Here is a 65,553-nt window from a genome sequence, read left to right as displayed (position 1 = left end):
ATTGTGCTATAAGAAGTGATAGGATGATTTCAGAAAAGCCTGGAAAGAATTACATGAACTAAAACAAAGTGAAATGAACAGAACAAGGAGAACTTTATACACAATAACGGCAATATTGTTTGATGAAGAATTATAAATGACTTAGCTATTCTCAGCAATACAATGATCCAAGAAAGTCCCAAAGAACTAATAATGAAGCATACTATCTGCTTGCAGAGGTGGACCTGATAGTGTTTGAATACAGACTGAAGCATACTCTTTCTTTCTTTCTTTCTTTCTTTTTCTTTTATTCGAGTCTTCTTATACAAAACAACTAATATGGAAAAGTTTTACATGATTGCACATGTATAACCTATATCTGATTGCTTACTGTCTCAGGAAGGGGGGAAGGAAGAAAGGGAGGAAGAGAATTTGGAACTCAAAAATTTTATTAAAACCTCCAAATATTAAAAAATTCTTTTACCCCATGTAATCAGGCAGGAGGGGAATAAAACATATTTAAAAAATAAAATAAATTGGGTGATTCAAAAAGAATAAGATAAAGTTCTGGATAAACTCATGGTTGCCCAATAATGTGGCATTTTCATCTGCCTTGCTTTTGCTTTCTAAGGATGATGAGACCTTTCCATCTGCCCTGCAGTTGTGCCCTCCTATATGTGTTGTCTAGATCAGGGATCTTAGCTTTCTGTTTGGATCTCCAGCATTTAACATAATGCTTTGCACATAGCAAGCACTTTAAAAAAATGCTTTTTTCCATATATTTGTTCATTCCTTCACTGACAGCTGTTAACTGAAAAGATTGGTCATGTATGTATGATAATGACCTCTGTATCGGTGTATGATGCTTTTATTCCTCTGAATTCTTTTCCTTTTGAAGTGCCATGGGTTGTATATTGATTGTGCTCATGTTTGTCTTTGTAACTCCCAGGACCCAGCACAACAGGCAATTCATAAATGGTTTTTGAATTGCATTGATAGGCTCACAGGGATTTCAGAGGTCATCACGTCCATTTCTCTCATTTTTATTCATTTAATTTTTTGTTTTTCTAAACTTGACAAACAGCAACAGATAAAAGCATTTCCATGAGCAGAAAGATTGCTAGTTTATTTGCTTTTTACAATAATGCAACAAATTCAATATGTGAGTATCCAAGCTTTCCTGCTTGTCTGTTTTCCTCTGAACCTTCTCTTTTCTTCTGTGAATTCTTTTAAATACTTCATTTACATACTTTTCTTTTTTGGGGGGGGGAGGAGCACTATTACTAGGTGCCCCTTTCTCCAATTAAAAAACTTGTAACGAAAAACCCTAGTCAAGCAAAACAAATCCTATATTGGCTGTGACCAGAAATATGTCTTATACTATACCTTCAGCCCATCATTTATCTGTCAGGAGATGGGAAGTATTTGACACTCTGGCATCATGCTAGGTCATTACATAGCTCCAAGTTCTAAAGTCTTTTAAAGTTATTTTTCTTTATAGTGTTGTCATCACTGTATATATTGTTCTCCTGTTTCTTCTCATTTTACCCTGTATCAGTCATACAAATCTTCACATGTTTCTCTGAATCCATCCCTGTCATCATTTCTTAGGGTGTGATAATACTCTATTTTACATTCCTATACCATAATTTGTCCAGCCCAATTAATGGTTACTCCCTTAATTGCCAGTACTTTGCTACAATAAAAAATACTGCTATAAATATTTTTGTGCACAAGGGTCCTTTCCCTCTTTCTTTTACGTCTTGGGGACATAAGTCTAGCAGTGACATCTGAGGGTGAAAGGAAATGCACAGTTTAATGACTTTTGGAGAATAGTTCCAAATTGCTTTCCAGAATGACTAGCACCAATTCATGCCCCACCATTAGGGTGCCTATCTTCCCACATCCTCTCCAACAACTATCATTTTCCTTTTTTGTCATCTTTGCCAATTTAGGTGGTTACTAACCAGGGTTCTCTAGATGGACAAGGTGTGTGTGTGTTTAGGCTTGGAGGTAACCTTGTGAGCTGGAGAGGTCCCTCTGGCAGAGCTGACTGGTAGCAATGCAAGTTCTTTCATTTTTTCCAGAGAAAATGACTGCCAGCAAGATGGTGGGTCCAAGCCCTGGCCCAAACAGGCAGAAAACATAGACTAGAAATTCTTTAAAGAGTGCAGAGCTAAGGTGAAATGTGGAATATGTGTTTGGGAACCCCCAAACCTGCCTTTAGTTCTGATAAAGTTTAAGTATCAGCCTCTTGAGAGGGTATAAAAGTGGCTATAAGTTGTCACCTCTTTTAAGTTCTGTCAATTCTTCTTTTGTATGTTTGCTTTCTTTTCTGCATAGGAAATAAATACTTGTCCCCTATCTGATTCATATTACACACTGAGTACTTTTATAATTCCCACTTTGGGGAGACAACAGATATGAGCTACAACCTAAGACTTAAGAAATGTTCCTCAGGACACCAGGATGAGGGATGCAACAAGTTGAAGAGCGTGGGAAAAAAAAAGATTGACTCCTCACATTAGAGACCAGTTTCCCCCAGGACTGACTCCAGTCCAGACTTCATGTCTTGATCCAGAATAGATGGACATTAGTGGAAGGGGAGTGGACATAATGCCCCCTGGGCCCAGCAGTAGTTCCAAACATTAGACTTGTTTATCTTTTTTAACCATATCTGCTTTTACTGTTGCCTTCCTGTTTTTTGGGTTCTCATGAAATATAGCAAATTCTGCTTCAGTTCTTCATTTGAACTGAATGACTGTTTCAAGTAAGCAACATATTATTGGATTTTGCTGTCTTATCCATTTTGCCGTCTTCCATTTTATGCTTATGATCAGTTGTGTACATCCCTCCATCACATCATGAAATAGATTTTCTTCTCTTTCCTCCCTATCCTCCTCTTTTACAAAGAAGAAGGAAGAGGTGCAAGAAAACACAAGTGATCAGCTCTTGTAGTCAGTAATTGAAGCAGTCTGCTTTCTCTCCACTGCCCCTTGTCTCTTCCCCATGCCCAGATCCTGATCATTGATTCTCAACCTTTCTTCTCCTCTTATTCTCCCTTTATTATCCACACTCCAATAGTTGTCTTGCTATTCTTTCCACAACTCCTCTCCGTCTCTCCCTCTCTCACCTCTCCCTGTCCCTCCCCATTTCCCTGTTGAAATTAATGTATTTCTACACCAAACCCTGTGTGTATGTATGTGGTTTCACCCCTCCTATGTCTGGTTCAGATATGAGTAAGGTTCATATGATGTCTGCCGAGGCCATCCTTTCCTCTGTGTTTATAATACACTTTTTATTTTTGCACAACATGCCAATTATGAGAAATAAGTAAGTTTAGTGTCCTTCCTCATTTCTTCTCAGCATATTCCTTTCCCCTTCTCTTTCCCTTCCTCTTTTGACATAATCGAAACAGAACAACACCTTTGACCCTCTTAGCTTCCTCTGAAACTTGTGAAGATATTAGAATTCTAAAAGGATACTCATGTCTTCTTCCCCACTAGAATGTAAACACTTCATCATTATTTAATCCCTTCCAATGACTCAAATGAATTTACCCTTATAGGTCTCTATTGAGTTTTATATTTGTATTTCAAAATTTCTACTCAGCTCTGATATTTTCAATAACAATGCTTGAAAGTCCTCCATTCCATTAAAAATTCCTGTTTTTCCCTTGTAGGATTCTCCTCTTCTTTTTTCCCCTTATTTAATATTTTATTTTCTCTAATTTCATGTAAAAACAATTTTAACATTCTTTTTATCTTTCAAATTTTGAGTTCCAAATTCTCTCCATCCCTCCTCTCCTCATTAAGAAGGCAAGCAATTTGACATAGTTTATACATGTGTAGTCATGGAAAACACATTTACATGTAAGTCATTCTATAAAAGAAAACACAGACAAAAAAACCCAAAAAATAAAGAAAGTAAAGAAAAAGTATCTTTGATAGGCATTCAAGCTCTCTATCAGTTCTTTTTCTGGAGATGGACAGCACTTTTCATCATAAGTCCTTCAGAATTGTCTTGGATCATTGTATTTGCTGAGAATACCTAAGTTATTCATCATAGAGTATCATACAATATTGCTGTTACTGTGTACAATGTTCTCCTAGTTCTGCTCATTTCACTTTGCATCAGTTCATGTAAGTCCTTCCATGTTTTTCTGAGAGCATCCTGTTCATCATTTCTTAAAGTCCAATAGCATTCCATCACAATCGTATAGAACAACTTGTTCAGCCATTCCCCAATGAATGAACATCTCCTCAATTTCTAATTCTTCGCTACCACTAAAAGGGCGGCTATTACTATTTTTGTACACATAGGTCCTTTTCCTTTTTGTTGTTTTTTAATCTCAATTCCATTTGTTCCTGCAGGGTAAATCATTCTTGGTTGTAAGCCTTTATCTTTTTGTGTTTGGGAATGTTATATCTAAGATATTTTTTATCCCTTATAGTAATTGCTGCCAAGTATTGTGTGATCCTAACTATACCTGCTTGGTATTTAAAATATTTCTCTCTAATCATATTCTTTTCTTTGACCTAGAAACTCTAAGTATTGACCATAACATTCCTGGGAATTTTCATTTTGGGGTTTCTCTCAGGAGATGACTAGTGGCTTCTTTCTTATTTTCACTCTGCCCCTTTCCTTTATTATTTATAGAACTATCACATTCAGGTTTTTTGTTTAATCATAGTTTTCAGGCAGTCCAATGATACTTAAATATCTCTCTTTAATCTATTTTTTAGGTGTTTGGTAGTAGAAACCTCACATTTTCATCTATTTTTTCGATCTTTTGATTTTGCCCTAATATTTCTTTTTGTCTCATGGAGTCATCTGGTTCTTTTTGTTCCATTCTAATTTTCAGGGTGTTCAATACTTAGATAAGTTTTTTTTTACCTTTTGTTCCAAGCTATTTATTCTCCTATATTTTCCCCTCCATATTCCTTAATTCATTTATAATTTCATTCTTTATTTCTTGTTTCATTTCTTCTAGGCACTCTTGCAGTCCCTGTGACCAAGACATTTTAAAAAATCTCTCTGAAAGGCAGCTAGGTGGTGCAGTGGAATAGAACACCAGTCCTGGAATCAGGAGGACCTGAGTTCAAATGTGACCTTAGATGTTCATTAGCTGTGTGACTTTGTAGAAGTATACCCCCAAAAACAAAACAAAAAATCTGTCCAAGGTTCTGCTTATAGTTGTTATGAAGTCATTCCTTCTCTTTTACCTCTTGGGCATTTCTTGACCTATAATATATTTTTAAAAAATATTTATTGTTTTCTATTTACACATATCTCCAACCCCAGTTATTGCTTGGGGATATTTTGCCAGGACCAGGGTCTAGCCCATCTAGCGTTCTTGGATGGGGTGGCAGGGCCCTGTTTGAGCCTTATATCAATTTCCTGACCTTTTGCTGTTGGCTGGTAGGTCTGTGCTTAAAGAACAAGTTTCAGGTCTTCCTGGAGGTCAGAAAGTGTGGAATGTTTCAGCTCAAAGGCACCGACTCCAGGTACCTCATCCATGGTCAGAATGATCAGTAACTATAGGTTTCTCATCCCTCCTCTTCCCCTTCCAAGACCAACTTCCAAGACCAAGGAGTCTGGATTTCCTGTCCCAAGACAGATGGCTACAGGTTCCAGGTATTTCCAGACCATTTTAGTTCAGGGGGCTGGTAGGCTGAATTCAACTTGTTTATTTGGGTTTGTGCTAGCTTCCCTAGTAGAACAATCCTGTGGGGTTTTTGGCAGTCTTCTTGTGCAGTCCTTGACTAGATGAAGGTGCTTACTCCTATTTCTATTTGGATCTACTGACAATTATTTGATCTAATTGCCTTTTTAGATAATTTCTGGCATATATGTGGGAAAGCTGGGCTTCTGTATGACCTTTCATGCTATTATCTTAAGCAGATGTCCACCCTATCCCATCTTTTTTTTACAGATGAGGAAACTGAGTCCCAGTAACTTTGTAATTTTCCCAGGGTCATATATCTAGTCAATTTGAAATAACATTATAGGATCATAAGACCACAGATTTACATCTGGAGGAGACTTGAGAGACTTATTGAATCCAGCCCATTCATTTTGCAAATGGAAAACTGAGACCCAGAAAGGTTAAGCTGCGAAGCCTGTGTCTGACAAAGCCTGTATGGTCATTGGCAAGGCCACCTTTCTGTATCTCAGTTTCTAGTTTAAAGGGGGAGATCTGTAAAATGAGAAGGCTGGACTAGACAGCCTCTGAGGTCACTTCCAACTCAAAATCTATGATTCTTGGTGGAGCCCACTTTTGAGCCTGCCAAGTTCAGGGCAACCAATCTCTTTCTGCATCTGCCTGAAAGGCAAGGGCAAACCAAACTCCAATGTAGGCTTAATTTTAATCTTTCCATTTAGATTTTAATAACTCACATTTTTATATAGTACTTTCAGGTTTATAATGCATTTGCCCCACAGCAACCCTAGGGTAAGATGGGGAAGTGGGATGGAAGAATATAGATATTATTTTTCCCATTTTCTAGACAAGGAAAATAAGGCTTAGAGAGATAAAGTCATTTGTCACACAGCTATTAAGTATCAGAGCCAGAGTTCTCTCTATGCCATATTCTGAATTCTTTCCATTGGATCATATCGCTTCTTTGGCTGCTTTAAAGATCCACAGTTCCCTTGGTATAGATAATCTCCAGGGGATGGATCAAAAGCTTTTTATAATTAATAGGTGGTCTTCCCAAGACACTGTTTCTTCAAACTTAGCTAAACTAGTCCTTGAAAAGCAGTCATGCTGTCACTGGGTCCATATTCAAAGTCTTTCTAGTTTGTAGTCTGTTGGCATAGCCAATTATGGCCATTTGCTAAAACAATTTATATAGAAGCCATATGTGTAAGTTTGAGGGAGGAAGGAAGGAAGGAAGGAAGGAAGGAAGGAAGGAAGGAAGGAAGGAGGGAAGGAAGGGATACCCGCTGCTACATGTGGGTGACAGCACTCAATATGAAAGAAAATAAGAAAGAAGGAAAGAAAGAAGGAAGGAAGGAAGGAAAGAAAGAAAGGGAAGAAAAAGAGAAAGAAAGAAAAGAAAGAAAGAAGGAAAGAGAAAGAAAGAAAGAAGGAAAAAAGAAATAAAGGAGAAAGGAAGGAAAGAAAGAGAAAGAAGAAAAGAAAAAGAGAAAGAAAGAGAGAGAGAAAGAAAGAAAGCGAGAAAGAGAGAGAAAGAAACAAAGAAAAAGAAAGAGAGAAGAGTTCAGAAGCATGAGGTATGATTTTAACCTAGGGAGGTCAGTGCCTAGTAAGTAGTTTAGATGTTGGGGTTATGTGAAATTTAATTCGGGAAGATGATGGCAATGAGGAACCCAGGTTCATACCACCCAGAGTTTTTGAGAACACTAGACTTATCAAATGCTGGACATCGGGGCAACAGGCCATAGATGATGCATAGTATTTGGCAGAGTGTGGAGCAGTGTGAAGGACTATTTGTCACTACACTGCATGGTCCCACACAGCTATGCTTTTTGAGTTCTTCTGTCTGATTTTTATAATTTGTCTGTTTTCTTACTCATTATTCTTTGTCACCTCTTGTTACTCTGGATATGCCTATCATTAGCAGTCCTCGACCTCCTTCTTGTTTGCTGCATCTAGTCTGCTGTGGTTGAACAAAATAGCAGACTTCTGAGAATCATGTTTAAGTTAAGAACCAATAGTTTCTGAAGTGGGGCCAGAAGGTGTATGACTTTTAAAAATAAAAAAAGTTTAATGAAATTTTAACATTGAACGGCAATACAACCAATGTCTCCCCTTAGGATTTTAGGAATAACCCCAAGAGGCTGGGGAGGGGGTGAGGGTAGATTTCCAATTCTGTTTCTCATGATCCCCCACCTGTGTGCTCCTCCATTATCAACTTACCTGCTTTTGAAGAAAAAACAAAGTTAAAATTCTATTCAGGGGCAGCTAGGTGGCGCAGTGAGTACAGCACCGGACCTGAAGTCAGGAGGAGCTGAGTTCATGTGTGGCCTCAGACACTTGACACACTTATTAGCTATGTGACCTTGGGCAAGGCACTTAACCCCAATTGCCCTGCCTTCCCCGCTCCAAAAAAAAAAAAACAAAACCCCAAAATAAAAAAATTATATTCAGCAAATATAACAAATAATTTATATGTGTATATGTGTTTCCCTATACTTGAACATATTCATATTTGAAAAAATATTTCACACTATTATCCTCATTTTTCAGATGAAGAAAGTGAGGCTGAGATATGAGAAATAGTTTGCCTATGGTCAAATAGCCGGTGTCAGCAGTGGGGCCCAAAGTCAGGCCTCTACTGACTCTGAGTCCACTTTCACCCTGCTGCCAATAATTTTTAATTAGCTTAGGTGGCCAATAATTAACAATTTTTAAATATACTGGTAGTATACCTATTGTAATAATGAGTCTGGGCTCTTGACTCTTAAGTACAAAGTACAACAGTCCTTTTTTCTTTAAACATGTTTTAAAAAACTTTAACAGTGAACAATACTACAACTGACTTACATAGTAATTACTTATATATAAGTTAATTATGTTCAACCCCCAAAAGTATAATAATTCTTTATTCAATGTCTCTGTGCGTGTCAGGATTTTGTTTGCCCATTCATTCTCATTTACTTTTTCTTTTATATGGTTATATTTAGTGTTTACTCCATTCTTTGATTCTCCTTTTTTTTCTTTATATTTTTTCTAAAGGCCTTTCTGAATTACTTTGTCACTTTCAGACGCATTACAGGTTTTTCTCTATATTCATGGGCCACAATTTATTTCGCTTTTCACTAAATTAGCATTTAGGTCGTTTCCAGGTGTTGTTGTAGTTCCAAAGACATACAATGCTGCTTTGAAAATCTTTGCACAGATAGAGAGATTTCTGCATTTTTGTCTTTGACAACCCTTTCACCCTTTTGTGAAATTACTATGTAACATATCTATCTATCTCTCTTCCTACCATGGGTTAGACTAGTTTTTTCCCCAAGAGGTGACAACAAATCTAGGACTTGATTGACCCTCCAATGGGGCAAGGTTCAAGCTGTGCCTTCCTAGATGTAGCTTCCAGGTAGCCTCTGACAATATTGATCAGGCTTCCTGGTCATCTAAGGTCATCCAAGGAACCACCCGTGTGAAGTCAGGGCCCTTCGGACCTGGCAGGTGTCCCAGGACTGCGAATCACCAACCCTGCCCTGATGAGAGATGAGTTTCTATATGGAGGCAAAGGAGGCCTCCCTATTTGAGCTAAGTTTTGTATCCTTGTTTAATTTTGTTGTTACTGTTCCATCATTTCAGTCATGTCTGACTCTTGGTGACACCATTTGGGATTTTTTTTGGCAAAGATACTGGAGTGGTTTGCCATTTGTTTCAGATCATTTGACAGATGAGGAAACTGAGGCAAACAGGGCTAGGTGAATTGCCCAGCATCGTACAGTTAGTAAGTATCTGAGGCTGGATTTGGACTCAGAAAGAGGAGTCTTCCTGACTGCTGGCCCAACACTCTTATCTACTGCGCCACTTAGTGGCCCATCCTTGTGGACTATCTTTTCTCTGTCACAGCTAAGTAAATCATTTATTAGCCATTGATGCCCTGCAAGTGCCCCATTTCATCCTAACACAGATTCTAAACTAATAGCACTTTGGTCTGTTCCAAATGAAGGGTCTAGTTATTTTTATATTTTTTTACATTCTACTGACAGATTGCTTTCCAAAAAATTCTCTGTTTGTAATTCCACCAGCAATGCATGAGTGTACCTGTTTGTCTAAAACTTCCCCATCGCTGAGTTTCATTGCTTTTAATTATGTTTAGCCAGTTGGATGAGTGAGTGGTACCTCAAAGTTGTTTTTAGTTGTTATCTTTTCAACTATTCATGAGGGCCAACATTTTCAAGTGACTATCACTAACAATTTATGCTTCTTCTTGAAAAATATTCATATCTTTTGACCACTTACTTGGCTATCATAGATAGGAAACTGACATTGTGACTTTTAAGTGTTCCTAATATATACAAGAGGGCAGCTATACATGAGAGAAGACTCATTTCAGGAGTTCAAATCCACCCTCAGACACTTAATAGCTGTATGACCCTGGACAAGTGATTTAACCCTGTTTGCTTCAGTTTCCTCATCTGTGAATGAGCTGGAGAAGGAAATGGCAACTCACTCCAGTATTTTTGCCAAAAAAACCCAAAATAGGGTCACAAAGAGACAGTCACACGTGACTGAAATGATGGAACAAGACCAACAATATATTTTTGTAAGGAATGCACGCACACATATATTCTAGACACATATATACACATACATTCTAGATGACATTGGTTTCAACTGCAAGGGAAGAAGGAATGAAGTTCTGTTCTGTGGTCTTATCAAAAGTGACTTGACCTACTGAGTAAATAAGAACACACTCCCTGTGTTCTAGGAAGTGAAACCAGGGAGCAGCCGGGCAAGGTAACTAACAGGTGACAGCTGAGGACGAAAACAGTTTCTGCCAACTCAGAGGGCGCTACTATCTGTAGATTTCTGTATTCGTCACTTTGTGTCTATTCCTGTTTATGAGGGCAGGCTAGACTGAAGAAACATTGTGTATTCTCACACAGTTTGGATGTAGCAGTCCAAAATATTGGGGGAAAGCTAGCCTGAATTAGTTACAAGACTATTCTAGAATTCTATAATAGAGTCAAAGATTGTTAGTTAGAGGGTACCTTAGAAAGTTCTCTTGTTTTACAGGTGAGAAAACCGAGGTTCAGCAGCGGGGAGGTGACTGGCCTAAGCTTCCACAGCTGATTGTGTTAGGGATCAATACAGGTCTCCCAAATCCAAGTCTCTCTCTCTTTCTCTGTCTCTCTATCTCTCTCTGTTTCTCTCTGTCTCTCTGTCTCTCTCTGTCTCTCCCCCCTTCTCTCTCTCTCTCTCTCTCTCTCTCTCTCTCTCTCTCTCTCTCTCTCTCTCTATCTCTATCTCTCCCTTTTTTCTCTGTCTCTGTCTGTCTGTCTCTTTGTCTCTGCCTGTCTCTGTCTGTCTGTCCTGTCTGTCTCTCCCTCTCTGTCTCTCCCCCCCCCCACCCCTTCTCTCTCTCTCTCTCTCTCTCTCTCTCCCTTTTTTCTCTGTCTCTGTCTCTCTGTCTCTCTCTCTCTCTCTCAGGCAGTTATATGGCATAGTAGATTGAATGCTGGACTTGAAGTCAGGAAGACCTAAGTTCCAATGCTGCTTCAAACACTTACTAGTTCTGTAATCCTGGCCAAGTTATTTTAGCCCTGTCTTCCTCATTTTCCACATCTATAAAATAGTAATATAAATATTACCTACCTCTCAGAGTTGTTGTGAGGATCAAATGGGATAATATCTGTAAAGTGCTTTGTGAGCCTTAAAATACTACATAAATGGTACCTATTCTTATTATAATATCTACTCTGAGTTGAGTTCAAATCCAGCCTCAGACAATTACTGGCTATGTGACTCTGGGCAAGTCACTGAAGCTCTGCTTGCCTTAATCCACTGGAGAAGGAAATGGCTAACCACTCCAGAATTTTTGCTAAGAAAACCCCATGATTGAGCACTGGGTCTGAAGTCAGGAAGACTCCAGTTCAAATCTGCCCACTGACCCTTATCAGCTGTGTGACCCGGGGCAAGTCACTTAACCCTGTTTGCCTTAGTTTCCTCAACTGTAAAATGAGGCAGAAAAGGAAATGGCAAACCACTCCAGAATCTTTGCCAAGAAAACCCCATGGACAGTGTGGTCCATGGAGTCAGAAAGAAGAAGACATGACTGAACAACGATGGGTGCAAAGCATTGTAGTAGTTAGATGCCTGCTGTTGAGACAAACAAGGTGTTATTGTCTTTATAAGGTAAGCCCGCTCTGTAGCCTCCTTCCCTGCTGCTGTGTCTGCCAACAGGAAGAGCATCCAGAGGCAGGAAGACAGCATTCCGTAGGCCAGTCCTGGACCCCTGCTTCTGTCCTGTCTCTTGCAGCAAAGTATGTTTAACTTATTATTAGAGCTAATGTTCAACATTCTTTCTTTTAGCCTGAGCAATAAATGTCATTTGACCTCAAAAGGGGTGAGACTACCATCTTTAAAAGGTAAACCTAAGGAAAGAGGCACCGTGGTATGGGGGGAAAGTAATAGGTCTGGAGTCAGGACTTGCTAACTGAATGACAATGAGCCAGTCTTAGGATCATGGGTCTAAAGCCAGAAGGGCTCCCGGAGACCATGTAATCCAACTCCTTCTTTTTACAGATGACGATACTGACCCCAGGGGGATGAAATAACCCAAAGTCATACAGCCTCAGAGGCAGCATTTGAACCCAGGCCCTCTGCCTCAGGTGTCAATACTCTTTCCACTCTCCCCCATTTCCACTGAGTCACTTAAACACTCAGAACCTCGGTTTTCTGATCTTCAAAATGGGGATAGTGCCTACTCCGTGAGGATTGGTACAAGGACCAAAGAAGATACAATGTAAAGCAGTTGATAAGATTCAAAGTGTGCAAAATGAAATGCCAGTTATTATTATATAAGCCAGAAGAAGAGTTTCTAGAAATGGGAGGCAATGTCACAACATCTATACCGGCTCTAACAAAGAGATCTTTTCTGGAACTTCCTAGGCTAAGTCACCTCCTCAGTTTTCTTACCTGTAGAACAAGAGGATTGGACTTTCTAAGGTACCTTCTAACTAACAGTCTTTGACTCTGTTCTAGAATTCAGTCTTGTAACTAATTCAGGCTAGCTTTCCCCCAATATTTTGGACTGCTACATCCAAACTGTGTGAGAATACACAATGTTTCTTCAGTCTAGCCTGCCCTCATAAACAGGAATAGACACCCTCTGAGTTGGCAGAAACTGTTTTCGTCCTCAGCTGTCACCTGTTAGTTACCTTGCCCGGCTGCTCCCTGGTTTCACTTCCTAGAACACAGGGAGTGTGTTCTTATTTACTCAGTAGGTCAAGTCACTTTTGATAAGACTACAGAACAGAATTTCATCCCTTCTTCCCTTGCAGTTGAAATCAATGTCATCTAGAATGTATGTGTATATATGTGTCTAGAATATATGTGTGCGTGCATTCCTTACAAAAATATATTGTTGGTCTTGTTCCATCATTTCAGTCATGTGTGACTGTCTCTTTGTGACCCTATTTTGGGTTTTTTTTGGCAAAAATACTGGAGTGAGTTGCCATTTCCTTCTCCAGCTCATTCACAGATGAGGAAACTGAAGCAAACAGGGTTAAATCACTTGTCCAGGGTCATACAGCTATTAAGTGTCTGAGGGTGGATTTGAATTCCTGAAATGAGTCTTCTCTCATGTATCGCTGCCCTCATGTATATATTAGGAACACTGAAAAGTCACAATGTCAGTTTCCTATCTATGATAGCCAAGTAAGTGGTCAAAGGATATGAATATTTTTCAATTTCTGAGAAAATCTGGCCTCAGACACTTACTAGCTGTGATACCCCGAGCAATTCACTTAGCCCTGTTTGCCTCAGTTTCCTCATCTGTCAAATGATCTGAAACAAATGGCAAACCACTCCAGTATCTTTGCCAAAAAAAAAATCCCAAATGGGTTCACCAAGAGTCAGACATGACTGAAATGATGGAACAGTAACAACAAAATTAAACAAGGATACAAAACTTAGCTCAAATAGGGAGGCCTCCTTTGCCTCCATATAGAAACTCATCTCTCATCAGGGCAGGGTTGGTGATTCGCAGTCCTGGGACACCTGCCAGGTCCGAAGGGCCCTGACTTCACACGGGTGGTTCCTTGGATGACCTTAGATGACCAGGAAGCCTGATCAATATTGTCAGAGGCTACCTGGAAGCTACATCTAGGAAGGCACAGCTTGAACCTTGCCCCATTGAAGGGTCAATCAAGTCCTAAATTTGTTGTCACCTCTTGGGGAAAAAACTAGTCTAACCCATGGTAGGAAGAGAGATAGATAGATATGTTACATAGTAATTTCACAAAAGGGTGAAAGGGTTGTCAAAGACAAAAATGCAGAAATCTCTCTATCTGTGCAAAGATTTTCAAAGCAGCATTGTGTGTCTTTGGAACTACAACAACACCTGGAAACAACCTAAATGCTAATTTAGGGAAAATTGTTTTGAAAAATAGGCAACTGGCCTGGGGTCAGGTCCTAAGGACTGGATTAGGACTCCCAAAGCCTATCCTCTTCTTTCAGCAACATAGAGAGTGAAAGGTTTTTCTAGATTGGGTAGAGCTAATCCTAGAGTGGTGGTCAGTTTAGCTTTCAGAGTCTCCAAAGCTTTAGCCTGGTCTGGGCCCCACTCTAGAGGGAGTGAGTCAGGGCCTTGAGTAGCAATTAATTATTGCATTTTTTTCCAGGCCTTGGAATTAATTGGATATTGAAGGCCATGGGGGAACACTTTAGGATCTCAGAGGGGAACTATGGCTGGGGTACCAGAAGTAGCTCACCCAGGAATTCCCTGATCCCAAACAATTGGCTCAACTGCCTCTCACACCTCTGGAGGAACATGGGGAGGTCTCATAAACAGAGGGAAAAGGGAGATGGGAGGCTTAAATCCCCAATTTCACTATCAGGTCCCTTCCCAACAAGGAGGCAAGGCAAGAGGAGAGCATAAGGAAGGAGTGTTCAAACAACAGATCCTCAAGTAGGCAGGGGAGAGGGAACGTCTGGAGACATCCCTTAATTTCCCCTTCGATGCCCATGACCCGACAGGTCAAGGGGCGAGTAGGGCCAGAGCAATTGGTTAAAACAGAGAAAGTAGCCACAATAAAGTGGGTAACCTTACCTTCAGCCTTGATTTTTTGCCTAGGACTCAGAGAGAGGCGGAGAAAGTGGGAACACTGCCAAGCCCTAGGTTCCCCGGTCATTTTGAGTCTTGAGAAGACTGGAGGACAAGATAGTAAGGGGCAGCTCCACCACTTTTCTGACCTTAGGGACAATCCTTCCTCCAATGTCCCTCTTGGTCACATGGGCATGGTCCCAGAGGCATCAGTACTGGGCCTTCCCTCTGGGGAGGGCGCCCTGGAGGGCCACTCCTTGGGTCTTTTCCTGGCCATGGCAGCAGCCAAGACTTGAGCATGTTGTCTGTCTCTAGCTCTTTCCATGCAATTCTCATTCCTCTGCTTTGCCCAGGTCTCTGTTACTGAAAACTCCAAAGGCCATCTCCAGGAATTGGACCTGAGGTGTTTGGAGTCCCATTCTGAAGTTTCTTCCTAATATCTGGGGCAGACTGATTAATAAAATACATACTAAGGATTGTCATACCTTCTATAGAATCAGGATCCAAATATTTATGCTTTTTAATTGCTTCTACTAGCCAGTCTTGGAAAAGGGCAGGGTTTTCCTTTTCTCCCTGAGTAATTTCCCTAACTTTTTGAAAATTTATTTGCTTTTGAAATGCCATTCTTAGACCTTCTATCAGACAAATTACCATATGGTCTCTCTTTTCCCTATCCTCACTTTTTTGATAGTCCCATCCCAGGTCACTACTAGGAATAGCAGCTGTTCCTGGGGGGGGTGTATTTTGTGGGGTCATTGCTCGCCAACCAAGCCCAAATTTGGGGGCTTGTTCCCAGATTCTCCTCTTCTCCCCAGTGGTACAACAGGTGGAGAGCTAGATATGCAAATCAACCCAAAAAAAACACGAATTGTAGGGATGCATCCCTAAAACCCTCAATAAACTTGGATCTTGTGAGTATCTCTAAACCCCTAAAACCTCAACGTATGGTTCCTTGACTTCAACACTTTGAACTCTAGGAAGATGTGTTCTCTAAGCCTGAACCTACCAGACAGCAGCAGAAGGCCAGGAAATTGAGGTAAGTCCCATACAGGGACCAACCATCCCATCCAAGAATGCTAGATGGGCTACACCCTGGTCCTGGAAAAACATCCCAAACCAATAACTGGGATTGGAGATTTGTATAAATAGTAGACAATAAATATTTTTTAAAATATATTGTAGGTCAAGAGATGCCCAAGATTAAAAACAGGACTAACTTCACAACAACTATAAGCGAACCTCAGATAGATTTTTTAAAATGGTTTCGCCAAACAGACTCCAAGAGCACATGGAAGAAACGAAACAAGAAATAAAAAATGAAATTATAAATGAAATAGGAATTCTGGAGAACAAAAATAGAAAGAGAAGAAATAACTTGGAACAAAAGGTCAAAAAAACTTAGCTAAGCATTGAACAGCCTGAAAATTAGTATGGAACAAAAAAACCAGATGACTCCATAAGACAAAAAGAAATATTAGGACAAAATAAAAAAATTGAAAAAACAGACAAAAATGTGAGGTATCCACTATCAAATATCTAAAATATAGGTCAAAGAGAGATATTTTAGCATTATTGGGCTCCCTGAAAACTATAATTAAACGAAAAACCTGAATATGATAATTCAATAAATAATAAAGGAAAAAGGCAAAGTCAAAATAAGAAAGAAGCCACCTATCTTCTCCTGAGAGAAACCCCAAAATGAAAACTCCCAGGGATATTATGGTCAATACTCAGAGTTTCTAGGTCAATGAAAAATTATGGTGAAAAGCCAGAAAGAAACATTTCAAGTACCAAGGAGGCATAGTTAGGATCACACAATATTTGGCAGCAATTACTATAAGGGATAAAGAGTATCTTAGATATAACATTTTAAAAGACCAAAAGATAAAGGCATATAACCAAGAATGATTTACCCAGCAAAAATGAGTGGAAATCCTACTAGGGAAAAAAATGAATTTTCAATGGAATGGAGGACTTTCAAGCATTACTGTTGAAAATACCAGTGCTGAGTAGAAACATTAAAATACAAATATAAAAGTCAATAGAAACCTATAAGGATAACCTCATTTGAGTCATTGGAAGGGATTAAATGATGATGAAGTGTTTACATTCAAATGGGGAAGAAGACATGAATGTCCTTTTAGAATTTTAATATCTTCACAAGTTTCAGAGGAAGCTAAGAGGGTTTTGATTATCTTAAAAGAGGGGGAAAGGAATATGCTGAGAAGAAATGAGGAAGAAGGACACTGAACTTAACTATTTCTCGCAATTGGGATGCTGTGCAAAAATAAAGAGTGTTATAAACACAGAGGAAAGGATGGCCTCAGCAGACATCATATGACCCTCACTCAAATCTGAACCAGGCATAGCAGGGGTGAAGCATACACATTGGGTTTGGTGTAGAAACAGGGAGGGACAGGGAGAGGTGAGAGAGGGCTTTAAGAGGGAAGGCAGAGTTGTGGAAAGAAAAGCAAGACAACTATTGGAGTGTGGTTAATAAAGGGGAGAATAAAAGGAGAAGAAAGGTTGAGAACCCGTGATCAGGATCTGGGCATGGGGAAGAGACAAGGGGCAGTGGAGAGAAAGCAGACTGCTTCAATTACTGACTACAAGAGTTGATCGCTTGTGTTTTCTTGCACCTCTTCCTTCTTCTTTGTAAAAGAGGAGGATAGGGAGAAAAGAGAAGAAAATCTATTTCATGATGTGATGTAGGGATGTACACAACTGATCATAAGCATAAAATGGAAGACAGCAAAATGGATAAGACAGCAAAATCCAATAATATGTTGCTTACTTGAAACAGTCATTGAGTTCAAATGAAGAACTGAAGCAGAATTTGCTATATTTCGTGAGAACCCAAAAAACAGAAGGGCAACAGTATAAATAGATATGGTTAATAAAGATAAACAAGTCCAATGTCTAGAACCACTGCTGGGCTGAGGAGGCATTATGCCCACTCCCCTTCTACTAACGTCCATCTATTCTGGATCAAGACATGAAGTCTGGACTGGAGTCAGTCCTTGGAGAAACTGGTCTCTAATGTGAGGAGTCAATCTCTTTTCTTTCCCATACTCTTCAACTTGTTGCATCCCTCATCCTGGTGTGCTGGGGAACATTTCTTAAGGCTTAGGTTGTAGCTCATATCTGTTTTCTCCCCAAAGTGGGAATTATAAAAGTACTCAATGTACAATATGAATCATATATGGGACAAGTATTTATGCTTGTGGAAATGCTTTTATCTGTTGTTGTTTTTCAAGTTTAGAAAAACAAAAAACTAAATGAATAAAAATGAGGGAAATGGATGTGATGACCTCTGAAATCCCTTCCTGTGAGCCTATCAATGCAATTCAAAAACCATTTATAAATTGCCTGCCGTATTGAGTGATGGGAGTTACAAGGACAAACATGAGCACAATCTCTGCAATATACAACCAATGGAAATTCAAAAGGGCAAGAACTTGGGGAAATAAAAACATTGCTCACAAAGCCATAAAGCCACAAAACCAGAGAATGCCTGGACATCTTCTCTCAATTCAACTTCATCCAAGTCATTCCAGGATCTCTTACTGGAAGAAAAAAAATCTGTTATAAATCATACTCCAAGAAATCACATCCAAAAAGTTTGCTTTAAAAGAATTGAAGATTCTCGAGCTTTAAAATCTATAAGATATTGAACACGAAGTAACCCGAGACCCAAAGGAGATCCTACTTCAGATTTGCCACTGCTAGAGAGTCCAAATCCTTGGCTATCTTCATCACTGACTGCCCTTCCTATGAATGCTCCTGTGACTTTTGCAGCTATTGTAGAGGAAGAGTTGCAGTAAGAGGCAGCTGTTAATAGGATTCAAGAAAAACCATTGGCCCTGATTCAGGTTGAGGAATGTGCAATAGAAGACATTGATCCACTATGAGGCATATGGCAACCTTGATGAGTTTGTCATTGTTGAAAGGGTGCCTCAGGGACCTATTACCTTACCTATGTGGAACAAGGGTGAATACTAATCTATTACAGATTAGATATGCATACTTCATACTCTTAATCCTTATAGTAGAAAATAGATTGAGGGAAAGAATTCTCTTAACATCAACAGTTCATTCTGGAATAAGAGATGAATTTAATTTTTCCATAGCAGTGATTTTAAGTATAATATATAATCAAAAGGAGATTTCAGAATTGTGTTTTTAGTAATTTTTTTAAAATATGTGACAATAGTTAACCATATTAAGTTAAAGTAGAATTATTTACTTTAAGTCAAATTTGCAAGTAAAGGGAAAGATAAGTAATGAAAATATAAAAAGTGACACATTAAAGATATCTTCCATTTGAGAATTTGTGACTATTAGTTTAGAAAAATTTGCCAAATTTTCCTGGTATGCTTATTTTTACCACAAAATTGATATGTTTGAAACAGGGACCCTAACCATCACTTTCTCAATCTACTACTAATGCCTAGGGTTTGACGACAGCCATGTATAGGGGTACATTAAGTAATGAATCTGAGGTTTCAGATACCAATGCTTGACCATAGCACTTGTTTCCTTGAGAATGTTCTAAGTCCCCCTGTAGTAGCTTGTTCTCCACTGTTATTTCAACCTTTGAACACAGTGGAAAGGAAGAAGGAAAAATACCATCTCACATGGCTGAAGCTCAAATATTTACAATTTCCCAATGCGGTTGGGAGCCTCACTGCCTTTTAAGACTTTTTGAAGTCTGATTGAGAGATTATCAGTTTCACTATGTGTTAAAAAAAATGTCCGGAATGAATGTTTAATTATGGATGTATAAAATGACTAGTTTAGAAGAGAGTTGATAAATGGCTTTGCATATTGTGTATATAAACTTTTCTGTGACTGGTTCATATGAACAAATTTATATTAAAAAAATAAGTTTGTTAGCCTTACAGTAGACTTTTTTCTTTGTCTGCATTTGAATAGGTTTAATCTTAAAGTTTTCACCATCTTCGTCAAGATTGTGGACAGAGTAAAAAGGAAAAAAACTATAGAAGTCACACATACGTGGAAGAATGGACTAAATAACACACTTTGTTAGAATTAACTTGTTTTGGAAAGAAATATAACTCTAACTCACTAATGATTTCATGTTCTGCTATCCAAAAACAAAAATCTACCCTCAGACACACAGAAACACACTAAATATGTAAAGCAGAAGTTCAGTAAAAACTTAAATTTTGATTCACAAAAAAACTGTCCACTAATACAGAGGCCATTATCATGCATATATGAACAAAAGGATACATATAGACCTAAGTTTTTCAGTTACAGCTAGTGAATGGTGAACAAATACATGAAAAAAGCATTTATTAAGTGCTTACTATGTGCAAAGCATTATGTTAAATGGTGGGGATACAGACAGAAAGCTAAGAAGATCCCTTATCTAGACAACACATATAGGAGGGCACAACCACAGGGCAAATGGAAAGGTCTCATCATCCTTAGAAAGCAGGAGCAAAGCAGATGAAAATGCAACATTTTTGGCATCACTATTACTAGATAATTATGAGCTTATCAAGGGCTTTCTTATTTTTTAATCACCCAATTTATTTTATTTCTTTAAAACATATTTTCTCCACTCTCAACCCTGATCATATGTTAAAACAATTTTTTAACATTTTTTTTAAGTTTTTAGTTCCAAAGTCTCTCCTTCCCTTTTCCCCTCCCCCCCTTCCTGAGACAGTAAGAAATCAGATATAGGCTATAGGTGTGCAATCATGTAAAACATTTCCATATTAATAATTTTGTACAAGAAGACTCAAATAAAAGAAAAAAAAGAAATCAAAAAATAGTATGCTTCAGTCTGTATTCAAACAATATCAGTTCTGTCCCTGGAGGCAGATAGTATGCTTCATTATTAGTTCTTGGATCATTGTATTGCTGAGCATAGCTAAATCATTCACAGTTCTTCATCGAACAATATTGCCTTTTCTATGTATAAAGTTCTCCTGGTTCTGTTCATTTCACTTTGTATCAGTTTATGTAAGTCTTTTTAGGTTTTTCTGAAATCATCCTGTCATTTCTTATAGCACAATAATATTCCATTACAATCATATGCCACAGCTTGTCTAGCCATTCCCCAATTGATGGAGATCCCTTTGATTTCCAATTCTTAGCCATCACAAAAATAGGATTATGTCTTATGAAGCAGCTAGAAATCTTGATTCAATAGAATGCTTGTTCTAGAGCAAGAGGTCTCAACTTGGGGTTGCTAAACTTCTTGTTTGAATTTTTAGCTACTGTGTCTGAAGCTGAGATTCAACAAAGTATGGACCAATTCTCTGCTGCTTGGGCTAATTTTGGCCTAACAATTAACACCAAGAAAACACAGGGGCTCCATCAGCCACCACCACACCATCCATACATGGAACCATTAGTTTCAGCAAATGGAGAAGTTTTGAATGCTCTGGATAAGTTCCTTTACCTTGGTAGTGTACCTTCCAGGGATATACACATTGATAATGAGGTTGGTGCATGCATTGCCAGAGCTAGCTCAGTGTTTGGGAGGCTCTGAAGGAAAGTGTGGGAGAAAAGGGGTATTAGACTGACTATGACACTGGAGGTCTACAGAGTCATTGTACTGACCTCATCGTTGTATGCCTGTAAAACCTGGTCAGTCTATCAGTGCTGTCTCAGGAATCTGAATCGCTTCCATTTAAATTGTCTTTGGAAGATTCCGAAGATCACCTGGCAGGAAAAGATACCAGGCACTGAGGTCCTTACTCAAACTTAAATTGTCAAGCATTCAAACTCTGCTTCAGAGAACACAACTCCAATGGGCTGGCCATGTTGTTTTGAATGCAAATCATATGCTTGCCAAAGACTATTTTATGGAAAACTCACACAGGGCAAGTGCTTATCTGGTGGTCAGAAGAAGTGATACAAGGACACTCTCAAGGTCTCTCTCAAGAACTTTGGAATTGATTGTGTGACAAGGGAGACACTGGCAAAAGACTGCTCAGCATGGCATGCCCACATCCAAGAAGGTGCTGTGCTTTATGAGCAAAACAGAATTGAAACAGCTCAGAGGAAACACAGGATGCACAAATTTAGAGAATCCACCTCAGTTCACATGGACTATTTGTGCCCAACCTGTGGCAGAGCATTCCAAGCTCGTATTGGTCTGACCAGCCACAGTCGGACACATTGAAACTCAACTCTAGCATAGTGATGCCATTTTGGTCCTCTTCCAGAATGAAGGACAACAACTATACTGTGTTTCAGCCTAATTGGTTTCTTCTGTAACCCTCTCTTTTAAAAACATGATTCTGGAAGGAGTCCATGGGCTTCCCCAAATTGTCAAAGGGATCCATGACATAAAAAAGGTCAAGAATCTCTAATCTAGGACTTGGATCCAGGGACAACATGAACTGTGCTTGGGATAGCACTGAAAAAGCTGTGTTGTCCTGTGCCCTACTTGGCAAACTCTTGGCCAAGACTGTGCCCAAGATTGTTGTGCCTGTGGCTGGACTATATTCCTTGGCTCACCTTCTGGCTCCTATACACTACACTTCCATTCCATTCCATTCATAACTGTAGCATGGAAGTGGCTTTCCTCCACTCTTCTTGCACTCCCATCCTCCTTACCTTATGACCTTGTATCAGCAAGGCAATAATCGCAATATAGATGATAATTGTCAAAATGCCTCTGTAGTTCTGTATCACAAAATATACAAGACTCTCCATGTAGAAGTAAACCATTTATTCAGACACCTGATAACCAGATCCCGAAACCAATACACCCAATCCATCACAGCAGCAAAGGATTCGATACACAATACCACAGCAGAGAACCACTCCATCCCAAAACCATCTGTCCCTCTGCTGGGGCCTTCCCACAAATACACTCATAGCCACCACAACAAGTCTGCTCTCACCCCGAGCTCTAACTGTCATAACTGCTCTCTCAGCATTTCCTGTGACACAGTTTCCTTTTACTCTCAGCAAGCTCCTCACACCACATATGACTTAGATTTCCTGTGACATAAGCAGGTCGCACGGCCTATAAATGGGTGGGAAAGATCTTCAAATCTAAATTGCTATTACAGACCACACACACACACACACACACACACACACGCGCGCGCGCATTACCCAACACAATCCCAGCAGTGTCCTCTTATCTCTCAGTTGCTGTGCTGCATAGGCATGGGCTGGTTTTCATATTCAGATTGTTCTTCCATTATTTCCTTTATACTGATGACTCCCAACTCTGTACCTCCAGTTCTACATCTCCAATAAACTATCAATTGAATATCACAGGTGCACTGCCAGCATCTCAAATTCATTTTCTAAACCAGGGGCTCTCTTAATGTATTACATCTCATGGGTCCCTGTGTCCCTGTGGCAGTGTGGTGAACCCTTTCTTAATATCATGCTTATAAATGTATAAAATAAAATACACAAAGTTACAAAGAAAAGCAATTATATTAAAATATAGTTATCAAATTATTTTTAATGAGTTTATAGACTTCAGGTTAAGAACTACTTCTTCCTCTTGTTCAGTCATTTCAGGTATGTCTGACTCTTTGTGACCCCATTTGGGATTTTATTTGCCATTTCCTTCTCTAGTTCACTGTACAGATGAGAAAACTGCTAGTCTGACACTGAACTCATCACCACCACCACCTCCACCACCACCAAATTTCTTCCCTTGACTCCCCTTCTGCCAATTACTTCAACTCAGGCAGTTCACCTTTTTAAAAATTATTTTATTTTATTTTTTCGCTTTCAACATTCACTCTTTTAAGATTTTGAGTTCTAAATTTTCCTCCCTCCCTCCTCTTCGCTCTCCCCAAGATGGCATGCAATCTGATATAGGCTATATATGTACAATCATATTAAACATATTTTCATATAAGTCATATTGTGAAAGAAGAATCAGAACAAAAGGGAAAAAAGTGAGAAAGAAAAAAAGAGAGAAAACAGTATGCTTCGATCTTCATTTAGACTCCGTAGTTCTTTCCCTGGACGTGGTTGGCATTTTCCATCATGAGTCTTTTGGAATTGTCTTAGATCCTTGCCTTGCTGAAAAGAGCCAAGTCTATCAAAGTTGGTCATCATATAATGTTGCTGTTACTGTGTACAATGTTCTCCTGGTTCTGCTCACTTCACTCAGTGTCAGTTCATGTAAGTCTTTCCAGGTTTTTCTGAAGACTGCCTGCTCTTCATTTCTTATGGACCAAGAGTATTCCATTACATTCATATACCACAACTTGTTCAGCCATTCTCCAATTGATGGGCATCCCCTCAATTTCCAATTCTTAGGCATAGGTCATTTTTAACTTACCCCACTTTCCTCCTCATATCCAATTAATCATCACAGCTTTCGACTTTTCTTTTAAATACTTTCTGGTCAACCTCTGGCCAAGATGGCTGCCTGATCAGAGGCAGAAACCTTAACTACCCAAGCCTACTCCAGCAAAAACTTATGGTTCAAACCAGACTGACTAAAGATCAAGAAATCCAGTGGTAAATTACAGAAAGTAACTACTTCCATTACACTGGAAAAGGCCTGCCAATAAAATCCACACAAGCATGGGTGAACAAACTTGTAACCTCTCAGCATGAGCAGAGATAGGACAAAAAAATGTGCTATGTTTGGAGGCAATTAGAACGGATGGCTCCTCCAGAAAGCCCCAGGGTCAGAAACTCACACCAGGAAAGCCTGTTACCTTCCCAGGGAGCAATAGCAACCAGTAAGGGTATAATAGTGATAAGTGCACATTGTGCACTGCTCAGACCAGGATACCCCAGGCTCAGGTCCTTGAGATTCTGTCCCGAGCCACTAGAAAGGACCCTGAATATCTAATACTTTACGCCTCAAAGATCCAGGGGCCCAAAGACTGGGTAATGGAGGGGTCAGCTTAAGAACCCAGGTGACCCAGGGTGAAACCAAGAAGGACTGAACACTCCAACCAAAAGTGCAGCAGAAGGCAGAGACTAGCCCTGGTAAAAAACCCCAACTGAGGGACTAAGGCTGGAAAGATAACTAAACTGAAGTAAACCACAACCCTTATAAGCAATTGTTGTGTTATTATAGATTCAGAGTCATCCAAAACCCAATGTAAAGAAGAGAGTGATGTCAGAACAACTGCAAGCAGAGAGGTGAAACAGACAGAGAAACAGAGAGAGGTGGGGGGGGGAGGGGGACAGAGAGAGAGAGAGAGAGAGAGAGAGAGAGAGAGAGAGAGACTACAGAGACAGAGACAAAGACAGACAGAGAGATGAGACAGAGACACTAGAGAGGCAGAGACACACACAGAGAGGAGAGAGACAGAGAAACAGAGACAGACAGATGAGAAATAGAGAGACACACAGAGGAGAAAGAGACAGAGAAAAATGAGAGAGAGAGAGAGTGAGAGAGTGAGAGAGAGAGAGAGAGAGAAAGAGAAGAGACAGAGAGAGATTTTCCACAAAGACTGTGTGCATGAGAAGAAGAAATGAAGCAAGAGATCTAAAATAAAATAAAAACTCTTGTAGAAAGAACTGGAAGAAGAAACCGTTTAGAACAGAAGTGGTAAACATTACCCAAGTAACAGACTCCCTGAAAATTAGAATAAACCAAGCAGAAATCTTGCTGACTCTTCAAGATGGCAAGAAGTATTAAACTAAAATCAAAAGATTGAAAAAGTAGAAGAAAATGCAAGATGTATGATATCAAAAGCTGCTGAAAAACAGATGAAGAGGTAATTTCAGAATAATTGGACTCCTTGAAATTCACAATTTAAAAAAAAAAGCCTGGACACTATATTTCAAGCAATCATAAATGAAATCTGCCCAGGTCTATTAGAACCAGAGGACAAAGTGAAGGCAGAATCCATTGATAACCCAATGGAAGAAAGCAGGGTTTACTTTTTTAATTTATTTTTTATTTTTAGTTTACAACACTCAGTTCTACAAGTTTTTGAGTTCCAAATTTTCTTCCCCTCTCTCTCCTCCCCTCCCCAAGATGGCATGTAATCCCATATAGGTTCTACATATAGCTTTGCATTAAACTTATTTACGGAATAGTCAAGTTGTAAAGAAGAATTATAACCAATTAAATGAATCATAAGAAAGAAGAAACAAAACCAAAAAAGAAGAAAAAAGAAAAGAAAAAAGAGCAAATAGTTTGCCTCAATCAGCATTCAGACTCCATAGTTCTTTCTTTGGATGTGCATAGCTTTTTCCATCATGAGTCTTTTGGAGCTGTCTTTGAACTTTGTATTGCTGAGAAGAGCGAAGTCTATCAAAGTTAGTCATCACAGAAGCAATATGTCCATGATTGTGTACAATGTTCTACTCATTCTGCTCCCCTCCCTCAGCATCATATCATGTAGGTCTTTCCAGGTTATTATGAAGTCCATATATTCCCCATTTCTTATAGCACAATAGTATTCCATTACATGCATATACCACAACTTGTTCAGCCATTCCCCAATTGATGGGCATCCCCCTGATTTCCAATTCTTTGCCACCACAAAAAAGAGCTGCTATAAATATTTTTGTACATCCCTTTCCCACTTGTGTGATCTCTTTGGAATACAGCCCTAAAAGTGGTATCGCTGGGTCAAAGGGTATGCACATCTTTTTGTTGTTGTTGTTGTTATTTTTTTTATTTTTAGTTTACAACACTCGGTTCTACATAATTTTGAGTTCCAGATTTTCTTCCCCCACTCCCCCCCTCCCTCCCCAAGACAGAATGGAATCCCATATAACTTCCACGTATAACTTCGCATTGAACTTACTTACACACTTGTCAAGTTGTAAAGAAGAATTATGACCAATGGGATGAATCATGAGAAAGAAGAAACAGAACCAAAAAAAAAACCCAAAAACAAAAACAAAAGAGACAAAAAAAAGGGGAAAAAGAAGGCGAGCATGAAGTGTGCCTCAATCTGCATTCATACTTCATAGTTGTTTCTCTGGATGTAGATAGCATTCTCCATCATGAGTCTTTTGGAGTTGTCTTTGCACCTTGTGTTGCTGAGAAGAGCAAAGTCTGTTAGGGTTGGTCCTCACAGAATCCATATATATGTGGTTGTGTATAATATAATGTTCTCCTGGTTCTGCTCCACTCACTCAACATTATGTCGTGTAGGTTTTTCCAGGTTGTTATGAAGTCCGTATCATCCCCATTTCTTATGGCACATAGTATTCCATTACATTTATATACCACGACTTGTTCAGCCATTCCCCAACTGATGGGCATTCCCTTGATTTCCAGTTCTTAGCTACTACAAAAAGAGCTGCTATAAATATTTTTGTACATATGGGTCATTTTCCCACTTGTGTGATCTCTTTAGGATACAACCCTAGAAGTGGTATTGCTGGGTCAAAGGGTATGAACATTTTTATAGCCCTTTGGGCATAGCTCCAAATTGCTCTCCAGAATGGCTGGATCAGTTCACAACTCCACCAGCAATGTAACAATGTTCCAATTTTCCCACATCCTCTCCAGCATTTATCATTTTCCTGTTTCATCATTTTAGCCAATCTGACAGGAGAGATGTGGTACCTAAGAGTTGTTTTGATTTGCATTTCATTAATCAGTAGTGATTTCGAGCATTTTTTCATGTGCCTATAGATATCTTTCATTTCTTCCTCTGAAAACTGCCTGTTCATATCCTTTGACCATTTATCAATTGGGGAATGACTTGTATTCCTATATATTTGGCTCAGTTCCCTGTATATTTTAGAGATGAGGCCTTTATCAGAGACACTGGTTGTAAAGATTTTCTCCCAGTTTTCTGCTTCCCTCCTAATCTTTGTTGCATTGGTTTTTTTTATACAAAAACGTTTCAATTTATCATAATCAAAATTATCCATTTTGCATTTTGTAATGCTCTCTATCTCTTGTTGTGTCATGAATTCTTTTCTTTTCCATAAATATGATAGGTAAACTATTCCTTTATCTCCCAAATTGCTTATAGTATCAGCCTTTATTCCTAAATCATTAACCCATTTTGACTTTATTTTGGTATATGGTATAAGATATTGGTCTGTGTGCAGTTTCTGCTCTACCATTTTCCAATTTTCCCAGAAGTTTTTGTGAAATAGTGAATTCTTGGCCCAGAAGCTGGATTCTTTGAGTTTATCAAAGAGTAGATTGCTATAGTCATTGACTTCTCCATCTTGTGTACCTAACCTATTCCACTGATCCACCACTCTGTTTCTTAGCCAGTACCAAGTAGTTTTGATGACTGCTGCTTTATAGTACAGTTTAGTATCTGGTATGGCTAGGCCACCTTCCCTAGCATTTCTTTTCATTAATACCCTAGATATTCTAGACCTCTTGTTCTTCCAGATGAATTTTTTTATTATTTATCCAGCTCTGTTAAATAATTTTTTGGTAGTTTGATTGGTAAAAGAATATGCACATCTTTATAGCCCTTTGGGCATAGTTCCAAATTGCTCTCCAGAATGGCTGGATCAGTTCACAACTCCACCAACAATGTAACAGTGTTCCAATTTTCCCACATCCTCTATAGCAGTTATGATTTTCCTGTTTGTCATGTTGGCCAATCTGACAGGAGAGATGTGGTACCTAAGAGTTGTTTTGATTTGCACTTCACTAATCAATAGTAATTTAGAGCATTTTTTCATATGCCTATAGATATCTTTAATTTCTTCCTCTGCAACATTGGTTGCAAAAATTCTTCCTTTGCAACATTGGTTACAAAAATTCTTCAGTGATTCAACCATTCTGGCGAGCAATTTGGAACTATGCCCAGAGAACAATTAAACTCTCCAAACCCTTTGATTCGGCAATACTACTAATTCTATATGCCAAAGATATCATAAAAAAGGGAAAATGTACAAATAAAATCATAGCAGCTCTTTTTGTTGTGGCAAAGAATTGGAAATTGAGGGGATGCCCATCAATTGGGGAATGGCTGGACAAGTTGTGGTATATGAATGTAATGGAATACTATTGTTCCATAAGAAATGATGAGCAGGCAGACTTCAGAAAAACCTGTATAGACTTATATGAACTGATGCTGAGTGAAATGAGCAGAACCAGGAGAACACTACACAGTAACAGCAACGTTGTGTGATGACCAACTTTGATAGACTTAGGTCTTTTCAGAAATGCAATGATCTAAGACAATTTCAAAAGACTCTTGATAGAAAATGCTATCCATCTGCAGAAAAGGAACTATGGAGTCTGAATACAGCTTGAAGCATACTATTTGCTTTTTTTAATTTGTTTCTTCTTTCTCGTGGTTCTTCTCATTGGTTCTAATTCTTCTTTACAACATGACTAATGTGAAAATAGGTTTAATATGAGTGTATATGTAGAGCCTATATCAGATTGCATGCCCTCTTGGGGAGGGAGGAAGAAAGAGAGGGGGAGAAAATTTAGAACTCAAAATCTTATGGAAGTGAATGTTGAAAACTAAAAAATAATTAATTTTTCAAAAAGAGTGAGCACAGAACCACAATAAGATATTCCTGAATGGTTTAAGAAAGAAGTAAGCATTACAATAGCAGAATTTATAGCCTGCACAGCAGAAATAATTCCACTGCTAGGCTTATATCCCAAGGAGGGCATCCATAAGAAGATATAGCAGGACTATTTGTGATAGCAAAGAATTGGAAACAAAGTAGATGCTCATTGATTGAGGAATAGCCAAATAAAATGTGGTACATGAATATAAGAGAATATTATTTTGCTTTAAGAAATGACAAATATGATGAATACAGAGAAGCATAGAAAGACTTATGTGAAGTGATGAGGAATGAAGAAAAGAGAGCCAAGAAAACAATATTCACAACTTTTGTTGCTGTTGAGCCATTTCAGTCACCCTCAGCTTTCTGTGACCCCATTTGGGGTTTTCTTAGCAAAGATACTTAAATGGTTTGCCATTTCCTTGTCCAACTCATTGTGCAGATGTGCAAAGTGAGGCAACAGGCTTATGTGACATGCCCAGGGTCACACAGCCAGTAAGTGTCTGAAAAAGTCACATTTGAACTTGGATTCTCCTGACTTCAGGGCTGGTGGTTTATCCACTGTACCATCTACCTGCCCCCATATTCACAACTACAACAATGTAAACACAAAGAACAATCACAAAATAATCAAGAGGAAATGACACCAAATTACAAAGAACAAGCATAGCTCCAAAGAAGAGATTTCAGAAAATACCCCCACTCCATGCTTTTGTAGAAGTAGAAGGGTATGGTATGTTGCATGTGTATTTTTTAGACTTTTTCAATGTATTAATCAGTTTTGATGGTTTCTTTTCCTCCTTTTTTTCAAAAGAAATTATTTGCTATATGGAATGGCTCCCTAGGAAAGGAAGGAATATGTATATTGGGGAATATTTTGGTGATATAATCAAACAAAAGATAGCAATAAAACTTTATTTTAAAAAAGCAGAGCAAATAGAAATCAATGATGCAATCAACAGCAAGAAATCAATGATGCAATCAACAGCAAGAAATATTCAAATAAAATCAAAAGAATTAAAAAAAATTAAAGAAAATGTAAAAGATCTCACACCAAAAATAATTCATATGGAAAACAGGTTAAGGAAGGCAACTTAATGATCATTGGACTCCCTGAAGATGATTAACAAAAAATCTGAAATCATATCATAAATCACAATGTACAACAGAAAGGTGATTTGATGGAATCAGCCAAAGTCACGGTAGAATGTAAGTTGTTTGAGGACAAGGACTTCCACTGTTGTATCTTTATCACCAGCGCTTTTCACAGTGTCTGGCACAAGGTAAAAGCTTCATAAATACTTGTTGACTGCTTTTCCCCTAAATGAATTGCTCCCCACCCTACCCATTTTCAGTAGCCTTTTCCATTTTGTCTTCTCCCTTTACCACTCCTTGGATTCATGAACGTAATTGCCTATATATTATATAAATGAAATTGTTATGCCTCAAAATGATATAGATTCATCTATCACACAAAGTCCAATAAAAAGTTTGATTCCAACATTATGATATAATGGTACCATGGGATTGTTGACTGGGAAATAGAATGGAAGGATGTGGGCCCTCAACAGTTGTCAGTACAAGTGAATGAGGCAGGTCCTTAGACCACAATTAATCGACTTCTTAAACTAGTTCCTTTTCAACTCCACATTGCCAATTCTGCCTCACTGAACAAGTTTCACAAATCACTGTCTTGGACCCTTTAATGGGACAGAGTGGCTGCCAATGAAAGTCTAAAGGACATAGGCTTTGGAGCAGGGATACTTCAATGACTGTCCAAGAACAAGCATATCAGTGAGAGATTATTTGTTCTGCTACAACCAGTCAATTGAGTATGCAAAGCAGGAGGTGAACATAGGAGAAAGGAGGGGGATGCAAGTGTCTTTTTTTTTCCTTTCTTTCCTTGTAATTCTTTTAAGTGTTTTGTCATTGTTTGGGCTTTTCTTGGCAAAGATACTAGAGTAGCTTGCTATTTCCTCCTCCAGCAAATTTTACAGGTGAGAAAACTGGGGCAAACAAAATTAAGTTTCTAAGCCCCACCCCTCCAACACACAGATAGGAAAAACAAAACAAAACAAAACCCAGCCAGTCCATTTCTGACATGACACAACTTTATTGAATCCAGGCTCAAGGGAAGCAACAATTTAGGTCATGGTTATATCAGATAATCACAGGATGGGCATGAAAAAGCAGTTTCTACTTAAGGAAGGCAACTTAATGATCATTGGACTCCCTGAAAATGATTAACAAAAAATCTGGAATCATATCATAAATCATAATGTACAACAGAAAGGTGATTTGATAGAATTAGCCAAAGTCATGGTAGAATGTATGATTGCAGGAATGTTGAAATGGTAGAAAACTACAATTATCAATGCAGATCAATAGAGGAAAATTTGCAGAGCAAGGATTCATTATGGGCTAGAAATAGATCTCAAAATAATCAATGATGAAAAAACAGATTTAATTTCCCAAGTATCTATTAAGTATTTACTATATGTGCTAAGAACTGGGAATTCAAAGGCAAAAACATGCCAGGGGACAGCATGGGACAAGGGCAAGATCACTGGCTCTGTGCTCAGAGCTTGGGTCCAAATCCCACCTCTGACACAAGCTACCACTGTGATCTTGGACAAACTATTTTAGTTGCCTGGCCTCAGTTTCATCTCTAAAATAAGGTTATATGAGATGGCTTCCCAGGACCTTCTAGCTCTAGGTTTATGATGCTATTAGCTTGTAACCTTTGCTATATTATGCTAAGTAATGGATTATTATCCATTTCCTTATTAGGAAAACCAATTAAGCAAAAACAGCCAATAGAGTGGCTCTGTGACAATGTATATAACATTTTGATCTTACTTGTAACACTAGTAATCACGGGATGGTAATATAGAGGGTGTAATTGGCTGGGCTCAGGCAGCCCTTTCCTCCTTAATCAGCCACACCTTCTTAGGACTGTTAGCTTGTTTTTTAAGCATAGGAACAAATGATGGTCCCTCAGGTCCCCATGGTCCCCGTCCCTGTTGCTCTGTGGAATTTCCGTTTAAGGAAAAGCTAGGAATATGATCACAATAGCTCAAAGGCTCCAGTTGGGAAGGTTCCTAACATTCCAATCCTAAACACCAGCGCATGCTTGGTGTGATATTTAAAAAAGAAACCAAAAACATGTTTCTTGGAGTTCTATCTGTCGTTTACACTTTGGGTCAACAAATATTAGGGAGAAACCTGATCTTGCATTGTCTTCCTACCTAAAGAGGTGGCAGCTGAGTTGTCACCTCCCTCTCATATGTCCCTAGCATCACCAAGGCTAGTCTCCCCCAAGCATTTTTTTCCCCATTCGACACATATTTGTTATTTATCCCTATAAAGTGGGAAAAGGGACCTATAAGCCTTCTTTTGCCCAACTAAAGATCTCGGAGAAAAGGAACCAAGTAAAACTTTGTATCTCCCAGAGCACCTCTCAAGGTGCCCCATTTATAAGTACATACAGAAGTTTCAGCCACTTGTATCGATTAATCTCTTGGAAATAGAGTAACTCTGCTTATTATCTTCTAACAAACAGAGCAACTCTATGTAGAGTAGTAGTGGCAGGTCTTGCCAAGAAGACACAACTCTTTGCCACTGTATCTGGGGTAAGAGAGAAGAGGACAGGTTCTCTCTCCTTAGCAATCAGGGATTTCTAAAATGAGGCTCACAGCAAGCCTTCTGTCCCAGAGGACCTAAGAAGGACTTCAAAAGTTGAGAGGGTGACTCCAGAACTTTCCTTCCAGTGTTCAAAGAAGGGTAAAAACGGTTTCCCTTGGGATCCTGAGGCCTAACTATGCCACAAAACCCATGTCACTGCTTCAGGTCATTGGGAAGAAGAGCCCACACCTTTATTATTTGTGACAGGTTCTGTGCAAGCTATTAGACCAGCATGTCCTGAACTATTACACAGGATATGGATAGAGGTTTCTGTGAGATGCTTTCACTGATAATATTTTCTCCTCTTAAAAAAAATGCATCAAGTGTGAAAACATCTATGTATCAGAAATACCTCTTACAGACAATAATTTTCCAGCACAAAAATTGACAATTTCCTTTCTTTCTATTCCGTGGTTTTTCCTTGGGATCCTCCCAAACTTCTAATTACTCCCAGGCTAGCATTTCAAATCCCAAAGCATTCTGTGGCCAAATCAGACTGGGGCGGGGGGCAGGGGTGTTGCTATACTAGATAATATAGACAGCCCATGTTCAAAGAGGAAGGAAGGAAAAACAAAAATCTGGAGACCGATGTGATATAATGATTAGAGTCAGCACTAGACTTGATATTCAGGAAAAATCTGAGTTCAATCCTGACTCTGACACTAAGTAGCTGTATGACTCTATGCAAGACACTTAAATTATATATTCCTCAGTTTCCTCATCTATAAAATGAGGAGGTTGGACTTCACAACATCTACAATGCCTTCAAGCTCTTATGATACCTGTGGCCTCAGTTCAAATGAATGCCTATCTTTGGGGGGGATCCTAGTTTAAAGTTTCAAGTGTGTGATCTTGTTCAGCACCCCAACATCACCAGGATGCAGTCTCTTACAGACACAGTCACATGGAAAATTCAGACATTGTACATACCTGATTTTTTCCCATGACCAATTGTGTCTACATATTGCCAATAACTCATTAGTCCATTGAGAAAATACAGACAAAAATGAGTTATTCACAAATGAAAGAGATAAACAATTCGGCAAAACCATGGTCATCATGTTAAACAAACTAAGGTTAGGGGAGGGAGGGAAGATTAATGAGCTTCCAAGAGACTGGGATCAAGTCCAGTGCTATTTCTCCTCCTGCAAACATGTACCATGACAGAAAAGGTCTTGGTCAGCTGTAGCAACCATAAGCCTCAGGTAACGGAGTGGTAGTCAAAGCTTCCCCGATGAGGCTTGACTAAGAACTCAGAAGCTGGGGACTGGCTTCCTCGCCATACCCCATTAGCTCTAGACTCTAGATCCTTGGATGCTCTGGATAGTCAGAAAGGAAAGTAATAATTGTTCTCATCTTAAGAGGGCAGATACAGTGACAAAGGATCAATTTCTGCCTGGTGTAGCAAAAGAGTACTGGATTTAGAGAAAGAGGACTGGGATTCCAATCCTTGCTCAGTTCATGGTCTGTGTGACCATCAGCAAGTGACAGATTAACTGGGTCCCAGTTTCTTTGTCTATAAAATGAAGGGGCTAGGCTAAATCATCTTTATAATCCCTTCTGGAGCCAGAGCGAAGACCCTGATATAGCCTAGAAAAGGAAAAGTTTCAAAAACTACCTACAGGGAGATTTTCTTTCCCCTCTACAGAGAGAAAAAAAGAGAATGATTTCTTTTATAAAATTTTGATCCTCAATAAAGAATTACTGAAGAATTTCTTCTCTTAGAACGTGAAAATATATAGCCTCCCCTTCCCTATGCAATACTAATTTACTACAACAGGAGCACACAACTAGTCAGCAAAGCTCTTGAAATTTTTTGGCTTGGGGGTGGCGAAAGAGCTGGGCATCAAGGTCCCACCCTTGAATGCTTCTCTTTCTACATCACTTTTTAAAAAATCAAATTGACAAAGAGATGAAGATGATCATGCAAGTTAGGGTCGGAGGGAGAGAGGAAGGATGGCAGGGGTATACCACACGAGCCAAACCCAACCCTCAGGGTGCAATAAGTCCTGTACCTGGCAGCCAGTAGGACAGCCTGTACTATTTCTACTTTTCTGGGGGTTGGAAAAGAGTAGCATTGACTTAAGCCTCTGTGAACTGCCCGATGGCCTGGTATTCCCAGCACTGGTCAGTACAACTTTGAGAGGTCATCTTACCTAAAGACAATGTGATTTTAGGCCTTAAAGTTCAGCTTATCTGAACCCTAAGTGATATCCTCCTTTCCAAATCAACTTCCCAACCTCACACGGAATTATCTGTAAAATTATCCAAAGAAGAATGCCATCATGGCACAGGAACAGGTTGCTTCTGCTATAGCCAGACAGCCTTAGCTCAGAGGATAGTTATTCGAATTCGTCATAAGATGTAACCTGAGCTGGATGAGGTGTGAACACTAGGTCCCACCCTTTGAGTAAAACTACTTCCTATTTCAGTGGGCAGATAGACAGAGTGGTACCACTAGAGAATAACCAGAAGGCGGGGTATAGTGCTTCTGAAAACTCTGCCTTGTACTTATAGATCAGGTTGACTTTGTCTGTGATGGCGAAGAAAATGACAAAGCCGTCATCGTAATTCAGGAGCACGCCAATCCTGGTAGCCTTGGTGAGGGGCAGGTTTTTCTCCACATCATTGTGCCAGGTGGAGATCTTGGTGTTGAACCACTCCACGCACCAGGAGGAGCGGTTGCGGCCCAGTCGGCTGTCAGAACCCTGGCGATCCATGCTCCCATAGCAGATGCCAATGCCACAAAAGGTGTTCTTCTGCAGCTCCACCTCCCAGTAGTGGACTCCCGACTTGTAACCCTGCAGGCCAAGTACCTGGGAGCAGTAGGTGAATCTCTTGGGATGGGGTGGGTAGGACTGGGTGGCACTGGCCACAGATGCTACAGTGTTGTTCTCTGACAAGGCCACTTTGTAGTTGGCGGTGTTGTAATCCAGAACCACTCGAGTAGCATCTACAGAGACAAAACCTTTGGTTAGGAAGAGTACAAAGAACAAACTAAAAAGAGTAGACGGAAGCCTCCTTGATATGGTGAAGTGTGAGCCTCAACTCTCTTTTCCCATCCTTCCCTGCCCAACCACTCTCCCTCCATCATTCAAATAACTCTTGAAATCCCCTCTCTTTGATGAGCTTTTTCAGACTGAGTTCAGGAGAGTTTTGCTTTCCCATCTCCATACTCCTGCCCAATTATATACCTTTCTTTGTCCTCAATATATTAATCTAGCAACATGACCTAAAATTAACTTTTTTTTACTTCTCCATGCTTTCTATGGGAGTTGAAAGATCATCTAGGCATATCCACTCATCTTATCACGGAATACTAGCCCAGGAGTAAGGAAGATTTGAAAGTCAAATGTGGCCTCGGACACTTCCTAGCTGTGTGGCCCTGGGCAAGTCACTTAACCTTTGTCTGCCTCAGTTTTCTCTTCTGTAAAAGGGGGATAACAATAGCACCCACTGCCCAAGGCTGTGAAGATCAAATGAGATAATGACTGTAAAATGTTTAGCACAGTGCCTGGCACAGAGTAAGTGTTCTATAAATGTTAGTTACTATTATTTTCTATTAATTATCGAAAAGGAAACTGAGGCCTATATAGGGGAAGTTACTTTCCCAAGATGATACAGTTAAGAAGCAACAGAACCAAGATTTAAGCCCCAGGTCACCAGGATTATTCAGTGTTCCTTCTGTTATAACACACCACCAAGTAAATATTAGATTATTAGCTCCCAAAGACAGGGCAGCTAGGTGGCACAGTGAGTAGAGCACCGGCCCTGGAGTCAGGAGGACCCGAGTTCAAATCTGGCCTCAGACACTTGACACATGTACTAGCTGTGTGACCTTGGGCAAGTCATTTAACCCCCAATTCCCCTGCCAAAACAAAAAAACTAAAGAGCAAGAACTTGGTACTATGCCATGAATATAGGCAGTGGAGTGAACAGAGCACCAGCGTAGGTATTGGGAAATCTCAAGCTCAAATCCGGTCTAAGATAAAGAGTTGTGTGACCCTGGGAAAGTCACTTAAATTCCCAACTTCAATTTGTTGCAAAGAGCTTTACATATATTATAGCATAATTCTATGTGTGTATACATACATATAAATGTGTGTGTGTACATATGAGTGCATACTTAAGAGTAGTACCTACATGATAGGGTTATTACGAGAATCAAATGAAATAATTTAAGTGAAGCCTGTGTACACCTTAAAGTACTCTACATGTTGTTGTTTTCTTATTACTTTTAGATTCAAATCCCAACTGCCACTATACTGTATGGTGATCGGGAGCTCTTTAAGGGCAGGGATTGTCTTTTGCCTTTTTTTGGTATCCCCAATGCTTAGCAAATGTTGCCAACATAGTATTCACACTTAATAAATATTTACTGAAAACATAAACAAGCATATTAGTGTTAATTAATTAGCATTTGTTGGCTGACTGGCTGAGCCTGGGTAAACTACTTAATCTATTTTGAGCCTTCATTTCTTCATTGGTAAAATGGAGGTAATATTCTATTAGGCTAAACATAGTCTGGATTTTGCTCCTATGTCTAACTTGTACAACTCAGTGGGGCCTGGAATTCGGAGTTGGAGGATTTGAGTTCAAATCCTGACTCAATCACCTACTGCCTGCATGACCTTAAAGTCACTGCCCATCTCTAGGCCTTAGCTCCTCATCTACAAAATGAAGAAGTTGGACCAGGTGACCTCTCAAGGTCCCTTCCAGCTCTAAATCTAGGAAGGCAACAATGGAAGTGATAAAGATTATAGAATCTTAGATCTTGGAAGCCATCTGGTCTTTATTTTACAGATTTCAGCTGTTAAGGTGACCTGCCCAAGGTCACACCCAGAGCTAGTGTTCTCTTTACTACATCACTACAATGAAAATTATAACAAAATATAATAAACCAAAAAGTCTATTTTTTTAAAAATATGATATAATTTTATGTAGCTTTTTTTAAACAAGCTTTTCCTTACTATAGATGTCATTTGGGGATACAACCTCTACTTGGGGGCAGCATATATTGGGACCAACATCAGTAACACTTTTCCTCTAGCCATCATTAATAAGTAAATGCTTCTTTGTTGATGACATTAATACGGCCAAATCCTTATGGTGTGACAGGAGTCCAATAACTTTTCATTGAAAAGACATTCAGAACTCAATGAGATCCAGCACATGTAAGAGGCAATACAGTACAGTGGAAAGAGCCCTGAATTTGGAACTTGAGGATGACATGGGATCAGATCCTAAGTTCCATTACTTGCTAGCATTGTGACCTTGGGTAAGTACTTTCCCTTCTCTGGAAATCTTTTTTTTTCCAAGTTGTAAAATAAAGGGGTTTGGACTTGATGAACCCTAAAGCCTCTTCTAACTCTAAATCTATAATGCCATGATCCCTCTCTGAGCCTCATTTTTCCCATCTGTAAAACGAGAGTACACTGTAAGGGAGGTAAAGGGGTGGATGAGGTGACTTCTAAGGGCCTTCCCAGCTGTAGATCCTACAACTCTGGGTATTTCCCCCACTGATAGTGATACTTACACTGTAGGAGCTCTGGTCTGGATTTTGCCAAGAAAGCCTCTAGTACTTGTGTCTTCTGATTTGGCGAATTCTTTGGTAAGGCATTGGCTTTTTCTGTAGCTGCAGAGAAGTTGTTATTATTTCAAAATAGACTCAGGATAAGACATTGAAAAGGCAAGAGCCAAAAGTACGTATCTACCCATTTCCAAAAGTACTCACTCTGTGGGAGAGCTGGTTTTAATTTTGTTAAGTCTGTCATAGATCCCCCGCTGGGATTCAGACTGGGGGTCGCTGCAGGAGCAGGGGCTGAGTGAGGAGAAAATTAAATTGGTGATGTGCAGAAAGGTCAGGACAGGACTTGTTCAACTCATTCCTTATCTGCTTTTAAAAATAACTTGGGCTTATATCATTAAACACAGACATAATGCCAGGGGCAAAGCCCATCTGATCCCAACTATGTGGCTCATTTCTATTCAGAACACCTAGGGAGATACTGGATGTGGGGGAGGGGGAGTGGCCATATCATAGAGTTATGGACTTAAGGACCCAGGCTTTGGGTCAAGAAACAAGCTTGCAGCACTTATGTTTGTATTTGGTGGGGGAAAGGTCCAGAAGCCAATTATACTTACCAGGTTTTTTAGGTTTCTTTTCCTGTTCTGAAAAAAAAAATTTCTGCATTAAAATATTTTAAAACAAGAAACTGAAGAATTCAAAAGATGACAATGATGCTGACAAAAACAAAGGCTCCATACCCAATCAGATATTTATAGGAGTATATTTTGTGGTAGCAAAGAAATGGAAAAAAAGTAGATGCCTATCGACTGGGAAAGGACTAAACAAATTGTGGTTCCTGAATAGATGAAACTTTCTGTGCTATAAGAAATGATGAGCATGAAAAATGTAGAAAAGTATGGAAAGACTTACATTAACTGATGCAAAGTGAAGTAAGCAGAGCCAAGAAAACAATATACACAATAAATACAACAATGTAACAAAACACAGGAAAATGAATGTTGCAAAATTGTAAAGAACAAGCTTAATACCAAAGAGATATGAGACGACACTCCCTCTGCTCCTATGCAGAGGTGAGGGCAGGAATCTAAGTCTACAGGTATATTACACTAGGGTTTGATTTTTTTTTAAATATTTTATTTTTCCCAATCACATGTACAATTTTTAACATTCTTTTTTTAATGAGTTCCAAATTGTCCCATTCCCTCCCCGTCCCCACCAGTAAGCAATTTGACATAGGTTATACATCAGCACATATTTTGTTTGTTTTTGGTTTTCTTTGCAGGAGGGAAGGCAGGGCAATTGGGGTTAAGTGACTTGCCCAAGGTCATACAGCTAGTACATGTGTCAAGTGTCTGAGGCCAAATTTGAACTCGGGTCCTCCTGACTCCAGGGCTGGTGCTCTACTCACTGCGCCACCTAGCTGCCCTAGGGTTTGATTTTGTATTAAACAGTTTTGCCAAAATTTTTTCTTCTCTGCTTTTGAAAAACATTTCTTACATGAGATAGCTCTATGGAAGGGAGAAGGGTAAGAAACATGTTGGGCAAATCTAGGTGGGGAGCTAGGTGGCACAGTAGATAAGAGTGCCTGCTGCCTAGAATCAGAAAGACCTGAGTTCAAATCAGGCCTCAAACACTTACTAGCTGTATGACCCTGGGTAAGTCACTTAGCGCTATTTGCCTCTGTTTCCTGTAAAATGAGCTGAAGGAGGAAATGACAAATCACCAGTATCTCTGCAAAGAAAACCCCAAATGGGATCATGGGGAGTCAGACACAAATGAAACAACTAAACAAAAAAACTAGGTGAATAAAAACAAAGGCTATTCATAAAAATCTATTTTAAAGGCATGAAAAAGCATAAAGCTACTACATATTTTTTAAAACTTGGTCTCCACATTTACATTTTAAACAAGAGACTCTTACCTTTTCCCATTGACTAATCTCCCCTCATTTTTCTTTTTAAAAATTAATTTTCTAAAAAATCCTGAATTTAACAAATAGAATAGGTACTTCTATACACATAGTAGAAAAAGGGATTGCATAAATTGCAGATATCCATTATATATAGTTTGCTTTTCTCTTTAAATATATAATAAATTCAACATGTAACTCTTAAAGTTGTCTTGCTTATCTGTGATCATTTCTGGCTGTCCTATTTTTTCTGTGCATTTAAAAAAAAATCTTTCAGTGACTCAGTTTTCTTCCCTTCTCTTTGACCCTCCACCCCACCCCTTCCCAATTTTTTTTATGGTCTACAGATATCCCCACTTAACTCTCACATACTTTATGATAAAGTGACATTCTTATCTCCTTTATCCCAGCAAAGAGACAGGGATCAACTAGGAAAGAATGTTGTGTATCTATATGTAAGGTGGATTTGTTTTCTTTTTAAGATGCTAGTTCCCAAGATCCATGGCCATATACAATCTACTAGTTCCCAGAATAATCATCTGTAAACAATCTCACCATGCTTGTGAACCATTACGTAATGATAAATACTATAAACATTTGAGTTAAGTTGTAAACAGTATACTGCACCTGCACTATGCTGAATCACCATGATATTGCTAAAGTTAATGTAAGCCTGTGAGGCTGTTACTGGCAAATTGCCTTTTTTGTGTGTTCCTCTATACATCAAGTGAGCACTGGTCAGTAAGTGGGGAATGTACATATTGAGACTGCCTGGACCAGCTCCCATCGAGGCTAGGGGAGATTTGTGAATGTGTGTGTTAATCTCAGTTGGCCTACCTTGAGACTTAAGGGATGCTAGAGGAATTGGTACTCCTACTTTTATTCTCCCCCACCCCTGTGAGAAGAGTAATTAGGGGATGCTGTACGAGTTGGTGCTCCCATTAGCAGCAACCCCTTTGAGAAGAATAAAGTAATTAACCCCTATTATGTCCCTGTTGCTGTCAGGATCAAGAGTGAGCCTGCCAGAGGCTAGAGCCCACAAACTTCCGCTCCTGTCTTACAATATCTTATCAAATGCAATCACCTATTGGGTGTTTTTGCCTGGTTTTGTTACAAAGGAGAGTTCAATTTTGAAGGGTTGGGGGAGAAAAGAGAAAGGATATTTTCAGAAATTACTGGAAGGCATCAATAAACTGTATCTAAAAGTGAAAAGAATTTTCCTCCTAGAACCTGAACGTGAAAGCATTTCAATTTAAAGTTTAAATAAAATGGCATTGGAGGACCTGGGTTAGAATAGCCACTTGCTACTTACTATGTGACCTCAGACAAGTTAGTAAATTTTTCTAGCCTTGTTTCCTTACCTGTAAAATTAGAGGCGTGGACTGGATGACTATCCAGCATCTACTGGTCAAGGCAAAAAGCTTCCTCAGTGGCTGTCCACTGGGTAGAGATGGCAAAAACAAACAAAAACACAATTGCTTTTTGTTCTTCCATGTTTACTTACTCTCCTCTGTAACCTCACTTTTCTCCTGCTGGTTCCTCAGTGGCTTCGGCTGTGGTTTGTCCCCTTCTAAGAGATGAAAAGAGAGTCATGAGCTCTTACCAACAGGCTTAGCCATTTCTTCAGCAAAAAGCACTGCAAAAGGTATAGCAGGATATAGCCTTAGGAGGAATCACTTACTGGGCGTCCGTCTTAATTGGCGATATTCTCTGTTAGAATATGTTGGTCCAAAGCAAAACGAATACTTTCCAAAATCATCTGTTGGTCCAAGGGAAAGCAAAAATTTTCCAAAATCATCTATTCCAACAGAGACTGGGATCAGTACACACAAATGAGCTTCAAACAAACACATCAACCACTTTGCAAACTCCCCAAGATGAGGCAAAGCCCCAACCCCAACCCCCAATCTATTGTCAGCCTGCTTTTCTTAGTCTCATATTTAGCTAGATTCTCTCTAACCTAATCAAACTACTTGCTATCTCCTAGAAACATCCCATCATTTCTTACCTCTGTGCTTTTACTCACATTTACTATACCTATCACACTCTTCTCCCAAATCTGCGATAACTGAAATCTTGCCCATCCTTTAAGACCCAACACAAATGTCCCCTCCCCCACAAAGCTGGAGCCAGCTCTCTGAGATCCCTTTCAGTTCTAAAATGTTATGCTGCTACAAGTTGTCACTGAATCCCCCCAACAGAGACCTCATCTCTTGGCCTTCTTGGTTCTACCAGTACCACTTCATGCTAATGCGTTCCCTCTGATGACTCTCTCCAAGTTATCTTGCACAGATCTTGTTTGTTCATAGCTGTTTGTGTGTTGGTTCCCCCATTAGACTCAGAGCTCCTTGAGAACAAGAACTGTTTTTTGCCTTTCTTTATATCCTCAGCTCTTCCCACAGTGCCTGGCACACAGCAGGTGATTAATAAATGCTTATTGAGCATGTCTGCACCACTCTTGTGCACTCAACCCACATTGTCTTATATACCAGTTCCTGGTACTAGACTGTAAGCTATAGAATGATTGTGTCTATATTTGTCTGTCCCTGTAATCTCCCTGAGCATCAAGCATACACCTTGAATATAAGCAGGTGCCTAATAAATGCTTAACAAATTAATTAAGACATACGAGGGGATATGGGGAAAATCTGGATATTTGAAATCAAGGGATGATTTTAACACCTCATTTTGGTCAATCATCACTTTCCAATGGCCTCCCCACCCAATCATGTACAATTTCTGTGAGGAAGGTTGTTAGCAGACTTTTCTTTTCTGGCCCATACCATCTTTTAGTAGCAAGGCTAATGAGCAAAATGTTAGCGCTAGGAGGTACAGACGGATCACAACATAGAAAAGTTATGACTTAAATCAAACGTAAAATTCCTTTAAAGTTAATTTAAGCGGCCCCAAACTGATCAGCCTCCTTCTGCCAGGAGAAGACAGGGTGGTGGCAAATAGCCAGGTGTTTTTTTTTTAAAGAAATAAACAACCAAACAATGATGACAACCACCCAGCTGAATCCAGAAGAGAGACCAGGAGTGAGTTTTCAATCAAGCATCAAACAATTCTTATAAGCCTGGCATTGAGGCTACAAATACATTAGTGAAACTGTGCTTGGCTTGTTCTATCAGGTGGAAAGCAATGCAAGCATAGAAATAGAAATAAAATCTACACAATGTAAATAAGTAAAAGATTGAGGAAGAATCAGAGAGTAATAGAAGGTAGTGACTCCTTGCAGTAAGTCCTGTACAAGACGATAGAGTAGAGCCACAGAAGCTATGGGATGAGATATTCAGTAAGGGTCGTGGAAGAAGTGACAAGTAATAGCAACTGTAGTAATAGTAGGTGAATCCCTGCTTGGGGGTACTGAGGCAGTTAATTATCAACCTGGTAAGAGAGGGTTGTTGTCCTCCCAAAACACAGACTTATCAAAACAGATGACAATATTTACTTCTGGAGATTAATGTGGGCACAAATGGTACCGTGGGCAGTGACACGGCAGAGTGGAAAGAGCACTACACCAGGAGTCAAGACCTGAGTTCAAATCTGGCCTCAGACACTTACTAGCTGTATGACATTGGGTAAGTCACTTAACCCTGTTTCAGCTTCCTTATCTATAAAATGAGCTGGAGAAGGAAAGGCCAAACCATTCCACTATCTTTGCCAAGAAAACCTCAAATGGGATCTCTGAAGAGTCAGACATGACTGAAACAACACAACAACAACATCAAATGGTGCCATAAAAAGGAACCTAAAAAAGTATTGTCAGTGATTATTAAGAAACTGGACAAGAAACTGAAGTGGCATAAGTTTGTTTTCCTCATTGTTGTCCCCTGAATGAAATGGATGCAAGAGAAAAAAATTAATTTGAAATATCAACAGCTGGCTAAGAATATGGTGTCTGGAAATGAGATTTGGACTTCTTGATCATGGCTTAAAATATATAGACAACAGATTTCTGGGCAGGAATGGAGTTGTTCAGTCATTCAGTTGTGTCCCACTCTTCATCCCTGTATGATAAAGATATTAGAGTGTTAAGACATTTACTTCTCCAGTGCATTAGGCAAATGGAGGTTAAGTGACTAGCCTAGAGTCACACAGCTAGTGAATATGTGAGGTCAGATTTGAAGTCAGGTCTTCCTGACTCCAGAAGGAGTGCTGAGATACCCACTGAGTCATCTAGCTGCCTGGATATTGGCCGGCTGTCTTGCCAATCTAATCCCATGAGCTTTAAACTAAAAGCGATAGGAGAGGAAGCAGATTGACTAACTACATCCCCCTCAAGCTAGATAACATAGAATGAGGCTACGATGAAGGATGAGATACCCTGAAGTTCACGGGAGCCAGAATATAAGAAAAGATCTGGTAGTAAAACCTGTGCCCTTAAATGTTTAATGGCCAGAGTTTAGGCAACAAGCAAAATAAAATAGTAGTCCTAATGAAAGGAGGTAAATTTGACTTCACAAATATCACTGAGACTTGGGAGAATGAAACCCATGAGCGGACTGAGGCTCTGGAATAGGGAAAAGGTGGGGAGAAGTGACAACATTGAATACTGAAAAGATATACTCATATGAGGATATGCAGGAGGAGGGTAGAATCATGACAGAATGTATTTGGTAAAGGGCAATGGAAGGAGAAACAGGTGATTTTATCATTGAAGTACACTACAGAACACCTGAATGAAAAGAGAATGGACAAGGAGTATAGAAATAGATCACAAGCCTCATGTAGAGGCATGCTACAGTGTTTAATGGGGAACTTCCATTATCCCAAATCTGATGGAGCTCTGTCTCTGCCAGAAGAGCAGTTAATAAGTTCTTGATTTGCCAAAATGACAATTTATTTCATCTTTCAAAAAGTAGAAGAAACAAGAAGAAATTCTATTTTGCATCTGATTCTCTTCAACTGGAAGTAACCAACTGTAGAGTGAGAATAAGAGGAACACTAAGGGGGAAGTGCACATACCTAAAAGCTTGTAATGGAGGAGAGGAGGTGCAGGTATAGTCTGCCATGCAACCTAGATCTGGGGAAAGCAGATTTTAATGGGTCCAAAAAAGATGAGTAGTACTTCATGGAGTAAAATGATACAAGGAAAGTTAGCCCAAGAAGATTCTCAAGGATGAAATTCTGAAGATGCAAAGGGAAAAAGCCCTAATGACGAGGAAAATGGCATTGGTCTAAAGAGACTGATGTGGATGCATAGGGAACTCACTGAACAATTTAGATTTGGAGGGGGAGCGGGAAGTATAGAAGTAAAAAGCAAGATCAGGTAACAGAAGATACATATAAAAGTATGATACAGACCATAAAAAAAAACCAACCTAGTATCATATGTGCTAAAGTTCAAAACAAGCTGAGGCTGATAGAAATGCTTAAAAAAAGGCAGCAGGAGGGGGGGTGGAATTTGAAAAAAAGAAAAAAACTAAATTGGGATGAATTAAGAAGGAATAAAACCTTTAATTGAGGGTACAGGAGATGGTAATTAATAAGAGAAGGCACAGCTGACTGGTACATATATCACTTCTCTTATCTCTGTAAAGGGCAATGACCTTTAAGGTGGAAATGATGAAGCAAAAATGAGTAACAAGGAACTGATAACCAAGATGTGTAAGAAGATGGGAGAACACTTAGCTGATGTTGATGAATACACATCACCTGGCCCCAATCAACTATATCCTTGGATACTAAAAGAATTGGCAGACACGCTTGCTTTCCCACTATCAGGAATATTTGAAAGATCATAGGAAGTGGGAGAGATACTGAAGGGTCAGAGAATGATAAAGTACCATCCCAATTTTCCAAAAAGAAAAAAGGGAACAGAGTCTACAAACTCATCTCAATTCCTGGGGAAATTCTTAGATGGTCTCATTATCTACTCAAGAAGAAGATAAATTCACCTGAATACTGGTAATGTTCCTCATAAAGTGCCTCATACTCAGAGGCATGCTGGAGTCAGCTCCAATCAGCTAACAAGAGCCGACTGTTAAATTTTCAGTGTGAGCATTCACACCTCAAAAACAGGTAAACACTACAAATCGAGGTTCATTTTTTGTATTTTTGGTTATTGAGGCTTAAGGTGATGGAGAAAGTAGGAATGATGTAGGTTAAACTTCCCCTGCCCTTCTCCTCTCCATTGCTGCTTATTACACAATTATCAGCACACCTTTGCTCATACTATTCTTGTGGAAAAGATGGAGAGACAGGGACCAGACAAGAAGGCAATTAGGACACATAATTTATTGGATGGCTGACTCAAAGAATATTTATTAATAGTTCAATATCATTATGGCAGGAGGTCTCCAAGAGCACTCCATAAATCTGTGTTTGGCTCTGTGGTATTTAAAATTTTTATCAATGATTCAATTAAATGTTTAGATGGAGTGCTCAGACACTACATATATAACCCTGGGCAAGTCACTTAACCTTGTTTGTCTCTGTTTCCTCATCTATAAAATGAGCTGGAGAAAGAAATGGCAAACACTTCATTATCTTCACCAAGAAAACCCCAAATGGAGTCACCAAGAGACAGATATAGGACTGAAAATGACCAAACATAAATGGAGTGCTCACAAAACTTTGCACAAAGCTAATACAGAACTAGGCAGGATCATTAACCTATTGAATGACAGACTCAGGATTCAAAAACATCTGGACTACAAAAAAACACCCAGACTGCCTAGGAATATTGGGCAGAATCCAATAAGATGAAATTCAATTGAGATAAATGTAAGGTCCCTACACTTGGGTCAAAAAACAAGTCAACTTCACAAGTTCAAGATGGGAGAGGCATGGTCAGACAGCAGTTATTCTTAAAAAGATCTGGGGATTTTGGTGGACTAGAAGTTTAATATGAGACAGAAATGGGATTGATGTGGGAGCCAAAAAAAGCTAACGTAATCCTGGGCTGCATTAGAAGTTTCCAAGAATAAGAACATGATAGGTACAATTCCCTAGTCATACTTCATCTGGAATACTGTGTTCACTTCTTGTTGCCTCAGGTTAAAGAGAACAAGCAGGAGAGTCCAGAGGAGGGAAACCAGGATAATGAAGGGCCTTGAATCCATTTCTTAGGAGGACTAGTTCAAGATATTGGTAATATTGAGTATGGAGACAACTGAGGGAGGAAATGATAGCTGTCTTCTAGCATCTTCCAGCTGTCACATGAAGAAGGGATTTTTTTGTTGTTTTTCTCTTGTTCAGTCATGTCTGACTCATTTGGGGGATTTTCTTGGCAAATATACTTAAGTGGTTTGCCATTTCCTTCTTCAGCTTATTTTACAGGTGAGAGAACTAAGACAAAAAGAGGTAAGTGACTTGCCCAGGGTCACACACCTAGGAAGTGTCTGAGGCCTGATTTGAACTCAGGGAGATGAGTCTTCCTGACTCCAGGCGAGGCACTGTAGCCACTGCACCACCTAGCTGGGATTGCTCTATTTAGCTTTAGAGGGAAGAACCAGAAGTAACAGTTGGAAACTGTAAACAGGTAAGTTTAGGTATGATGGCAAGAAAAACTTTATAATAATTAGAGCTGTCCAAAAGTGGAGTGGGCTGCCTTGAGAGCTCATGGGTCGTTCCCTCTTTGGGGGGTCTTCAAGTAAAGATTAACTGACAACTTGTTGGGTATTTTATAGTGGAGTGTGGCAAAATAAAATTAATATAGATAAAATGAGGGACCTAACTCTGAGTAAAATCAGTTTATTCACAGTGACATGTATAACTGTTTGATACATAACAAAGAAAAGGTCTTGGTAGGCATGGAGAAAAAGTGAGAGGCTGTAGGGTTGGGGCAGGAACATTACAACTGGCTATACTGAAAAAGGTGGGCTGGCATTCGCATGATGGCCCCTCTCTGACCATTAAGGAATGTTAATTGTTCAATGGGACCCATCTGCATCTTGTAATCTTTGCTAGGGGGTCAAAACTGCCAGATTTGCTCTCTCATTGGAAAAGAGAAAAACTCCCCTAATTGCACAAGGACATCCAAAAACTGGTGACCTAACTTTTCAGGATGGTGCCAAGTTGTGTGTCTTGAAGATAACAAACAGATGTCATGGAAGTATCCCAGGGGCACCCAGCGTGAAAGAATTCTTTTTATATATGGGTTGGTCTAGATAGCCACCAAAGGTACCCCAGCTCAAAAAGTCTGTGATTCTTTAAAATATAAGGTAATTGAGGAGAGGAGGAGGGGAATGTTAATTAAGAAGGGACTAATTCAGAAAGTACACAAAGCATTTCAACTCAGTTTTGAAGGAAGTTAGGGATTCTAAGAATTAGAGATGAGGAAAGAATATATTCCAGACATGGGAGACAGTCTATGCAAAGTAAAAAAGGTGAGAGTGGAAGAAGGCCAATTCTTCATGCAGTATGTGAGAAAGCGAACAATATGTAATAAGGGTAGAAAAGTAGAGTGGAACCTGGCTGTTGGCTTTAAACAGCATCATAGAGCCAATCAATAAGTGATTGAATAGGCCTCAGGTGGGGCCAACCAAGGGAGGCCTGATTAGAGACAGGCCCACACCCTCTCACTAACTAGATGTGAGGCCCCAGGCTTACATTCTTTTGCTGGTTAGCTAACTAGTTTGCTAGTTTTCTAGTCTGCAAGAGGGGTGAAGCCATCAAAGAGATGTGAAGCCCTCAGGGCCCTAAGCGGAGTTGCTAAGACCAAAGACTGCTAGGACCATATAAAAAGAGAGCCCGGAACCAGGAGCAGCAGAACTGGGAGCAGGGGAGAGGGGCAGGATTCAGAAGCAGACATCAAGAAGGCATTGAGGCAGCAGACACAAAGGGAAAGCAAGCATGGGGATAGAATGCAGAATGGAGAGTGCTGAACAAGACAGAGTTGCGGAGATCAAGGACCTTGGCGTCAGCAGAGCTGCAAGAGAGAGTGCTGAGCTGAGAGTGAGGATTCGTGAGTGACTTTTTACAGGAAGGCCCTAACAGCAGGAGAAAGTTACAGTATGGCTTGGCTCCTTGCTATAATACTTTGGTATAATTTCCTCATTAGGTTATCAACTGTCATTTCCTTCCCCAACTTGTCCAATATGGAGTGGATGTTTCAGTTTTCTCCAAAACCACTCACCCATAATCCCCAAATACCTCCACCCTACCATCCAGAATAGAATTTTTGTCCCAAATATAATGACTATCACTTCTGGGGCTACTAAGGAATGATGACAAGGACAGTTCCAGAGAAACTTTGGAAGATTCATATAAACTGATACAAAGTGAAGAGGACAGAACCAAGAGAACATTTTTTACAATAACATTAGTATAAAGAAAAACAACTTTGAAAGACTTAAGGGCTCTGATCAATGCAAAAATGAATCAATCATAGTTCCAGAAGGCTGATAAGGAAGCATGCCACCTACCTGTTGACAGAAAAATAAGGACTTAGGATGACAAGTAAGGCATATATTTTCAGACAGTCAATGTAAGAATTTGATTTGCTTGACTAGGTATAAATGTCACGAGGACTTTTTTTTTTATCTCCAATGGGGATTAGAGGACGATAGAAGGAGCTAGGGACAGGGTGCCCCCCCTCAAAAAAAAAGGGAAATAAGAGGGGAAAAGAGTCTTTTAAATATTTTTTTCAATGCACAGAAGAAAACAGAAGGAAGGCTAGAAAGATGCACAGATAGGCAGGACAGCTTTTAAAATTAACTTGTCACATTATTATATATTTCAGAAGAAAAAAAAGCTATTATATATAATAAAAGTCTGCAGTTAAATGTATAAATATTTTTCTGTTCTACTATGAATACAGAAATCTCAGTTGGATTTGGTGTTTGTTAAAATCAAATTTTTTAAGTAATTACCTGGGCTAGTTGCTTCCTCTGTTTTCTTCTCTTGAAGCTTGCTTATTTTATGTTTTAAATCACCTTTAAGGGAGGTGGCATTTTGATAAACACTGTGGATGATATCTTGGTTTAATTCATTCTTTGGTATATACACAGCCTTGATGACAAATTCGTGTAGTTTCGAGGCTTTCTAAAACAAGCCAGGTGGTTAGGGAAGGAAAAGTTTTCAAGGTTAAACTTCAGAGAATCACAAAAGGAGACTTTGATTAAGCACCACCAAGCCCAATCCCTCCCATGAACATTTCTGGACATAGTTTCACTTCTGAAAATGAGGACTGCAGTTTTGCAGCCTAGAAGTCATGTTTGCTGCATGCCTCTCCTTGATCCCTACCCTATATGCAAAAGGTTGCAACACCTAACCCTCCACAATCTCTCACATGTATCCTCTCTCCTCCTTATATCTACATCACTTCAGTCCCTCATTACTTCTTAGCAGGACTTTTATAATGGCTTCCTAATAGGTTGCTGAGCTTTCAGTCATTCCTTTCTCCAAACCACCCTTCATACAGCTGTCAAAATCATCTTCCAACAGCACAGAGCTGACCATATTACTTCCCTGCTCAAAACCCTGCGTTGTCTACCCATTGCCTATAAACTCCCGAGGCTGCCTTTGAAAGTCCTAAATAATCTGGCTCCAACCTACCTTTTCAGCCTTATCTCAAACTATTCTCCTTCCTTAATAACTCTCTGTGTTCAAGTACAGCTGTTCCTGACCTTGACATTTCACCTCCTGCCCCCTCCATGTTTTTATGAATGACTGGCTCTCATGCTTGGGATGCGCTCCCTCCAAAGGTTCCAGCTACACAAAAATGTTTAGAGAAGCCTTTGTTTATTATGGCAGAAATGAAGTGGATGCTCAAAAGTTGGGGAATGAGCAAAAAAAATGTCACGTATGAATGGAATGGAAATACTAAGGAGCTGTATGAAATGACCAATGCTTGAAGAGAAGCCACGAGACTTAAGTAGAACCAGGAGAGCAATGTACAGGGAGGGGAGGGCACTTTGCAAGACTCCAAAAGGCAGATCAATGCAGTGACCAAAAATGACCTCTGAGGGCTTGTGGGTGAAGTATGCTTCTCATCTTTCCTCCAAGAGTTACTAGACCAGAAGTGGGGAATACGGGAAGTATTTTCTGATGTGGCCACTGTATTTTGCTCAATATTCTGATTTGTTACAAGGGAGGCTGTCAATGGAAAGTGACATAGATATAAAAGAACAGCAATAAAATATTTTTTTTTAAAATGCACTTACTTCCTCCTCCACTCTGCCTCTCAGTATCCTTGGCTTCCTTCAAGGCTCAGCTCAGTTAATCCCCTCCATTGTTAGTCTAGTCTCCTTCCTCAGATAACCTCCAATTATATTCATTTTTGTACATATAATCTTCCTACCCCCTCTGATAGACTACCAACTCAGTGAGAGCAAGGATTGCCATTTTGGTAGCCATGACCCTGACCAAATGTTTCTTGAATTGGATTTGAACAAGGATGTTGAAGCTCAGAGTAAAAAAAGCAACTTGCCCAATATCCCAGAGTTCATCCTTTAAGGTCCGGGTGGCTTTGCTATATCACAGGTGACACCCTGAACCTGAGTCAGGTTGATAAGGACTAGGACTGGGCCTGGGATTTAATGGGTATAGGGAACTCCTATGTAAACAAAATTCCTTTACCCAGGCACCTGCTTTGCAACTTATAGGCTTAGAGTTGCCTAGAGCCCTAAGAGATTGATTAACTGACTTGCCCAAAGTCACATAACCAGTTTGAGTCAGAGGCAGAACCTGAATCCAGATCTTCCTGGCTTTGAGCTCAGCCCTCTTTCCACTGTACCACACTGTCCCTCACATAATCAAACCTCTGTGGACATGCCTGACTTTGGCCACAAGGAGAAACTCGGTGAAACTGCCCCACTTCAGGAGACCCTCAACCCCTCCCCCAATTCCTAGAAAAACAACAAAAGGACATGTTTGGCTGCGAGTAGGCATGGAGTTTGCTAGGGTGTGTGGAATACAGAACTAAGTTCCATGCTAAGGAAGTGTAGGACCTGGGAGAAATCATTCTGTGGGTCTCCCTCCCCATAACTGCATGGATTCAAATGAAACTGCATCTAAACTAAGGCAGAGGGGCATGTGTGTGGAGGTGGGAAGGACCCTTGTTTGCAAATTCCGATACTGAGCCAGTAGCATACTCTGTTATAGGAAGGACGGCAGATGAGTATGAGGACAAACCAGGCAGATACTGAAAAGGGAGGAAGAGTCCTCCAGACACATCGTCTTCATGCAGATTTTCCCATATGTCTCTGAACTCCTCATAGCCCTCATTTCTGACTATCCAATAATATTCTAAATCAAATAATTATCCAGTAATATTCTAAATCAAATCGACACAAGAGCCATTTTCCTCCATAGACCAGTGGTCAAAGTTTTTTAAAAAAAACTGCAACTTCAAGTAAGCACTTGACACTAGGTTCGAAATCACTAAATAGTAAGAAAAAATTCAAGTTAAAACAACTCTGAGGCTTCATCTCACAACAAGCAAACTGGAAAAAATAACTAAAAAAAAAGGACTCAATATTGGAGGGACCATGGAACACAAGCATACTAACATGGCATTGTTGGTAGAGCTGTGAGTCAGTTCAGTTGTTTGGAAAGTGATTTGAAACTGTGCCAGAAAGGTGTCAGAACAGTCCCAAACCCTTTGACCCAGAGACCCTTGGGCAAAGAGCCCAAGGAATTCAAAGTCAGAAACAAAGAGACGATCTATACAAAAACATTCATGGCTGCCCTTTCTCTAGCAGCAAAGAACTGAAAACAAAATAAATACTCATTTGTTTGGGGAAAGGCTACATGAATGCAATGGAATAGTATTGTGCTGTAAGAAGCCAAGACATATAGGAAACTTCATATGACGTGATGATGAATGAAATGAGGAAAATCAGGAGCAACGCACAATGTCTACAACAATACAAATGGAAAGAAAATTAAAACGAAGTAGAACTCTAAGAAATTAAAAAATAATAATAATATATTTTAACAGCTAGCATTTAGATCCTGCTTTAAGGTTTGCAAAGGACTTTAAAATATTATCTCATTTTATCCTCGAAACAAGCCTGGGAGGTAGGTGCCACTGTTACTCTTATTTTACAGGTGAGGAAACTGAGATAGATGGTGATTAAGTGAATGGCCCAGGGTCACAAAGATACAGATTCTAGGTCCAGGACCAGGAACCACCTGGTCAGATAGAAGAGATAATATACCTACATATTAGATATTATTTATATATGTATACATATTACTTATATATAGAGAGATATAATTAGATACATATTAGGAGACACAATATACCTACCTCCCAGCAGCATGGGAAGCAGAAGACCACAAGGACAGAATGGGTATTAAGGGGGCAGTCACTGTATTAGTATGTTTGTGTGTCATTTTTTAGTCCTGTTTCATTCTTTGTGACCCCATTTGAAGTTTTCTTGGTAAAGATGCTGGAGTGGTTTGCCATTTCCTTCTCTAGCTCATTTTACAGGTGAGGAAACTGAGGCAAACAGGGTTAAGTGACTTGCCTAGGGTCACGCAGCTAGTAAGTGTATGAACTCAGAAAGATGAGTCTTCTGATTTGAGGTCCTGAGCTCTGTCCACTGTGCCACTAGCTACCCTCATAGACAATCATAGACTTATAGATTTAGACCATCTAGTCCAACTCTATCACTCTACAGATAAGGAAACTGAGGCCCAAAGAGGTTATGTGACTTGTCCAAAATCAGAGAGCTGGGCTTGGACTTGAACACAGGATATCTTCCTTCTTCTCTAGATTCAGTCATATTTCTACTGTAACACACTACCAAGACAGTAGATATCCCAATTTAAATAAATAAAAAAAAGTTTCATCTTTCAAACAGGTTAAGTGACATGCTAAGGGTCACACAGCTGGTAAGTATCTGAGGCCACATTTGAACTCAGGAAGATGAGTATTCCTGATTCCAAGCCCAGTGCTCTATCCATTGTACCTCCTAGCTGCTCATAATAGCTACATTTACTAACTGGTTTTTCTTTGTCACAAGGGAGGGTTCAGTCTGGAGAAATGGAGGGGCTATTGAAATGATGGTGGCATAAATATAAGAGGCATCATTAAAACTTTTTTTTTTAAAGAAGGGCAAGCTCCATGCTCTCATATGCTTTTCGCACCCTATAATGGCTAGAGAGGCATTGAAGTACAACAAGGAACCAGGCATTTAATGCTAGGCATCATGTTTGGGGATACAAATACAAAAAAAAAAAAAGACAGTCTCTGCTCTGAAGAAGCTTACATCCCAATGGGAAAAGACAACACATGAAAGAAAATGTCCTGGGCCTTCCCCTGCCACACACTTCTCAGTGTAACTCTCTGAGGCTAAATTATAGATCACTTCCATCAACATTGAGAATTTACACACTGGGAGTTCCCTACTCTGATGGAATCACAGGTCCAGAACAACAGCCACATTCCTGAAAGGGCAGACATAGGGGAACAACTGGCCCAGCAAGAGGCAAGGAAGACATTCAGTACTACCTTTGTGCACTGCCTCAATGAGGACTCACCTCCAAAAAGGCGATCTTATCACTTTTCATGAGCAAAAGTTCAATCTCTTCTTTCAAAGACTCAATGTCCCTCTTTTTCTTGACCAGGACCTGATGAATATGGTCATATTTGTCCAAAACTCTCTTTTCTTCCTCTTTCAGCTTCCGCAGAGAACTCTTCTCCTCTGATTCAATGAGGACTTTTATTTCTTCATATTCACGTTTCAACAAGTCCATCTTTCTGGCTACCGTTTCCTAAGGGATCCAAAGAAAGATTTTGATTTGGAGTGGCTTTAACTAAGATGGAACAGTCCCATGCTTCTCCAGAGCTCTTTCCCTAGCCCACCACAGTCACTTCACCAGAGCAGTGTTAGATACCCTAGCACAAGCTGAGGGTAACATCTGCCCTCTGCAAGTGGAGTCAATCGAATCCATCTTCCCCATGGTAAACTTCCTAATATTTGAAGATTCTAATCACTGCTTCAGGTATGGGTCCCTCGAATCCTAGATGGGAACCTCTGGGCATGCCCCTCAATTTGTCAACATCCCCACTTAGCAAGAGGAGGAGGAACTGAGTGCAAGATTACTTCTTAAATCAATGATTTGAATGATTCGCTATTTGACTTGTAACTATGATTTCCAAGCTCAACTTGATTCTCGGCTCTCAAGGAGCGTTAGAATGACTTGTAAGTCCTACGGAAGCATAGAATCTGGGCTGGGAAGGATCTTAGATGTCTTCTAATCCAACCTTCCCTACTCTACAGCAATCTCCAAAAAGGGGGTTGGATGGAACACAACCAGGGATGGGGAACTTAGTGCTTCAAAAAGCAACCAGATCCATTAAGAGATAACTTTAATTGGTGCAAAGTTCTTATTACTGGACTGGAAGGACAGTGAGTTAAATTATGCCTCTTCCAACCAACAGTTCAACTACTAGCCTTCTCCTTGTAAAGAGAATCAATCAATTTCATCTTCCCCATGGTAGACCTTCAAACATTTGAAAATTCTAATCTTCAAATCAGAGTCAAAAGATTTCAGGCATGGGTTTCTCTAACGCTGCATGAAAGCCTCTGGGCACACCCTTAATTTGTCAACATCTCCACTAAAATGGGACATCTGGGAGTCAGGGAGATAAGTTATCTAAGCCCAGAGGAATGGTAAAGGCCTTGCCTATTTACCTGGACTGCATGTTGTTTCAACCTTACATCATCCAAGGCACTTGAAGCCTTACTGACATGATCACATATGGTCATCAGCTTCCGCTTTATCTTGTCCTGCAATTAAAATAACAGGGGTGAGAAAAATTGGAGTGATTGATCAGCACTGTTCCTCAGCCCAACATGCATGATGCTCCCAGAGGCTGCCAGGTCCCCCTGCTGGATCCCAAACAGCATATATTTGTAAAAACTAATTTTCCATGCCAATCTTCTTTTTCTGTTGTTCTATGTATATGAAAATGATTTTAGTTGGTTTTTTGTTAAGTTCAGAATAAAAAATTAATTAAAAAAAATAAGTCAGCAAAAAATTTAATTAAAAAAAATTCATCTTCAAGGCACTCTCTCATTTTAAGTGACTCATTTCCATCTCCCAAACAATCTTGTGATATGGGTGTGGATTGCCTCTCCCATTTTACAGATGAAGAAACATACTCAGAGTTCCCAACTTGCTGCAATACCTTGGACAAGTCATTTCAATTTTCTGGGTCTCCATAGTCTGCCCTGCAAATGGGGAGATTCAGACTACTAGGTATTTTTAACTTAGGGTCTGTGAATTTATTCTTTTAATAGCCTGGTAACTATATTTCTCTATAATTGGTTTCTTTAATGACCCTGTGCACTATATTTTATTTTATGCATCAAAAGACATTATTCTGACAAAGGGTATATAGATTTATACACGGGGTATGTACAAAAAAGGTTAAGAATCCTCCAGCTCCAGGACATCTAAAGTTACTTGCAGCTCTCACATTCTTACTGTGACTTGTCCAAGGTCATGGAAAACCTGATTCCAAGCTCAAACAGTATATGGACACAGAAACAGGGATGGGGGAAGAGGTTAGCATTTTGACAATAAGGTTGCATATAATCTCTTGGGCACCCAGGAAAGAACTTCATTTTCTCTGTTTGACTGGCAACGTCAACCCCCTTGAATCCAGAGCCTGACCTTAAAGCCAAATTTGCACAATCAAGTGATGACATGATAACTAGTAGGGAGACAAAGTTACTTTGAAAGCACAGGTCACTGAGAAGTGTCCTGTTTAAGCCCCCAATTATAGGATGGTGCTCTATTAGGTTAACAAAAAAAAAAACCCCAACTCTCTTGGATAAAGCTTAAGCCCAAAATAGTAAATCACAGAACTATAGAGCTGGAAGGGAACTCAGAGGCCATGTGTTCAGGTACTTGAGAAGACAGAATGTTGAACACAGAGGTGGTCTGCTACTAACTTGCTGTGTTATGTTGGACAAGTCACAATTAGAATATTAGAGTTGAAAGCAACTTTAGAGAACCTCTAATCTCCTTTATTTTACAGATTAACTTTTCTCTTTCTTTGTGTTATCTTCTGCAACAAGACCGGTAGCATAACTACACATATTTAATCCATATTAAATTGCCTTCTCAAGGAGGGGGGAAGAAAGGAAGGGAGAGAATTTGGAACTTAAAAATTTTAAATGCGACCACTTTTTGTAGTGGCAAAGGATTGGAAATTGAGGGGTGGCCCATCAATTGAGAAGTGGCTGAACAAGGTATGGTAATGATTATAATATTACTATGTTACAAGTAACGATGAGCAGGCTGATTTAGAAAAACCTGGAAAGACTTCTATGACCTGATGCAAAGCAAATTGAGCAGAACCAGGAGAACAATGTACACAATAAGAGCAAGGCCGTACAAAGATGAGCTGTGAATGAGTTGGCTGTGAGCAAATACAGCTGTGAGTTGTGAGCAACACAATGATCCAAGATGATTCCAAAAGACTCATGATGAAAAATGTTATTCACCTGCACAGAAAGAACTGCTTGATTCTAAATGCAGATATATGCATACTATTTTGCACTTTGTGTATTTTTTGTGTTTTTTTCCCCTTTGGTTCTGTGACTTCTTTCACAACATGACTAATATCGTAATGTTTTGCAGGATTGAACATGTATAACCTATATCAAATTGCTTACCAACTCAGGGAAGAGGGAGGTGAGGAAGGGATAGAGAAAATTAGGAACCCAAACTTTTTTTAAATGAATGTTAAAAACTGTCTTTACATTTAACTGTGGGGGAAAATAAAATATTACTTTTTTAAAATGCAGCCACCGAAAACCTTCTCAAAACCCCAAGAAGATTCAGATTAAGAAAAAAGGAATGTGTGTGGAGGAACTAATTTTCATCATTAAAAAGAAAAAGGTATGTTTTGCATGACTTCACAAGTATAATGAGTATCTTTGCCTTCTCAATGGGTTTCAGAGGGGCTGGAAGCAGGAAGAGCTTTTAGAACTCGAAATTTTAAAGATGAATGTTAAAAAACAAAAGATTAAAATATTTTTGAAAAGAAAAAAGGGAGAGAAGATGGTGACTAGAGTTCATAAGGCTCCAAGACTGTTTACAAAAACACTGTGGGCTTCAAAGACCTAATCATAGTTGGATTCAATAATTTGTTAGATCCTTACTACTATATTCTAGAAGGTTCATGCACAAAGAGAAACAAGAAGAGTTCTTGTTGTCAAGGAGCATACATTTTACTGGCAGATACAACAGATAACGTCAAAAAAACAAAAACAAAAAACAGAGGGAAGTTTTGAGGAATCTTGGGCCTGGTAGAGAGAAACAGACAGACACAGAGAGATAGACAAAAAGACGGAGAGATAGAAACGGAGAGAGTCTGAGACAGAGAGAGATAAACACTGAGAGAGACAGACAGACAGGGATTTATAGTAGCATTGGTTGACTACTTCTAATCACAGAATTTAAAGCTGGAAGGAGCCTTAGATATCACCTAAGCTTACCCCCTCATTTTACAAATGAAAAGATTGAAAGCAACAGGAGAAAGAGCCTTGGCTTCCAAGTAAGAGGACTTTGGTTCAAATCCCACCTCCAACATTTACAATTTGTGTCACCCTGGTCAAGTCACTTGACCTCAGTCCCTCATCTGTAAAATAGCGAGGATGGATTAAATGCCTTCGGAAAACCCAGCGCTCTAAGATCTATGACCCTATAAAGACCGAAGAAGACACAGTCTCTCATCTCAGCTTCGAGATTTTAGGGTAGTCACGTCAATCAGGGCCTCAGGGAAATCGAAAGGAGACCCTCTCCTCACTCCCTCATCATACATTTTAAAATAATATTGGGACCTTCGATTTCCGGGTTTAGCAATGCTGGCTCATAGATAAGGAGGGACCTCGGGATCCACCTAGAACCTCTATGAGAAAATTCCAGGGAAGGAATCTTCCTCGATCAAAGTAAAATAGCATTAACCCTGCAATTTGCAAGTTCCCTGGGGCACTGAGCGGGGTTAAGTGACTTGCCCAGGGTCACACAGCTACTACATAGGAGGCAGGGCTTGAACCCCAAAAGAACTACCCTCTCACTCTGCCTGTCGCCTTTTCTCCTAACAAGTCTGGGCACCGGACGAGATTACTTCGCCTTATTTTACAGACCAAGAAGCGAACACGTTCACACAGAAAAGGTACCGAAATGCCTTTGCCCAGTCCGGGTCTACAACAGGATAGATGCACCGAGATTCTTGAGCCTCTCTCGCCCACATCCACAAGCCCCCTACCTGTTTCTCAGCTCAACTACAGGTTCCTCCCCCAGAGTGCTCGAACCCCCGGGGAAGAGAAACTGATCCTGGCACCGGGAAATTGAAGCTAAGCCCGGCGTGGCTACCTGCTTCCCGCAGGCGCCTGAGGCTGGGGCCCGGGACCAGGCTGGCACAGAGCCGCAGCTCAGCCCAGGGCGTGCCCCGCTGTGCCTCTCCCCGCTCCCCCTCTGCCCACCTCCAGCTCGGTCCTGGCCTCGTCCAGGGCCACCAGGGAGCAGGTCTTGTGCCCCACCAGGCAGATGCTGCAGATGCAGACGCCGTGCTGAGAGCAGAAGAATTCCCGCAGGCGGCCGTGTTCGGGGCACTTACGACGGGCCAGGTCCCCGACGGGCGGCTGCAGCTCGTGGCCCTGGTATATAGGGTTGTCCAGGTGCGGCTGCAGGTGCTCCTGGCAGAAGGATGCCATGCAGGTGAAGCATGTCTTGGCGGCAGGAGCCTGCAAGCAGTGGTCGCAGGCCACGATCCCAGCCGCTTCATCCTTTGCCTGGCTCCCCTTCCCCGGTGGCAGGACCAAGGGCTCGCCATCTTGGGATGCACCGCGGGGCTGCCCCAAATCGCAGCGCTTCTGGGCTTCCTGCACCAGCTTCACCACTTCGTCCAGCACCGTGTTCTTCTTCAGCTGTGGCCTCTCCGGGAAGCGTGCCCGGCACTGTGGGCAGTAAAAGTGGGGACTCTGGACAGTCCACGTCTCGTCCAGGCACTGCGAGCAAAAGTTGTGGCCGCACGGGGTAGTAACGGGCTGCTGGAAGATATCCAGGCAGATGGAGCAGGTCAGCTCGTCGGCCAGGGGCGTCAGCTTGTCGGCCAGGGGCTCAGCCATCGTGAACCTCCTGACTCCCTCCAGGAAGAGAACTCACTCTGCAGGATGGCTCCAGAGGAGAAAGAAATGAAACTAGCTAAAGGGGAGGAGAACCGAAGAGTTACGGGAAGTCACGTGGGGGGGGGGAGTGGCAGGGCGGGGATGGCCCTGGGGGCTGTTAAAGGAAAATATCCATACTCTGCCTTTTAGACACAAGTAAGCCAGAAAGAGTTGTATTTCATTTAACATTCTATATCGAAGCCAAGGAATATTTATTAAACCTACTATGTGTCAGACGATATCCCTAAACACTAGGGATACACAGAAAGGCAAAAATAAAAATTCCAGAAAAACTCCATAATCCCTTTCATTGAAGAGAGTACATTCTAATGCAAACTATATGTGTGTACACTATCTGTCTAGCTATGTACATATATGTAATGGCAAGGAGAAAGCACTAGTATTAGGGGGAGTGGTGAAGGCTTCTTGCGGAAGATAGGACTTGAATTTAAGGAAGGCAAGAGGAGTGAATGAGGAGAGAAAGCATTCCAGGATTCCAGGCACGGAGACTGTCACCAATAGAAACTGCAAAATCCGGAGATGGAACGTCTCCTGCAAGGGGCCTCGAGGATGGCTTGTGTCACTAGATCAAATAGTATGTGCAGGGTAGCAAAGAAGTCAAAAGACTGGAGAAACATGAGGGGGCTTTAAACCATTTTCAACTTGGAGAGAGAGCTGTCCAAACTAGCATATCCTCTGAAGTCTCTCTACCACAAGAAGACTGTGAGGTAGGGAATTAAGAGAAATCTTGAACAAGGAGAAGATAACAATGCGTTAAAACAGAGTTTGGGTTAACTCTCCAGAATAGCCACTACTCAGTTCCTTCTGGACCATTCTTTTCAATGACCAAGCCCCTTCACTCAGCTCAAGGACTGAAAAAGGTTAGTTCCTACTTCCCCCTCCTCTTCCTCCTAGGCTCCACCAATACCTTAATCATGAATGGAAAAGAGGACACTGCCCTTAGGTACCTGAGTTAAATCTGAGTTAAATTTGGCTCTCACTCTTAATCCAGTCCTCTCTGAAAGACCTTAACCTTTGTTCTACCCACTTTCTTAAAGAGAAATCTGGAAGAGTTTTAGGTTGGAGAAATATTATTTCTTAGTATTTCCTGTAGAATTAAAGAAGGAGGCTTTTAATATGCTTTCATAGGCTGGAGGAAGAGCCATGGGAACAACCCCTTCCCATCACAAGATAGCAACCTGAAGGGCAGAGACCCATCTACCCAATGGGAAGCTAAGGAAGAGAAGAGATGGCCTCACTCAGTTATTCTGTCAATTGCTGCAAAGTGGAGTCTGGAGACCCCAAACAATCCCTGATAGTCTTTTCCACCCTGGGCCAGCAGGGCCTTTCCTAGTCTTGTACTCTTTTACCATCCCAAACCTCCTTCCTTGTCACTCAGGTTACTCCTGTGCTTTAGAGCTGGAGGTGCACTTAGAATAAACCATCTCATCCAGTTTCCTCATTTTACCAAGAGGAAACTCGGTACCAGAGGGGTGAAGCCATTCACTCAATGACGCACAGGTCATATGTGGCAAACTCAGGATGAAAAGTTCCTGACTCTCATGGAGTTTAGACAGTGGGAGCCCCCTCAAACTCTCCTAGAATCTTCCCACTCAAAGAGGCGTTTGCCTTTGATACATACTAGCTAGGCGACTCTGGGAAAGTCATTTTATCTCTTAGTGTTCTAGGTGACACTTCTTCCCCTGTTTTTCTGTATCCCCAGGATACAGCAGATATTTAGTAAATGCTTGTTGACTTTGTTAAACCTGAAAGTTTGGTTGAAGGAGGCAAACAAGCTAGGTGATAGAAAAATCCATGTTGCTTATTATTTTCCCTTAAAGCATAGCTAAGCTACCTTACTTGTACGTACAAGGAGTCAGAGCATAAGTTCTGGCTGTCTGAACGAAGGAATGAGAAAACTTATACATTATTTTTAGAGGACTCAACAAGCCTGTGTTACCTCACTTTTATGATCCCCATGTATGTTTAACCATGATGCAAGAAGAGGATTTTTCTTAATGGAATAGTGTAAATAGAATAAGATAAGAGTGTTGACAAGGGTCAGTTGAAACTACAACCCGGCATTTCTGTGTTTCATTAACATTCCATAACATAGTATATGCCCATAAAATAATAAGCGAAGTAGTCTCTCAGGATTAGGGTCTCATCCTTTAACGGTTAACAGGGAAAGAATGTTCTTAGATCAGCCGGATCTGGCCTCGTTGACAGAGAAAAGATATTCTCTGAGCAAAGTTTAGAGAACAAAGAAGCCCAGGTCCAGATTCTTCCAGCTAATCATTAATTCAGGCCCTGGCCCTTGATCGAAATTACAAAAATGATATAAAATGGTATAAAATGTTCCACAACCTGTAGAGGGAGTTTCCTCACCAAGCAATTCTCTGTCAGCAATCCATTCTCCCATATTTGGATAATAGGATCATGATTCCAGAACTAGAATGAACATAGCCCAATCCTTTCTTTTAGAGATTTATTTAGGCATTGGACAAGGAGAAGATCACAATGCGTTAAAACAGAGTTTGGGGTTAACTCTCCAGAATAGCCACTACTCAGTTCCTTCTGGACCATTCCTTTCAATGACCAAGCCTCTTTACTCAGCTCAAGGACTGAAAAAGGTTACTTTCTACTTCCCCCTCCTCTTCCTCCTAGGCTCCATCAATACCGTAATCATGAATGGAAACAGGACACTGCCCTTAGGTGCTTGAGTTAAATCTGAGTTAAATTTGGCTCTCACTCTTAATCCAGTCCTCTATGGAGGCCATAAGCCTTTCATTATCAGTAGGCCCAAATCTCTAGGGTACACTTAACCTCCATTGTCAGGCTGCTTTCCCCCCCTTAATCCTATCAAAAAATCTATGCTCAAATCTGTTACACTTAAACTACCCTAGCCCTACCAGGTCTGTTACCTCCAGGTAGCCTTCAGCTACTGGCCACCCTTAATCCTATCCTCTTGGTTCCTGGAGTCTGACCTCACCCCAGGCCATCAAGATCCTCCTTAGATTCCTCATGCCCCTCCCTAAACCCCTCCTCCCATCACCCCAGGACCACTCTAGATCCCTCCCACTTTCTGTATATAAGTCTCATCTTGCCTCCATGAAGGTGCTCAGATTCAATCTGTCTCAGTAGATTGAATCTGGCCTGCTTGTCAAAAATGAGCATCCCAAATGGTGAGATTTCTTAAGACTCTACCCAATATGGCTAATCTTTAATAAACTTTGTTTTTTTTTGGTTGTAAGAAGGCTTCAGTCAAACTCGTTTGGCAGGACTTAATGCATCGGTATTTTGGGGTCTCAAGCACCCCTAAAACCTCAACATATGGTTCTCTAAACCTCATCAACTCCAGACCCAGACCTCTTCACTGTGTAATTCAGACTTCTCCCTTGCCTCCAGTACTGCTGGTTTTGTTTCCAGGCAGCCCATTAAACTGGGAAAGGGGTATCTTTGCTTCAGGCCATTTTTCATCCTTTTCTCATACCCTTTCCTGGGCGTATGGATGCAGAAATCTATCCAAGACAGGACATCTTCCCCACCCTGATGGAGTAGGAGGCAGCTAGCTATATTACAGTGGAGAGAACACTAGCTTGGGCATCAGAGGGATGTGATTTCAGATCCCCTCCAACCCTCTCTGACACTGTCAAGTGGCTAATCTGAGACTTGGTTTCCTAAATATCTCTGAAATAATCTAAAAATGTCTAACTAAATCTCCGATAGAAAGGATTGGGCTATGTTCATTCTAGCTCTGGAATCATGATCCTATTATCCAAATGTAGAGGAATGGATTGCTGAAATAGAGAATTACTTGGTGAGGAAACTCTCTCTATCACTGTAAAGCAGCGCATTCTCTGCAGTTTATAGTGACAAGTCAACAAGCACTTACTAAATATCTGCTTTACCCTGGGGATGCAGAAAAACAGGATAAGAAGTGTCACCTAGAACACTAAGAGATAAAATGACTTGCCCAGAGTGGCCTAGCTAGTATGTGTCAGAGCTGGGGCTTAAAGCCAGATCTTCCTTGGTGTGGAGGCTGACTATCCAGCCACAAAGCCATACTGCCCCTATGGTATATATGTACCATAAAAAATAAATAAGGGAATGGGGGGAGGAGACGGTGGATGAGAGAGTAATGTGGGGTTAAGTCCAAACTTGAAGTCCTAGATAGAATCCCTTAATGCTTCTTGCTTCTGCACACCCCCATCTCTCAGCCAAACTTTGGGGAAGATCCCTTTTGAGGTGTGACTATGAAACAATGATCAAAATCATTATTCAATTTGTTTAAAAAAAAAGTAATTTTAAACCCCATTAAAAGGAAATCCCTTTGCAAAATTGTGTGACTATATGGGGTTAGAACATAGGACATCCATAGGTGTAGCCCTAAGTAAGGGCTACTCCTTTAGGATGTAGGAAGCTGTTTGATTAGCCTGGTAGGATTCTAGAGCATGAGTCATTGAATGAAGGCAATTGATACTTATTGCAGAATCTAGGGATGGACTGAAAAGATTGGCCCTGACCTTTGAGACTATTTATAGAGTAAGCTAGCCAGTTATGTCAGTCTAGAAGAGAGACAACTATGGAGGAAGAACGAAGTTTCAGAGGGGGTTCTTCACCTTTCCCTTTGCTCCTATTATAAAATGGCAGTAGGTGGATAGGAAAGGTATATGCCCTCCCTACAGTAATGGCAACTTGAAACAGAAACATATGCCAGGGTGCAGGGTAGAAGGGAATCCAGTAAAGTCTAGCTAAATGTGTCAGGGAGAGGAATCAAGAGTTAGCTGCCAACAGAGGGGATTGCATTCAAGAGAAGGCAGTCCCCAGACAGGCCAATCTTATGGCTTGGGCTCTATTTTGTTCTAGAAAGACATCATAGTACCCTAGGCCAAGATGTTAGCCTAGCCCAGAGCTGGATGCAGTGGTAGTCAATCAGTGAATCAGATTCTAGCAGAGCCTGACAGACCAAGGTTAGTGGAAGAAGCTGGAGGACATCAGCCATCAGTGGTCCCATCACCCCCACTGCAATCCCCACTTTGAATGTATCTTGATGACCCATGTTCCCTTTCTATATACTTCTCCACTGAGCAACTCTGGGGGTATCTCCTCTTCCCTCTGATACCTTGAATATTTGTAGGGAGTGTTCTCCAGGTTTATGAAATG

At 40.2% G+C, this 65,553-nt stretch overlaps 1 protein-coding gene across 2 annotated transcripts; it reads right to left on the bottom strand.

Moving 5' to 3' along the window:
* Positions 1-31,269: 31,269 nt before the first annotated feature.
* On the bottom strand, positions 31,270-60,411 carry TRIM25 (tripartite motif containing 25). Of its 2 annotated transcripts, none has more exons than XM_036754364.1 (10): positions 59,704-60,411; positions 55,897-55,992; positions 54,740-54,973; positions 50,122-50,293; positions 41,985-42,101; positions 41,808-41,873; positions 39,009-39,035; positions 38,599-38,685; positions 38,401-38,499; positions 31,270-35,817 (listed from the first exon to the last, which is right to left on the bottom strand). In XM_036754364.1, exons 1-10 carry the CDS (start codon positions 60,346-60,348, stop codon positions 35,288-35,290), a joined length of 2,073 nt encoding a protein of 690 aa, XP_036610259.1. In that variant the 5' UTR covers positions 60,349-60,411; the 3' UTR covers positions 31,270-35,287. The 2 variants fall into 2 exon arrangements, with proteins under 2 accessions (XP_036610259.1, XP_036610260.1); XM_036754365.1 differs by having other exon boundaries at positions 41,985-42,062.
* Positions 60,412-65,553: the final 5,142 nt, after the last annotated feature.

Source organism: Trichosurus vulpecula, chromosome 4 (assembly GCF_011100635.1).
Source record: "Trichosurus vulpecula isolate mTriVul1 chromosome 4, mTriVul1.pri, whole genome shotgun sequence".
Lineage (NCBI taxonomy): Eukaryota > Metazoa > Chordata > Mammalia > Diprotodontia > Phalangeridae > Trichosurus > Trichosurus vulpecula.
This window is presented reverse-complemented; position numbering and strand designations above follow the sequence as displayed.

Bases quoted from the DNA above. Each gene is read 5' to 3' on its own strand.
- TRIM25 (XM_036754364.1), bottom strand. From the start codon at position 60,348: ATGGCTGAGCCCCTGGCCGACAAGCTGACGCCCCTGGCCGACGAGCTG. The intron at 54,974-55,896 runs GTAAATAGGCAA...TGGATCCCTTAG, and splicing joins TGAAACAACATGCAGTCCAG to GAAACGGTAGCCAGAAAGAT. The intron at 42,102-50,121 runs GTAATTACTTAA...CTGTTGGAATAG, and splicing joins AGAGGAAGCAACTAGCCCAG to ATGATTTTGGAAAATTTTTG.